General features: G+C 47.5%; 1 protein-coding gene across 3 annotated transcripts; it reads left to right on the top strand.

Moving 5' to 3' along the window:
* The first annotated feature begins 15,084 nt into the window (after window positions 1-15,084).
* Window positions 15,085-59,990, top strand: LOC137438461 (dynein regulatory complex protein 9-like). 3 transcript variants are annotated; one of them, XM_068133565.2, is made up of 10 exons: window positions 15,085-15,197; window positions 15,450-15,620; window positions 15,974-16,128; window positions 32,061-32,189; window positions 35,568-35,649; window positions 35,855-36,016; window positions 36,173-36,247; window positions 44,791-44,922; window positions 52,172-52,273; window positions 59,726-59,990. In XM_068133565.2, the coding sequence occupies exons 2-10, from the start codon at window positions 15,465-15,467 to the stop codon at window positions 59,840-59,842; spliced, it is 1,110 nt and encodes a 369-aa protein (XP_067989666.1). In that variant the 5' UTR covers window positions 15,085-15,197; window positions 15,450-15,464; the 3' UTR covers window positions 59,843-59,990. The 3 variants fall into 3 exon arrangements, with proteins under 3 accessions (XP_067989666.1, XP_078623235.1, XP_078623236.1); XM_078767109.1 differs by lacking the exon at window positions 15,085-15,197 and having other exon boundaries at window positions 15,427-15,620; XM_078767110.1 differs by lacking the exons at window positions 15,085-15,197; window positions 36,173-36,247 and having other exon boundaries at window positions 15,427-15,620.
* The last annotated feature ends 12,099 nt before the right edge of the window (window positions 59,991-72,089 follow it).

Here is a 72,089-nt window from a genome sequence, read left to right as displayed (position 1 = left end):
ACACACACACACACACACACACACACACACACACACACACACACACACACACACACACACACACACACACACATATACAGTCATACCCCGTTTTACGCCATTTCGACCTATGTCAAATCCGACTTTATGCCACTCTTCTGGAGTAAATTTCAGTTCAGCGAACGTCATTATGTGTGACTTTACGTCACTCCTACGGTCGTGAAAAAAAAAATTTCCTTAAAAATATATTTAAAATAAATAAAATAGTACATAAATTAACAATAAAAGAAGCTAAAAAACAATTAAAAATACAATAAAAAGCACATTAAAAAATATATAAATGTACGTACAGTATACTGTACGTACGCGCAGCTGCTGGTTCTCATTCAAAACAGAGGCGACGTACAGTATTCCTTTACTGTGTCTGTGTTAGCCATGGGTCCTAAGAAGGATAATGCTAGTGTTTCCAAGCGTAATGTGGTTACGATGGAAGATAACTTAAATCTGATTAAACGGTATGAAAAAGGTGAAAAAGTGTCGGTGATAGCGCATAGACCTTATCGCGAATCGGAACCGCAATGCATCATGGGATCGGAAAGGGGCAATGGCGCCGCCGGCGGTCGCTGTCACTTTGACAGACTGCTTTACATTGACACACTACGTGATCCCTACCACTTTAAACTACTTTTTTTTTTTTTGTATACTGAATCGAGGCTCGTGAAAGAGCTAACATTTATTTCACAAACAAATCAACCAGACAAACAAAATATACAAAAAGAGGGAGCGGAAGACAAGATGGGGAGAGAAGGGGAAGCACACAACCACAACATTTGAGAGCAGGGAGAAGTGTGGGAGGGAGAGGGCTTGGGGGCAGGAGGCGTGGGAAGGGGGGGGGGGGGGGGGTGGGAGAAGTATAAAACACAAGGGGACCGATATTAGCGGGGGTAGAAAAGATCAAGGTTTTGGATGGGGGAGGATAAGAGATGGTGGTGAACAGCTGTTTTAAAGACCTGGAGGGTGGAGTGGGATTGAAGAGAGTGAAGAGTACTTTTAGGACTTTTTTACTGTGACAAATTAACTGTGAACTGTGATCAGCTCATGAGCCAGTATTTGCAAGCCAAGTACACCGTCGCAAAACTGAAAGCCACCATTGCAGTATGTAACAAGAAGCTTACTGTTTCGGACATAGCAAACTGTGATGAACTTGTGAAACTTTATACAGGTTTACCTAGTTATGACCTGTTTAAGTGGTTATTAGCAGAAGTACAGTTGTCATACCCTTCCTCCCGTCCATGGTACACGGAATCTTGTGGTGAGGCTGTTGCCCTGAAACAACTTGCTTTCGTCTCCTGGAAAGCAAATCCAATGGAAGGAAATCTCTTTTCCTTTCACAAAGCCCGAAACAAGTGTGTGTCCACCCTCAGGAGTGCCAGGAAACAATATCTCACCGTTCTCAAGACCGAACTCTCTTATCTGTCTCCCTCTTCCAAATCCTGGTGGCGTCTGGTCAAATCTGTTTCTGGTGTTTGTTCCCTCTCCATCCCCTCCCTCACCTCAAACGGCTTAACAGCTGACTCCGCACGTGAAAAAGCTGAATGCCTCAACTCTGTGTTTGCCTCTAAATCTTGTGTCCCAAACCCATCCCTCTCTGTACCCACCGTACCCAGTCGTACCCAGGTGCTCCTGGACTCTGTGTCCTTTCCTCCTGACAAGGTGGAAAAGTTTCTGTCAACCCTCGACTCTGATTCTGCAACTGGTCCTGACGGCATCAGCCCACGGGTCCTAAAATCATGTTCTTCCGCTCTTTCACTCCCTCTTTCTGTTCTCTTCACCCTCTCTTTTGCACAAGGTCATCTGCCATCTGCTTGGAAATCAGCCAACATCACCACTTTGCACAAAAAAGGTGCAAAAACAGATCCCAGCAACTACAGACCAATCAGCCTTCTCCCAATTATCAGCAAAGTCATGGAATCCATCATTGCTTCAGATATGAAATCTCTCCTCTTCTCCAATGGCTTGATCTCGGATCATCAATTTGGTTTCAGACCTGGTCACTCTACTCTGGACATGCTGCTTCTGCTTTCTCAACAATGGATGAAGGTCCTCAACGCCAAACAGGAAATTAGAGCTGTCTCCCTTGACATTTCACGTGCCTTCGATACGGTCTGGCACCCTGCTCTGTTCACCAAACTCTCCTCCTTTGGTATCCATGGAAATCTCCACGCATGGCTGGCGGACTTCCTCTCTGGTCGTAGTCAACGTGTGGCCCTGAATGGGTTCTCTCATCTCCTCTTCCTGTTCAGGCTGGAGTTCCCCAAGGTAGTGTTCTGGGCCCTGTGCTTTTTCTGGTCTTCATCAATGATCTCTCTGAATCTCTTGAAAATCCTCTCTATCTCTTTGCTGACGCCTCTACTCTCTGTCGCTCCATTCCTCATCCCTCAGATCGGCAGTCTGCAGCCTCCTCACTCTCTGCAGACCTGGACAAAATCACAGAGTGGGCAAACAAATGGAACATGTCTTTCAATCCTGATAAATCTCACACTCTTACGATGTCTCTCCGAAAAGACCGACTGAAAAACCCTCCCATCCACTTTCTGAATAATCCTCTCCAAGAAGTTCTGTCACTCAAGCTTTTGGGTCTCACTATTTGCCATGATCTTTCCTGGGAAAACCACATTTCAAATCTGGCCTCCAAAGCTAGTCGCCGACTGGGCATCCTCCGTCGTGCGAAGTCCTTCCTTGGCACACCTGAGCTCCTCACCACATACAAGGCTTTTTCATCCGCAGCTCTATGGAATACTGCTCTCCCCTCTGGTCTGGTGCTCCTGCCTCACACCTAGCCCGTCTTCACGCTGTTGAAACCAAAGCGTTCAGAATCATTGGAATCTCCCGCGATGAAGCTAACTCCAAGGGCCTTTCACTCATTCACCGCAGGCAGGTTGGTGGTCTTTCCATCTTCTACCGACTCCTCTCTGGCCTTGCCCCCCCAGCCCTCTCTGGGCTCTGTCCCTCAAATATTCCTACAGGTCGCACAAGATCTGCCTGCAACCCTCTTATGGTTAAACTGCCAAAATCAAGACTTTCTGTTCACCTTCACTCCTTCATTCCTATTTTCTCCCGCCTCTGGAACAAAGTCCCTCACTCTCTTCAATCCCACTCCACCTTCCAGGTATTTAAAATAGCTGTTCACCACCATCTCCTATCCTCCACCATCCAAAACCTTAATCTTTTCTACCCCCGCTAATTTCGGTCCCCTTGTGTTTTATACCTCCCCCCCCCCTCCCCTTCCCACGCCTCCTGCCCCCAAGCCCTCTCCCTCCCACACTTCTCCCTGCTCTCAAATGTTGTGGTTGTGTGCTTCCCCTTCTGTCCCCATCTTGTCTTTCGCTCCCTCTTTTTGTATATTTTGTTTGTCTGGTTGATTTGTTTGTGAAATAAATGTTAGCTCTTTCACGAGCCTCGATTCAGTATACAAAAGAAAAAGAAAAAAAAAAAGTATCCCCTCATGCACAGAACCTTCATTATTATAAGGGGAAATTATCAATGGAAGACAAGACCTGGCAAATAAACAATACTACAAAACTCGGAGTTAAGCGATCTCAATCTTTAGAGGATCAACTACTCATGACACTCATGAAGCTTCGGCTTAATCTTCGCGAGGAGGACCTCGTATTTCGCTTTGGATTAGGACAAAGCACCGTCTCCCAAGTTTTGTTCTCAAGTGTACAGCCAATATAAGTCAAGACCTACTCTCAAGTGCCTTGTTGGTATTACACCTAGCGGAACAATTTCATCCATTTCCAAACCTACAGGAGGAAACACGTCGGACAAAAAAAATGTAAAGATGACGAACATTGTAGACAAGTTCCAGCCCGGCGATATTTGTATGGCCGATCGAGGTTTCAACATTCAGGAACTGTTCTTGCATAAGCAGGTTGTTTCTCTTCTCCAATGGGAATCCCCCTTCCCTCAAATATTTCTTTAAATCGCTGGATTTTAATGCCAAAAAACGCTGAATTTATTTCACATGAGCCATCTTCCTTTCCGTAAACACAGCGTCGATCGTAGACAGACGCTTCCTCTTCTGGGTTCGTGTTTACCTTTGCCCCCTTTTCGATCCCATCATGCTTTGCGGTGGAGCGCCCTCTGTTGATATTTACCGATTCGCGATAAGGACTATGCCTTGGGGCTGCCACGGTCGACGGTATCGACCATCATTCATGATAGGGAACGTATTCTCGCATACGTCACTGAAAAAGCGCCGCCGGATAAGACTGCTAAAATGTGTGTTTGTGTTCAGAAGAGACGCCATGTTTAAGGGGAATAACATAATCTTATTAATTTTATTTATTATTCTTTACAAATTCATTTATTAATTGTGTTCATTACTCATTAAAAAATATGACTGAAATGTGTTTGTAGTGTTCTTTCAGGTTTAGCGATAGTTATATACTTTCGCTAGTTATTTACTCGAGTGTTACGGTGTTTGTCTTCATTTTAAGGCATTTTTAAGGCTTTTTTTTTTTTTTTTTTTGTATACAAGATCGAGGCTCGTGAAAGAGCTAAAAGGCATTACGCCCGGTTTACGTCAAAAACAGAGTTACGTCACGGCTTATGGAACCAATTAATGACGTCGGCCGGGGTATTACTGCATATATATACACACACACACACACACACACACACACACACACACACACACACACACACACACACACACACACACACACACACACACACACACACACGCACATATACATACACACAGGCATATACACACTCACATACATACACACATACATCCATACACACAAACACACATAAACACTCACATACACGCACATACACATGTACACACTCACATACACACACAAAACAATACTTTTTCTGTCAAATCGATTACCATAACTACTTAGATGAAAAACTTGAGCCACAACTCTTGATTTATCTTTTTAATGAAGATCTTGTTGGTTAACAGTAGCTGGTTTGGACCTCCTTGGTGCTGGTGCTGGAGGGTTGTTGGGTGATTCTGCAACCATTTTAAGGTGAAGTGCAGTCCTTCTTGGAGCTCTTTCCACGGTTAAACAGGTACGCCACACAGGACCTAGGCAGATGAATGAGCAAGAGTTACATAAGCTTGAAAATTCAGTCTAACCATGATTTACGTTTGCTTGCTTGGGGATATTTAAATGGCTCTTTTATAAAGTGAATTATTTATAACCAGCAGGAACCCGCAGAAAATTCCCTGCCTTATGTGAAATGTGACTTCAAGTACTCAACCACAACCTCCACCCCACGACCATCAGATCCGCAACCCCTCGTGATGGGTGGTATACAGCCTGTACACCAAGTCCACAATCCTCCCCACCCTCCCATCCAAACCCAAGTCCTCAAGAGATGGAGTGGAGAGCGTCTCTATAAGAGATGGAGTGGAGAGCGTCTCTGTAAGAGGTGGAGCGGAGAGTGTCTCTATAAGAGATGGAGTGGAGAGCGTCTCTATAAGAGGTGGAGTGGAGAGCGTCTCTATAAGAGATGGGGTGGAGAGCGTCTCTATAAGAGGTGGAGTGGAGAGCATCTCTATAAGAGATGGAGTGGAGAGCGTCTCTATAAGAGGTGGAGTTGAGAGTGTCTCTATAAGAGGTGGAGCAGAGAGTGTCTCTATAAGAGGTGGAGTTGAGAGCGTCTCTATAAGAGGTGGCGTGGAGAGCGTCTCTCTAAGAGGTGGAGTGGAGAGCATCTCTAATAAGAGGCGGAGTGGAGAGTGTCTCTATAAGAGGTGGAGTGGAGAGCGTCTCTCTAAGAGGTGGAGTGGAGATCGTCTCTGTAAGAGTGTAGATGCAGGTGAGTGAAAGGTGCAGGAAGGAGGTGTGCTGCCATGTGGTATTGTGTTGTGCTAGCTCTGAGAATAACTGTTTAGACTCTAGTTGATGCTCCACAACAGTGCGAGTGAATGAGCGGTGCATGCTTGAAGAGGCAAGCATGTATATATATATATATATATATATATATATATATATATATATATATATATATATATATATATATATATATATATATATATATATATATATATATATATGTATTGTTGCAGACGCGGTTAAAGATGTTATATTGACCGAGCGGTGGTGTATTACCGCGTCCGAACAGTTACTCCCCGATTAGAACCCGATTCCACCCGACGTTGACCAGATCGCACCGCAGATATTCAATCGGGAAAACTCTAAAGCGACCGAAAGAGAATGAAAAGAGAAGAGGACAGAGTACGGAGGAAGAACAGATTTATTATACACACACAAGCAATGGATGGAAGAAGCAGTCACACAGCGAATCGTTAACTTACACTATTCATTTTACTTAACCCCAAGACAACGAGTAGGACAGACGACGTTCACACTTACACAGGGGATATTGCAGGCAGGTAGGGCTTGAGGTGGATTGCTGGAGAGGGAGGACAGGGTCGGAGGCAGCAGCTCTCAATTCCTCGCGGTTTTTTGGCGGGAAAACCCTTCGTCGCGTATCCGCTGCCGATGCTTTAGACGTCACGCGCTGGCTCGGGCACACCTGCTCCTCTCCTTCTGGTGGAGCCGTCTCCCTCCTTTCAGCGCGTCTCTCCAAAGCTGGTTTCCTTTCCGAGTACCTCTCCTCTTTGGCTTGGAGCGTTTCGCATCTCACCGCTCCTCTTGGTCCCGCCTCTTCGCTCATCTCCCAGGTCATCTCTTGAAGCAGTCCCTTACAGTCGCTTTTATAACTCGGGGCGGAATCAAGCCGCCGGCTGCGAGGGCACGCCTACCGGGTCGCTCACCGCGGTGCTGATTGGCCATGTGGGGTTGGCTCACTCCTCCCCTCTATGCCGAGGTGGAGACACGCCTTTCTTCTCCGAGATTAGCACATGGGCAATGGCGGCTTGCGGGATTGAACACAACTCGCACCCTTTTTAAAGGAACTTTGGAGAGCGGAGATGTTTGGGGAAATTGCAAGGGCCTATGCTTATTTTGTTTGATACAATGCAAAGTCAATCTAGTGGGAAACACATATTTAGCCTACATAGAATAAGGAAATACACTATTTAAAAAGATATATCGTGACCTGCGTGTAAGTTTCATGGAATTAACTAGGAGGACGGCTGCGACCATTATTTACATTAACAGGGTGTTACACATAACAAAACCATACTTTTTACATTCGTTACACTTCCTCCAAAATTGTTACACTTCTCAAAAACCGTTACACTTCTCAAATTCGTTACACACTTCTCAAAACCGTTACAGTATATATATATATATATATATATATATATATATATGTATATATATGTATATATATATATATATATATATATATATATATATATATATATATATATATATATATACATATATATACATATATATATATATATATATATATATATATATATGTATATATATATATATATATATATATATATATATATATATATATATATATATATATATATATATATGGCATTTGTTTGAAGACATGTGATAGAGTTCGTTCTACCGCGACTCGGTCAGTGTCCAACTCGCTTGGCGCTTTGGGGAATGCTTCGCTTGACGCCTTAACGTCCGCTTGGAGTGGCTTGCCTTGCGCCTGCCTTCTTGTTCCACCTGGTACTCTGGAAGTTTGGTAAACTCAGCCAGGTCTTCTTCCCTCAGGAGGCAAATCCCCTCAGGATCTGGACTCAGAACTCAACCCTCTGACTCTCTGAGCCGTCATGCTCTGCACCGGACTTGGACTGCTCGCTTGTCTTAGACTGCAATGAACTTCCTGCAAACTATTCCGTCAGGGTTCAGGGTCATTGCGAATTAGGAAGAAGACAATGGGGAAGTTACTAACTACAATGACAACGCATTTCCCTGTCCCTGATACAAGGAGGTAACCTAACCTGATACAAGAAGGTAACCTAACCTGATACAAGGAGGTAACCTAACCTGATACAAGGAGGTAACCTAACTAAACAGAATCACTCGGGAAATATCTCAACTCAAAGGTTTTTTTTATGTGTTGAATGTAACTCCCCAAGGTCTTTCCAAAACCACAACAATTTATCTAGAAGATGATGCTGCACCACGATAAGACAACAATCAAAACGTTGTAAAGTTACCCGATGACAACACCACCAACGAACACAGCCGCAGCTATGGTTGCCATGGATATATAACCTTCTTCGGTATTGAGCTGCAGTGTGTGCATCAGACCTCGAACTTGACCCCTCAATCTCATCATGGTCCCCGGCCAGCAACCTTCCACTGCAGACTCCTCGAGCAAGCTGTTCACGTTGTGGCCACCACCACTTTGACTCTTGTGCCTCGGTACTTCATCCGGTGGAGTGGGGTCTTGCAGAGGTTCTTCAACCTCTCTACGATTTTTGACGACCTCTGGAAGAGGAGAGAAATTCAGAGGAAGAAGAAAAACCAAGTTATGGATCACATAAGGTTGTTCAAACATTTTCTCGATTAAACGACACGTCAATCTGCGCATGCGCAAGATTGGAGGTCACGTTTTTTCGAAGCTGCCCCGTGCGCTGCAAAGTTAAGTAATTTTTCACAATTGTGTTTTTGTCGAGACTGTATCTATCTTTCGGTGTGTGTACCTATAGTGTGTCTTTAGGAAAATTTTCGGTGTTAATTTTTCATGCATGTATACTAAATCGTCGGTTAATTCGTGTCGCGTATTCTGAGGCCGAGTACTACTACTAGTACTAGTCGGCTTAGGCTACCGTCTCCGACCTTGTGGCTTTGTTTTCTCTCAGCGGTTCGTTGATTGCGCTGCAATTACTTTCGTTCTCTGTTTTGTCCCAGTCGTTCACCCCCTACTCATTGTTTAATATCTCAACTCAAAAAAAAAAAAAAAAACCCCAAAAAATATTTCCTTCTCAGTTCTTATTCGTTTATTTGTTGTCCTTATTTGTTCGTTCGTTCTTCGTTCACGTTGTTCGTGATCACGTGATCACGTTGTTGAAGATGTTTCAACTTTCCCCTGAACAACTGTTTTCTGTCATATATTATAACACCTTTTTCTTCTTTTCCTATAAAAGGATGCTTTCGACTTACTCACCAAATCAGTTCATTCCAAAAAAAATAACATCTCTTACAGTTCCTTTTTTCTACATTCCCGAAACTCTCCAGCACTCCACCCCTCCTTCAGTGTCCTCAAACGTATTTTTGACTCGAAGGTCTCAAACTCATTTTGCAAGAAATGTTCGTTTCCCATTAATCGAACATTTTTCAAAATCCAATCTCACCCCTCCCCTCCAAATCTTCCCCATCCCCCCTTCCCTCCAAAACTTCCCCATCCCCCCTCCCCTCCAAAACTTCCCCATCACCCCTCCCCTCCAAATCTAACCCCTTACCCCTCCCATCAAAATCCTCCCCATCACCCATCTCTTTAAAATATTCCCCCTTGCCCACCCCTCCAAATCTTCCCCATCACCCATCTCTTTCAAATCTTCCCCCTTGCCCCTCCCCTCCAAATCTTCCCCATCACCCCTTCCCTCTAAAACTTCCCCATCAACCCTCCCCTCCAAAACTTCCCCATCTCCCCTCCCCTCCAAATCTACCCCCTTGCCCCTCCTCTCCAATTCTTCCCCATCACCCATCTCTTTCAAATCTTCCCCCTTGCCCCTCCCCTCCAAATCTTCCCCATCACCCATCCCTTTCTCAAATCTTCCCCCTTTCCCCTCCCCTCCAAATTTTCCCCATCACCCCTTCCCTCCAAAACTTCCCCATCACCCCTCCCCTCCAAAACTTCCCCATCACCCCTCACCTCCAAATCTACCCCCTTGCCCCTCCCCTCCAAATCTTCCCCATCACCCATCTCTTTCAAATCTTCCCCCTTGCCCCTCCCCTCCAAATCTTCCCCATCACCCATCCCTTTCAAATCTCCCCCCTTGCCCCTTCCCTCCCCTCCCCTCCCTCCCAAACTCCCCCCACACCCCTCCCCTCCAAGACTCTCCCTCGCTCCTCCCCTCCTCGACTCCCCTCTCACCCCTCCTCCTCAAAGCATCCTCCCCGCTTCTTCCCCCTTCCAACTTTCACCTTCATCTCCCCCAACCTTCTGCCTCACCCTTCCCCCTCCTCAAATAACACCTCACTGTGCCTCACCCAATCTCCATCAAACCTTTTGTCCGCCCCATTCTTCCCTTTCTCCAAGCTATTCTGAAATCTCTGACACACCTTCAACAGCTCTCCCTACCTCTTCCTCCTCTTCCACATCTTACCCTACCCCTGCCCCCCCTGTTCTGTATCTGATGCTCCCCCTTCCTCTTCATTAACGGTATGGACCTCAAACATCCAGGGCCTTCGCTCAAACTTGACTGATCTCTCCATACAGGTTGCTTCTGACAAACCAGATGTGATCTGCTTAACAGAAACTTTCCTCCTTCATGATGTCTCTGATTCCTTGGTATCTCTCCCAGGTTACTCCCTCCTCCGGTATGATAGACCTGAGCCTCGTCCTGGAGGTGGGGTTGCTATGTTTATAAAAAACTCTCTTCCTCACTCGCCCTGCACTGCCCTCTCTCCACCTCACCCCCAGGAATACCTTTGGCTACGGCTTCCCCTTCGCTCACCACCTTTTGTTCATATGTGTGTTGTACTGTCCACCAAACAGTGATGACTCCATCTACATCTCACTGTCTGATAATATGGACCAACTTCTTTCTACCCATCCCAACTCTCTCTTCCTCATATGTGGTGATTTCAATTGTCACCATGCCAGTTGGCTGGGTGTGGGTACCTCTCTCACCAGCCATGGCTCTTCAGCAAAGGACTTCTGCGACTCACTGGGACTGACACAATCTGTCAATTTCCCGACCCGGATCTCAGTCAACGGAGCATTTCTCTTCTGGATTTGGTTATGACTAACTTCCATGAAAATGTCTGCTGCTCTTCTTCTGCTCCAATCGGCTCATCTGATCATGTGCTTGTCAAAGTGGACCTTTCTCTGACCATTCTCAGAGAGCCTCCTCAGCGTCGACGAGTCTGGCATTTCACTCAGGCCAACTGGCATGGTCTTCAAGCAGCCATCAATCATCTGGACTGGTCTCCCATCTCTACCGCCTCTGACATCAACTCATCCTGGGAATTCTTCCAAAGTAAATTACTCTCTCTCATGCACAGATTTATCCCATCTCGTCTTCAGTTGTTATACCCTTCCTCCCATCCATGGTACACGGAATCTTGTGGTGAGGTTGTTGCCCAGAAGCAACTTGCTTTCGTCTCCTGGAAAGCATATCCAACAGAAGGAAACCTCATTTCCTTTCACAAAGCCCGAAACAAGTGTGTGTCCACCCTCAGGAGAGCCAGGAAACTATATCTCTCCGTTCTCAAGACCGAACTCTCTTATCTGTCTCCCTCTTCCAAATCCTGGTGGCGTCTGGTCAAATCTGTTTCTGGTGTTTGTTCCCCCTCCATCCCCTCCCTCACCTCAAACGGCTACACGGCTGACTCCGCACGTGAAAAACCTGAATGCCTCAACTCTGTGTTTGCCTCTAAATCTTGTGTCCCAAACACATCCCTCTCTGTACCCAACGTACCCAGTCGTACCCAGCTGCTCCTGGACTCTGTGTCTTTTCCTCCTGACAAGGTGGAAAAGTTTCTGTCAACCCTCGACTCTGATTCTGCAACTGGACCTGACGGCATCAGCCCACGGGTCCTAAAATCATGTTCTTCCACTCTTTCACTCCCTCTCTCTGTTCTCTTCACCCTCTCTTTTGCTCAAGGTCATCTGCCATCTGCTTGGAAATCAGCCAACATCACCGCTTTGCACAAAAAGGTGCAAAAACAGATCCTAGCAACTACAGACCAATCAGCCTTCTCCCAATTATCAGCAAAGTCATGGAATCCATCATTGCTTCAGATATGAAATCTTTCCTCTTCTCCAATGGCTTGATCTCTGACCATCAATTTGGTTTCAGACCTGGTCACTCTACTCTGGACATATGCTGCTTCTGCTTTCTCAACAATGGATGGAGGTCCTCAGTGCCAAACAGGAAATTAGAGCTGTCTCCCTTGACATATCACGTGCCTTCAATATGGTCTGGCACCCCGCTCTGCTCACCAAACTCTCCTCCTTTGGTATCCATGGAAATCTCCACGCATGGCTGGCAGACTTCCTCTCTAGTCGTAGTCAACGTGTGGCCCTGAATGGGTTTCTCTCATCTCCTCTTCCCGTTCAGGCTGGAGTTCCCCAAGGCAGTGTCCTGGGCCCTGTGCTTTTTCTGGTCTTCATCAATGATCTCTCTGACTCTCTTGAAAATCCTCTCTATCTGTTTGCTGACGACTCTACTCTCTGTCGCTCCATTCCTCATCCCTCAGATCGGCAGTCTGCAGCCTCCTCACTCTCTGCAGACCTGGTCAAAATCACAGACTGGGCAAACAAGTGGAACATGTCTTTCAATCCTGACAAATCTCACACTCTTACGATGTCTCTCCGAAAAGACCGACTGGACAACCCTCCCATCCACTTTCTGAATAATCCTCTCCAAGAAGTTCTGTCACTCAAGCTTTTGGGTCTCACTATCTGCCATGATCTTTCCTGGGAAAACCACATTTCAAATCTGGCCTCTAAAGCCAGTCGCCGACTGGGCATCCTCCGTCGTGCGAAGTCCTTCCTTGGCACACCTGAGCTCCTCACCACATACAAGGCTTTCATCCGCAGCTCAATGGAATACTGCTTTCCGCTCTGGGCTGGTGCTCCTGCCTCACACCTAGCTCGTCTTCACGCTGTTGAAACCAAAGCGTTCAGAATCATTGGAATCTCCCGCGATGAAGCTAACTCCAAGGGCCTTTCACTCACTCACTGCAGGCATGTTGGTGGTCTTTCCGTCTTCTACCGCCTCCTCTCTGGCCTTGCCCCCCCAGCTCTCTCTGGGCTCTGTCTCCCAAATATTCCTACAGGTCGCACAAGATCTGCCTGCAACCCTCTTATCGTTAAACTGCCAAAATCAACACTTTTTTCTCACCTTCACTCCTTCATTCCTCTTTTCTCCCGCCTCTGGAACAAACTCCCTCACTCTCTTCAATCCCACTCCACCCTCCAGGTCTTTAAAACAGCTGTTCACCACCATCTCTTATCTTCCCCCATCCAAAACCTTGATCTTTTCTACCCCCGCTAATTTCACCCCAAATCCCACACTTTTTTGAAATACCAACTTCTGTCCTGGAAGTCCTTGGTCTCCTTGTGTTTTACACCTCTCCCCCCCCCCCCCCTTCCCACGCCTCCTCCCCCCAGGCCCTCTCCCTCCCGCTCTTCTCCCTGCTCTCAGGTGTTGTGTTTGTGTGCTTCCCCTCCTCTCCCCATCTTGTCTTCCGCTGCCTCTTTTTGTATGTTTTGTTTGTCTGGTTGATTTGTTTGTGAAATAAATGTTAGCTCTTTCACGATCCTCGATTCATTATACAAAAGAAAAAGAAAAAAAGAAAAAAAAAGGTGGATGGAGGTTATGTTATCACCCCCTTCTGTTTGTCTGTCTGTAAGCAGGATATCTCAAAAGGTTATGGACGGATCCTGCGGTTTATCATTAACAAGATATTTTGGGGGAAAACATGGGCAAACGGGACAGTGATTCGACCCATGGAAGTCATGAGGTGCACAGAGAGGTTGCCAGATGTTGAAAGGTGAGGTCCTTTCCCGTTCTGATTTCCCCTTTGTACTTCTGCCTGGCTTGATATTCCGAAAACACATCATGGAGGTAACGTTAGCTGGTCGATCGCAACGCCATCTTTGAGAAATTGAAAGCAATCTAAATGTCATAACTCATGTAATTACAGTAGTTCCCATTACAATATGCAGGGTTAGGGGTTCCACAAAACGCCTTTTGATTCATTACATGCTTATAGGGTGGTTGTTCCTCATATGGTAACTAATTACATGCCTATAGGGTGGTTGTTCCTCATATGGTAACTAATTACATGCCTATAGGGTGGTTGTTCCTCATATGGTAACTAATTACATGCCTATTGGGTGGTTGTTCCTCATATGGTAACTAATTACATGCCTATTGGGTGGTTCCTCATATGGTAACTCATTAATGCCTATAGGGGGGTTGTTCCTCATTTGGTAACTCAGTACATGCCCCACATGTTAACTTATTACGTGCCTATAGGGTGGTTGTTCCTCATATGGTAACTCATTAATGCCTATAGGGGGGTTGTTCCTCATTTGGTAACTCAGTACATGCCCCACATGTTAACTTATTACGTGCCTATAGGGTGGTTGTTCCTCATATGGTAACTTATTACATGCCTATGGGGTTGTCATTCCTTATATGGTAACTCATTACGTGCTTCATATGGTAACTTATTACGTGCCTATAGCTTGATCGTTCCTCGTATGGTAACTCATTACGTTCCTCATACGGTAACTCATTACGTTGCTCATATGGTAACTTATTACGTGCCTATAGGTTGATCGTTCCTCGTATGGTAACTCATTACGTTCCTCATATGGTAACTTAGTCCTCGTATGGCAACTCATTACGTTCCTCATATGGTAACTTATTCCTCGTATAGTAACTCATTACGTTTCTCATATGATAACGTACGTGTCTATAGGGTTGTCTTTTATCATATGGTAACTTATTACGTGCCCCATATGGTAAATTATTTTGTGCCTTTCGGGTGATCGTTCCTCATATGGTAACTTATTACATGCCCCGCCATATGGTAACTCATTACGTGCCTATAGGGTTGTCATTCCTCATATGGTAACTTATTACGTGCCTATAGGGTGGTAGTTCCTCATTTGGTAACTTATTACGTGTTTTATTTAGTAACTCATTATGTGCCTATAGGGTTGTCATTCCTCATATGGTAACTTATTACATGCCCCATATGGTAACTTATGTCGTGCCTATAGGGTGGTTGTTCCTCATATGGTAACTCATTACGTGCCCACAGGTCGGTGGTCGTTCACTCATTCCTCATACGTTAACTCATTCCCATTGAATGACTTCGTAAAATTCAATCAATTGCGAAGACATCGGAGCATGATCGCGTCATGCTGCAAAATCGTGACGTAAATATAAAATGGTTTAATCAATGACAAACTTAACACGTCACTGACGGTGAAAACGACGTGTTCCAGGTTTGGTTTGGACACACAGCGAGTGAGCAGCGAGCGAACCTGTTTGTGTCGGTAACACCGCAAGGAGCAGCACAGCACAAAGCACCTGGTGGCGCATACCTCCGGATCGAAAGGTGAAGCGCTGACGTCATCCGAAACCTCTGAATCCGCGCTCACGTCATAAACAATCCAGAAAGTGTTAATTATCGTTTTGTTGACCGTTAGTTACGATCGGCACGGTAACCAAGGAGTAGACGTGTACACAGCAACACCGAGCGTTGCCCCTAGCGACGTGAGCGGAAGCGCCCATTTAGAGGTTTAATAATAACCGCTTAGCCTGCGCAGGCTGTGAATGAATTAACGGGTACTTATCACCTTGTACCCAGGGATCGCATGAGCAGATGGAAGCACAGGTAGATAACGTCCACCTTGCGTCGGTGTTGAGGACCAGTCTCAACCCTGTGTGGGTGTTACGTCTCACTGTCATCCTGGAAGATTCCCTCGACCAGCTTTCCATCGTCGGGTCTTTGATGGAAAATGGTGGTGACTCCCCTCCGGTGAGTTCTTATTGGTACCTATTTGTTTTTGTGATTATTTACATGTCTGGACTGAACTGAAGGTCCAGTTGGAGTGCGGTGGTAGCAGGGGGCGGTGCATCTCGGAGCAGGCAGTCCTAATTCAGACAGCACTCTCGTCTGTATTTAGGCTGGGGACGTTACAGATCCCATTGTGTCTTTAGACAAGAGGAGGCTATTGTGTGCTGGTAGCTTGGTCAAGGCTCCTGCTTGGGGCTGGCTCTATGATTTGGAGGAGGTGAGATTGCTGGGAGTGGAAGTGCCATGAATACGATGATCCAAATGACGTCCTGTGCTGTGTCTCACCTTCCTTGTGCTGCCTTTGGGAAAATAAGAAAGATGGAAAAGACGACCACTCCTCCATTGGGTTCCGAAGGAGGTCCACCAGTCAGGATAACACAAACGTCACAAGGAACAGCAGAAGGCTCGTGAGTGGCGGTTTGTCCAGACTTCAGCAAAGTTCTGCTCTGAAGAAATGGAAAGCACACAGGTATTACATACTGTTACCGACGCGGTGGTGGATGTTAGTTTACCGAGCGGTTTTGGTATGACCACGTCTGCACAAGTTACCCGATTATACCCGAACGTTGACTAATCGCGCTACGCTAGATCAATGAAGGAAAAGACACACGGCTGGGATTAAAATGACACGACACCCAGGGTTCAGTTCTCAAGACCTCCGGAGGAGGTTATATTGTTATGGAAGGTTAGATTACAACTACAAGAGGGACATCATAGAAAGACAGGCACTTAGACACACTTATATTAACCTCAACAGACGACAGATAAACGGGACAAGGCTGACTCACACGGGGATTGATGGCAAGGAAAGGCGGGTAGCGATGGCTCCAGGTGCGCCTGGGCTCAGGGCAGAATCGACCCGGTCCGGTCCAGAGATGCGGGAGGTTTCACAGCGCTCGAGGTGGCGTCTTGTCGTCTCAAGCTGGGGGCGCATCTGACGTCACATCCGGTCAGTCGCTTCGTATATCCGGCGGGGAGTGACACGCCCTCGGCTCGTTAGCTCCGCCCCAGATGGAATCGGCACGTCGCTTCTCATTGGGTGCGTGCGGGGGGTTACTGGCTCCGCCCCTGACGAGGAGCTGACAGCCAGCCCCTTCGTGGTAACGCCGTGGAGCGCATGGTCATGGCGGGTAACCGAGCCGGTGTGAGGATGCACACTCCCCGCCCCTCTGTTGTTGTAGTCGTAGTTGTAGTTGTAATTGTTGTTGTAGTTGTTGTTATTGTTGTTGTTTGGGGAAGAAGATGGGAGGAGGTATGGGAAAGGTCCTAAACTCACTACTGGTGCCATATAATCACATTCTGGTGCAACGAAGAGTCATAATTAATGGAAACGAGTCCTTAACTGACATAGACTAAGAATAACTAGCAAGATGTCCGAAAGTTGTCTACGTGTGGTGCGGTGGACCTGGGCACGACATTTAATGGGGGAAAAAGGGGAAGGTCGGTTCTACAGAGTGTTGTTTACAGACAATGGGACTAGGGAATGGGGGATTGGGGATAGTTGGGGAGTATTGGGGAAATAGGGGAATATTTACAAGCGGATATGGAGGCCAAATTCCATATTCGCAACATTGCACCCTTCTCTACCCTCGGGGCGTCCCGACCCGATAAATTTTTACCTACTTTAGTGTGGCACGCAATGTAGTTCCCTCTACTATTAACTCTACCCTGAGTGCGACAGTTTTACAGATATTCACAAATGAGTAAATATGTCCCCCTGCGACGTTGCACCCTTCTCCTCTCAGAAACACACCCACAGGATAACCGAATTGCGGAAAGAATTCGCAAACTAAACATACAGCCGGTAGGGAGCATTATTTACAAGACTACGCTGATATTTACACTACGATCCAGGACCTGTTTTTGGAGGAACACATGCAGATGTTATGCATAGAGAGAGCACGCATGCCAGCATCGATACACCAACCCACGAGTGCTCTGTGGCCTACGGCCTTTAATAACGTGCAGAGCACCCTTTCCCAGCACGAAAAGCACCACCCCATCATGTACAGTCAGCACCATCCGGTGCACCAATAAAGTGTCTATAAATCACCGGTGGTGTCGCAGCCGGCCGATGTTCAGCCGCTGGTCTTGCCTTCGTGTGGTGCACTTGGTGTTCTTACTTCCTTAGAAAAATAAAGAAAGGCGCCAACCGCGTCCATTTCTTTATTGTGGCCGTCAGGGGGCCAACTGTTAGTGGTTCAACTTGTATGGCATAGGTGCCACGTTGACCCATAGGTCCATCCACGGGTGGTGCTTGGCCGCAAAAGAACTGCGGTCCATTGTGGGTGGCCACAAACATTGCGGTCCATATGGTGTATCGATCCAAGCAGCAAGCAGCGAAAGTGCAGGCCCACAACTGCGTAGCCAGCACCTCTCACTCCTCTCTCTCTACCCCAAAGCCAGATCCTCGGAGGTGGGAGACAAAAGAAGAACCAAGTGAGTAAGGTGGTAAGGGCGCAAAAGTGCACGCAATACAAGATGATGCACACTGGGGGCACATGGGAACCAGGTGAGACAGGTACGTTCCTATCGTACGCCCCCCCCACCAGGTAACCTACATGGCCCCTCCCTTACCCCTTACTGTATCCACAAAACACAACACTACCCATAAACATCTACTTTACAAATCAACAAACATCCCTACTGTCTTCCCCGTTCCTCCCATATACCAAATTCGTCTTCTCTCCCTCCTAACCAATCAAATTTGCCATTTTCAACTCTCATCAAAATTTGCCATCTCCAACTGCACATCAAAATTTGCCATTACCAATTCATCATCAGTCCCTCCTAGGGAGGGAGAGATGGAATCACCCCAATGTCTCATCCACGTCGTGATGCGTCTCACAAATCCACAGCAATCTCATTTCCTGCAACAAAACAAAGAAAACACAGGTGTGGAGTCCTCATCATCACCACAGGTAAGTGGCTGCGTATGGTGCGACAGGTTCATCAATCCTAACTATTTCCTAAGTGACTTTAACAACTTTACACTACCCGGGGTCTTTCTCCGGCCAAACCATTGGCCCTCTTACACTATGGGTTCTAAAAACCAATTCCCATTGGCCAAACTGTGGTGCTCTTCAATTTGGGGTCTCACTCCCCCGATTCATCTCCCGGTGCCCTCGCACAATTTCTGGGCTGTGGCGTGTACCTCTCCCAGTGGGTCTACCCACCTGCACATCCCCACCACTGCAGTTGCCTCCGAGCTTACCTGCTCCTCACCCTAACCTAACTACCTGGGGAAGGCCCTCTGGCACTCTCCCCACTCGGTGCCCTCTCTGGCACTGGGCTACCCGGGTCCATCCTCCGGATCCTCGGGCCCCATCCACAACTCTACCGGCTCCCAGAGCCCACCTGCGGCCTCACCTGGCCGACATCCTCACAGTGGTGGAGTGCCCAACCAACTACACACACTAACAGGCTACACGCCCAGCCATTTCCACAACACGAATGCACCCATCCACAACACCATTCTGTCACCCGTACCACAGATGCCAATATCCAACCACAATTTACCTGTACCCTCTACCTAACACTTACACTACCCGCCCCGGGTACTCGTGAAAGGGGTCCACTCTTCCCCCATCCACACCTTCGCACCATGCACACCACTCCGTACCACTTACTCCAACTCTCTCCACACACCTGTACTTGCACACCTGTGCTCTCACACCTGGTGCCACCTGCACCCTTCTCTCCCCAAGCGCATTCGCGCTGATCCACTACACTCACTACTCATACACTGCTCCACACACCTGTCCAGTTGCACACCTGTGCAATCACACCTGTTCAATTCTCACACACACGGCATCATCTCAGCTAACTACTCCCTTCTGAAACTTGCGCTTCCCAGTCGTCCCTTTAAACTATTGCGCTCCCACGTCATTATCATCCACACTAATCTACCTGCGTCCCCACTACAGGTATCAGTCACTAACTAAACTTAACGTTACCTAAGGTCATCTTCTCTAGATCCCTACCGTTATATCCTAACCCTCCCGGGCTAGTTTTCACTGCCATACACCCCATAAGCTATTGCTCCTTTGCCCCCCCTATGGGAAGGGTGGCAGGGATGCCAGCCTTACCCACCGGGCCCATCGCTCACTACCAATTTTGCACATCAAATTTCAACAAATTAAAAATTTGCCAATCACTGCCCATCATCTGCCAATCACTACTGCCAATCCTTTGCCAATCATCAAATTTTGTTTTTCTCTAATTTTGGGGCCAAAACACTAACCTCATCACCCAGTCTACTCACTAATACCTCTCGGTGCGCCAATCCCTGTCCAAAGCCCGGCTTCGTAAAGCCAAGCAATGGATGCGGGTTGTTCTGTGCCAGCGGCTGGATGCGTTCGGCACTCGGTGCAGGGACGGGGGCTTACCCGGGCCGAGATCCCACGCATCACCTCGGCGTGGAGCCATCCAATGTCCCGATCTCGACCTGCCGGCACGTCTCAACAAAACGTGGTCGCCATAACGACCCTTCCTATCGGGCTGCCCGCTCCGCCTAGTGGAGCACGGACGCGGCCGTTCAAAGCGAGGCCCAGCACGCACCGAGGGCCCGATTCGGCTATAAGTCGTTCTAAACTCTACCCCGTCTAACGTCGATGCTTCACCTGGACGCTTACACCCCGCAGCCCGTTCCTTGCTCACACATCCAGCCGTGCCCATGCTCCTCGTACCTTTCCTTACACACCCAGGTACACCCATTCCACTCACAGCCTTGGTCACACACCTGACCACCGAACACTTTGGCACACATTCGTTGCTCGCACACCTCACCAATACACCGCTTCGCGCCCCCTCCTCGGTCACCTCCTCTGTGACAATCACAGGTGTGCCCTCATTCGCACACCCAACCACGTGCCTCACTACCAATTCCAGCGTGCATTCCCACTCACGCTCTACCATTCCAGGTGTGCATCCTTCCATCCCAGGTGTACATCCTCGCTCACCTGTCACAACCAGCTCACTCTCCTTGTCACTCTCACTACTCTCACCTCCATTCTTGACAGCGCACTCACCCTTACTCTTGACAGCGCACTCTTTCCTCGTGCCCCTGTCCGTCACACACCTTTCTCGCGCACACTCTCCCGTTACACCCTCCGTAACACTCACCACAGGTGGACACTCTTCCTTACTTCTGACAGCGCACTCTTTCCTCGTGCACCTGTCCGTCACACACCTTTCTCGCGCACACTCTCCCGTTACACCCTCTGTAACACTCACCACAGGTGGACACTCTTCCTTACTTCTGACAGCGCACTCTTTCCTCGTGCACCTGTCCGTCACACACCTTTCTCGCGCACACTCTCCTGTTACACCCTCTGTAACACTTACCACACCGCGCTTCCATGCGCTCCCTCGCACACGCGCTACGACCGACTCACTCTCGCCAGCACCCTCACTACTCCTTGGCACGCACTTTTTCCTCACACACCCCAGAGTCGGACTTTCTCGCACACCTCCTTTTTCGCACACCAGACCTGTCACACACTTCACCAACGGCCTCTCACGAACACCCGGGTCCATCTCGACCCCCAAGCTTATTAAATCCCCTGGCGCATCATACGCACGACCATATTGGTCACCACTTACACCGGGTCCTCTTCCTCTTCGCTTCTCCTCCATCACCTGCGAATCCCTCATCCGGTTAATGAGCACATCATCACGATCCAAACACAGACTTTGGACCAATTCTTTTATCTCCTCTTTTATCTCTTTCTTATCCCCTCTCCGTCGCTTCTTAATTTCGCTCATCCCTTCTTCCACTTCTTCTAATTTGTGCTTCACCTCTTTTATTCCCCGGTACGTCTCCTCAAGCTCGTCCTCCAAGGCTACCTTGACCGTTTCCATGTGCGTCCTTACCTGTCGGTCCTTCGTCTCCATTACCTCTATCACCTCGTCCAACCTCGTTGTCAGTCCCTCACGTACCATCTGACATTCCCTCTTTGTCGCTATCAAGTCGTTTTTTATGTCGTTTTGTGTCGCTTTTAAACCTCCTAATACCGCAGTGTTCCTTTGAACCTGCTCCACTAACTCCGTTTGTCCCACCGTCAGCTGCTCCACCTCCTGCGTCAGGTCCTCTATGCCCCCTTGTAACTTTACAGTCCCCTTTCTCACCTCCTTCTCCATGTGCTCCTTACAGTGCCTCACCTCCTCGCGCACTCCTCCGACCTCCTCACTCACACCTCTTCTGATCTCCTCTCCCATCACTTGCATCTCCTGCCCAGATGCCACCCTCATCTGCTCCATTTCCTCCCTGTGAGCATCCAGTTTGGTTTCTACCCCCATTCTGACCCCCTCTATCTGCTGTCCCATTTGGTTAACTTCCCTTTCCGCTTGGTCCCTCATGTCCCTCAATTTGCCTTCCATGGTGTTTTCTAACCCCTCTAACCCTTTTTGCATCCCTTCCATTTGATTCTCTTGAGCGGCCATTCTGTTTTCTACCCCCATTAACCCATTTCTCACCTCTTTTATCCCGTTGTCTAACCCCTCAAAATTATTGTCTAACTTCCCAAATTTCTTGTCTAACTCCTCAAAATTATTGTCTAACCCCTCACTGGTACCCCTCGCTTCGTCCCTCATTACCCCCATTTGGTTTCCCATCCTGTTTTCCATCCCTTTGAAATTATCGTCTGTTTTTACCATAAAGGCCATCATCTGTTTCATAAACAGGTTCCAATTCATTGGCATCTCGGGTTCGGTTACCGCGACCACGGCCGCGGCTAAATTTGGTGCCGCTACACCCACGTGCGCGACCACGCTATTTTGCGACCCTGCCGCCCTCACTGCTTCGCTATCCTCGCGTCCCTCAATTTGGTCCTGGACCGACCCTGCCTCACTCTCCCCTACCGGACCCCAGCTGTCTTGGTCTGCCATAGCGCGACTTTCAAAATTCGGGTTTTTATTTCCGTATAACAAAATCAAATTTCGCCGTTATAATTTCGTCGAGCGCAGTAAACGCGCTCCGGATCGATTCTACCTCCCTGGTTTGGGCCTAACAACGCGCGGGAAACGCGCTCCGAATCGATTCTAATTGTTACAAATTTGGGCCTAATAAATTTAGTCCCGGGTTCGAATTCCACTCCTCGACACCAATTGTTACCGACGCGGTGGTGGATGTTAGTTTACCGAGCGGTTTTGGTATGACCACGTCTGCACAAGTTACCCGATTATACCCGAACGTTGACTAATCGCGCTACGCTAGATCAATGAAGGAAAAGACACACGGCTGGGATTAAAATGACACGACACCCAGGGTTCAGTTCTCAAGACCTCCGGAGGAGGTTATATTGTTACGGAAGGTTAGATTACAACTACAAGAGGGACATCATAGAAAGACAGGCACTTAGACACACTTATATTAACCCCAACAGACGACAGATAAACGGGACAAGGCTGACTCACACGGGGATTGATGGCAAGGAAAGGCGGGTAGCGATGGCTCCAGGTGCGCCTGGGCTCAGGGCAGAATCGACCCGGTCCGGTCCAGAGATGCGGGAGGTTTCACAGCGCTCGAGGTGGCGTCTTGTCGTCTCAAGCTGGGGGCGCATCTGACGTCACATCCGGTCAGTCGCTTCGTATATCCGGCGGGGAGTGACACGCCCTCGGCTCGTTAGCTCCGCCCCAGATGGAATCGGCACGTCGCTTCTCATTGGGTGCGTGCGGGGGGTTACTGGCTCCGCCCCTGACGAGGAGCTGACAGCCAGCCCCTTCGTGGTAACGCCGTGGAGCGCATGGTCATGGCGGGTAACCGAGCCGGTGTGAGGACGCACACTCCCCGCCCCTCTGTTGTTGTAGTCGTAGTTGTAGTTGTAATTGTTGTTGTAGTTGTTGTTATTGTTGTTGTTTGGGGAAGAAGATGGGAGGAGGTATGGGAAAGGTCCTAAACTCACTACTGGTGCCATATAATCACATTCTGGTGCAACGAAGAGTCATAATTAATGGAAACGAGTCCTTAACTGACATAGACTAAGAATAACTAGCAAGATGTCCGAAAGTTGTCTACGTGTGGTGCGGTGGACCTGGGCACGACATTTAATGGGGGAAAAAGGGGAAGGTCGGTTCTACAGAGTGTTGTTTACAGACAATGGGACTAGGGAATGGGGGATTGGGGATAGTTGGGGAGTATTGGGGAAATAGGGGAATATTTACAAGCGGATATGGAGGCCAAATTCCATATTCGCAACAATACATTACACGTTTACACAAAAACAAACATGTACACCTGTGAGGAACAATAATAAAATATAACTGTGGAAACCACAAAGTTCATGTTGGAACTATTTAGTCTTCACATCTGAGCTTGTGGTTCAGGATGCTGAGATCCCGGTGTGGTTCAGGATGCTGAGATCCCGGTGTGGTTCAGGATGCTGAGATCCCGGTGTGGTTCAGGATGCTGAGATCCCGGTGTGGTTCAGGATGCTGAGATCCCAGTGTGGTTGAGGACGCTGAGATCCCAGTGTGGTTCAGGATGCTGAGATCCCGGTGTGGTTCAGGATGCTGAGATCCCGGTGTGGTTCAGGATGCTGAGATCCCAGTGTGGTTCAGGACGCTGAGATCCCAGTGTGGTTCAGGACGCTGAGATCCCAGTGTGGTTCAGGACGCTGAGATCCCAGTGTGGTTCAGGATGCTGAGATCCCGGTGTGGTTCAGGATGCTGAGATCCCGGTGTGGTTCAGGATGCTGAGATCCCGGTGTGGTTCAGGACGCTGAGATCGCGGTGTGGTTCAGGATGCTGAGATCCCGGTGTGGTTCAGGACACTGAGATCCCAGTGTGGTTTAGGACGCTGAGATCCCGGTGTGGTTCAGGATGCTGAGATCCCGGTGTGGTTCAGGATGCTGAGATCCCGGTGTGGTTCAGGATGCTGAGATCCCAGTGTGGTTCAGGACACTGAGATCCCAGTGTGGTTCAGGACGCTGAGATCCCAGTGTGGTTCAGGATGCTGAGATCCCCGTGTGGTTCAGGATTCTGAGATCCCGGTGTGGTTCAGGATGCTGAGATCCCGGTGTGGTTCAGGATGCTGAGATCCCGGTGTGGTTCAGGATGCTGAGATCCCGGTGTGGTTCAGGACACTGAGATCCCAGTGTGATTCAGGACACTGAGATCCCAGTGTGGTTCAGGATGCTGAGATCCCGGTGTGGTTCAGGATTCTGAGATCCCGGTGTGGTTCAGGATGCTGATATCCCAGTGTGGTTCAGGATTCTGAGATCCCAGTGTGGTTCAGGACGCTGAGATCCCGGTGTGGTTCAGGACGCTGAGATCCCAGTGTGGTTCAGGATGCTGAGATCCCGGTGTGGTTCAGGATTCTGAGATCACGGTGTGGTTCAGGATGCTGAGATCCCAGTGTGGTTCAGGATGCTGAGATCCCGGTGTGGTTCAGGATGTTGAGATCCCGGTGTGGTTCAGGACGCTGAGATCCCGGTGTGGTTCAGGACGCTGAGATCCCTGTGTGGTTCAGGACGCTGAGATCCCGGTGTGGCTCAGGGTGCTGAGATCCCGGTGTGGTTCAGGATGCTGAGATCCCGGTGTGGTTCAGGATGTTGAGATCCCGGTGTGGTTCAGGACGCTGAGATCCCGGTGTGGTTCAGGACGCTGAGATCCCGGTGTGATTCAGGATGCTGAGATCCCGGTGTGGTTCAGAATGCTGAGATCCCGGAGTGGTTCAGGATGCTGAGATCCCGGTGTGGTTCAGGATGCTGAAATCACAGTGTGGTTCAGGATGCTGAGATCACAGTGTGGTTCAGGATGCTGAGATCCCAGTGTGGTCCAGGACGCTGAGATCCCTGTGTGGTTCAGGATGCTGAGATCACAGTGTGGTTCAGGATGCTGAGATCCCTGTGTGGTTCAGGATCCTGAGATCCCGGAGTGGTTCAGGATGCTGAGATCCCGGTGTGGTTCAGGATGCTGAAATCCCAGTGTGGTTCAGGATGCTGAGATCCCGGTGTGGTTCAGGACGCTGAGATCCCAGTGTGGTTCAGGATGCTGAGATCCCGGTGTGGTTCAGGACGCTGAGATCTCAGTGTGATTCAGGATGCTGAAATCACAGTGTGGTTCAGGATGCTGAGATCACAGTGTGGTTCAGGATGCTGAGATCCCAGTGTGGTCCAGGACGCTGAGATCCCTGTGTGGTTCAGGACGCTGAGATCCCGGTGTGGTTCAGGATGCTGAGATGCTGAGGTTCAGGATGCTGAGGTTGGGGGGGAGTTTCATCCACCGTTTGCCCTTCACGTGACTCGTGGTGGTCCCTCTCGGCTCTTCCCCCGTTGGTATTTTTGTGCACATAAGATTGTTCACGGTTCTGTTTAAATATTATTTGAATATGTATAACCTTTCCCCTTCAGTGTTTTACTCAGTGGTATTTTACAACATGCTGTTTTTCTTCCTATTTAAAAGGCTTTTCTCAATTTCCTCTCCAACTCATTCCACCTCAAAAAAAAGAAATTCAATATCTTATACGTCTCCCTCACTACTAGGTCTAAATTCACATTCATTCCATCCCTCCTCCATCATTCTGAACCGGATTGCTAACTTGAAAATCACAACAAACCCAATTTGTTTTCAATGTTCGTCTTTCATTAATCATCCACTTTCTAAACTCCCCTCTTGCCCCTCTCATCCAAATCCCTCCCCTTGCACCTACACTCCTAAACTCCCCCCTTGCCCCGCCACTCTTAAACTCCGCCCCTGCCCCTCCACTCCTGAACTCCCCCCTTGCCCTTCCTCTCCTGAACTCCCCCCTTGCCCTTCCCCTCCTAAACTCCCCCCTCACTCCTCCCCTTCAAAACTCCCCCCCAACCCCTCCCATTCAAATCTCCCCCCATACCATTCCTCTCCAATTCTCCCTCCTCCCCCCTCCTCCTCAAAGCTGCCTCCTCCCCACTTCGTCTCCCTTCTATCTCATACCTCCACCCCCCCCAACCTTCTTCTTTCCTCTGCCCCCCCCTCAAACAACCCCTCACTGTGCCTCATCCCTTCACCTTCAAACCTTTCATCCTCCTCATCCTTCCCTTTCTTGGAACTCTTCTGCAATGGCTGACACACAAACAACTGCTCTCCCTACCTCCCCCTCTCATCCTTCATCTTACCCTACTCCTCCCCTCCCCTGTCCTGTACCCGATGCTCCCCCTCTCTCTTCATTAACGGTATGGACGTCAAACATCCGGGGCCTTCGCTCAAACCTGACTGATCTCTCCATACAGGTTGCTTCTGACAATCCAGACTTGATCTGCTTAACAGAGACTTTCCTCCTTCAAGATGTCTCTGATTCCTTAATATCTCTTCCTGGTTACTCCCTCCTCCGGTATGATAGACCTGAGCCTCGGCCTGGTGGTGGGGTGGCTATCTTTATCAAAAACTCTCTTCCTCACTCTCCTTGCACTGCCCTCTCTCCTCCTCACGCCCAGGAGTACCTCTGGCTATGGCTTCCTCTCCGCTCCCACCTTTTGTTCATATGTGTTCTGTACCGTCCCCCAAACAGTGATGACTCCATCTACATTTCACTGTCTGACAACATGGACCAACTTCTATCCACTCATCCCAACTCTCTCTTCCTCATATGTGGTGACTTCAATTGTCATCATGCCACCTGGTTGGGTGTGGGTTCCTCTCTCACCAGTCAGGGCACCTCAGCAAAGGACTTCTGTGACTCACTGGGATTGACACAATCTGTCAATTTCCCGACCCGGATCTCAGCCAATGGAGTATCTTCTCTTCTAGACTTGGTTATGACTAACTTCCCTGCTTATGTCTGCTGCTCTTCTTCTGCTCCAATCGGTTCTTCTGATCATGTGCTTGTCAAAGTGGACATCTCTCTGGCCATTCTCAGAGAGCCTCCTCAGCGTCGACGAGTCTGGCATTTCACTCAGGCCGACTGGGACGGTCTTCAAGCAGCCATCAATCGTCTGGATTGGTCTCCCATCTCCACTGCCTCTGACATCAATTCTTCCTGGGAATTCTTCCAAAGCAAACTGATCTCTCTCATGCACAGATTTATCCCATCTCGCCTTCAGTTGTCTTACCCTTCCTCCCGTCCATGGTACACTGAATCTTGTGGTGAGGCAGTTGCCCTGAAACAACTTGCCTTTGCCTCTTGGAAGGCTAATCCAACTGAAGGAAATCTCAGTTCCTTCCACCAAGCTCGGTACAAGTGTGTGTCTACCCTCAGGAGTGCCAGGAAGCACTATCTCTCCTCACTCAAGAATGAACTCTCAAACCTGTCTCCTTCCTCCAAATCCTGGTGGCGTCTGGTCAAGTCAGTTTCTGGTGTTTGTTCCCCCTCCATCCCCTCCCTTACCTCAAATGGCCACACAGTTGACATCGCACGTGACAAAGCCGAATGCCTCAACTCTGTGTTTGCCTCAAAATCCTTAGTCCCAAACCCATCTCTCTCTGTTCCCACCTTTCCCAGTCGAACCAAACTGCTCCTGGACTCTGTGACGTTCTCTCCTGACAAGGTGGAGGAGTTTTTGTCAAACCTCGACTCTGATTCTGCAACTGGACCAGATGGCATCAGCCCACGGGTCCTAAAATCCTGCTCTGCCGCTCTATCTCACCCTCTCTCTGTTCTTTTCACCCTATCTTTTGCTCAAGGTCATCTGCCAGCATCCTGGAAATCAGCAAACATTACCGCTTTACACAAAAAAGGTGCAAAAACAGATCCTTGCAACTACAGACCAATCAGCCTGCTCCCAATTATCAGCAAAGTCATGGATTCCATCATTGCTTCGGATATGAAATCTTTCCTCTTCTCCAATGGCTTGATCTCTGATCATCAATTTGGTTTCAGACCAGGTCACTCTACTCTGGACATGCTGCTTCTGCTGTCTCAACAATGGATGGAGGTCCTCAATGCCAAACAGGAAATCAGAGCTGTCTCCCTTGACATATCACGTGCCTTCGATACGGTCTGGCACCCAGCTCTGCTCACCAAACTCTCCTCCTATGGTATCCATGGAAATCTCCATGCATGGCTTGTGGACTTCCTCTCTGGTCATAGTCAACGTGTGGCCCTGAATGGATTTCTCTCATCTCCCCTTCCCATTCAGGCTGGAGTTCCCCAAGGCAGTGTGCTGGGCCCTGTGCTTTTTCTGGTCTTTATCAATGATCTCTCCGACTCTCTGGAAAATCCTCTGTATCTCTTTGCTGATGACTCCACTCTCTGCCGCTCCATTCCTCTTCCCTCAGATCGGCAGTCTGCAGCCTCCTCACTCTCTGAAGACCTGGACAAAATCACAGACTGGTCAAACATGTGGAACATGTCTTTCAATCCTGACAAATCTCACACTCTTACTATGTCTCTCCGAAAAGATCGACTGGACAACCCTCCCATCTACTTTCTCAACAATCCTCTCCAAGAAGTTCTGTCGCTCAAGCTTTTGGGTCTCACCATCTGCCATGATCTTTCTTGGGAAAACCACATTTCCAAGCTGGCCTCCAAAGCCAGTCACCGACTGGGCATCCTCCGTCGTGCGAAGTCCTTCCTAGGCACACCTGAGCTCCTCACCACATACAAGGCTTTCATCCGCAGCTCAATGGAATACTGTTCTCCCCTATGGGCTGGTGCTCCTGCCTCACACCTGGCTCGGCTTCACGCTGTTGAATCCAAAGCTTTCAGAATCATTGGAATCTCCCGCGATGAAGCTATCTCTGAGGGCCTTTCACTCACTCACCGCAGGCAGGTAGGTGGTCTTTCTGTCTTCTACCGACTCCTCTCCGGCCTTGCTCCCCCAGCTCTCTCTGTGCTCTGTCCCCCAAATATTCCTACAGGTCGCACAAGATCTGCCAGCCACCCTCTGATGGTTAAACTGCCAAAATCTCGGCTCTCTGCTCACCTTCACTCTTTCATTCCTCTTTTCTCCCGCCTCTGGAACAAACTCCCACACTCACTTCAATCACACTCCTCCCTCCAGGTCTTCAAAACAGCTGTTCACCACCATCTCTTATCTTCCCCCATCCAAAACCTTGATCTTTTCTACCCCCACTAATTCACCCCAGATCCACTTTGTTTGAAATTCCAACTTCTTTCCTGGAAGTCTTGGCAGTGTCCATATGTTTTATACCTCTCCCACCCGCCCCCCCCTTCCCATGCCTCCCCCCCAAAGCCCTCTCCCTCCCACAGTTCTCTCGATGTCTCCATGTCTCTCGGTCCCTGCTCTCAAATGTTGTGTTTGTGTCCTTCCCCCTCTCTCCCCATCTTGTCTACCGCTCCCGATGTTATTTGTTTTGTGTGTCTGTTTGTCTTTCTGTGTGATTAATGTTTGCCCTTTCACGAGCCTCGATCTTGTATACAAAAAAAAAAAAAAAAAAAAAAAAAAAATCCCGGTGTGGTTCAGGAGGCTGAAATCCCGGTGTGGTTCAGGATGCTGAGATCCCGGTGGGGTTCAGGATGCTGAGATCCCGGTGGGGTTCAGGATGCTGAGATCCCGGTGGGGTTCAGCATGCTGAGATCCCGGTGTGGTTCAGGATGCTGAGATCCTGGTGTGGTTCAGGATACTGAGATCCCGGTTTGGTTCAGGTTTCTGATATCCAGGTGTGGTTCAGGATGCTGAGATCCCGGTGTGGTTCAGGATGCTGAGATCCTGGTGTGGTGCAGGATACTGAGATCCCGGTTTGGTTCAGGATTCTGATATCCCGGTGGGGTTCAGGATGCGGAGATCCCAGTGGGGTTCAGGATGCTGAGATCCCGGTGGGGTTCAGGATTATTCTGAGATCCCGGTGTGGTTCAGGATGCTGAGATCCTGGTGTGGTTCAGGATACTGAGATCCCGGTTTGGTTCAGGATTCTGAGATCCCGGTGTGGTTCAGGATGCTGAGATCCCAGTGTGGTTCAGGATGCTGAGATTCCTGTGTGGTTCAGGATGCTGAGATCCCGGTGGGGTTCAGGTTTCTGAGATCCCGGTGTGGTTCAGGATGCTGAGATCCTGGTGTCGTTCAGGATACTGAGATCCCAGTGTGGTTCAGGATGCTGAGATCCCTGTGTGGTTCAGGATGCTGAGATCCCGGTGTGGTTCAGGATGCTGAGATCCCGGTGGTGTTCAGGATTCTGAGATCCCGGGGTGGTTCAGGATGCTGAGATCCCGGGGTGGTTCAGGATGCTGAGATCCCAGTGTGGTTCAGGATGCTGAGATCCCAGTGTGGTTCAGGATACTGAGATCCCAGTGTGGTTCAGGATGCTGAGATCCCAGTGTGGTTCAGGATGCCGAGATCCCTGTGTGATTCAGGATACTGAGATCCCAGTGTGGTTCAGGATGCTGAGATCCCAGTGTGGTTCAGGATGCTGAGATCCCTGTGTGATTCAGGATTCTGAGATCCCAGTGTGGTTGAGGATGCTGAAATCCCGGTTTGGTTCAGGATGCAGAGATCCCGGTGTGGTTCAGGATGCTGAGATCCCGGTGTGGTTCAGGATGCTGAGATCCCGGTGTGGTTCAGGATGCTGGGATCCCGGTGTGGTTCAGGATGCTGAGATGCCCGTGTGGTTCAGGATGCTCTTTTTTTGGCGTGTCCATCTCTGGATTGTCCTCTTCTTTCGGTGTGTCAATCTCTGGAGTGTCCTCTTTTTTCGGTGTGTCCATCTCTGGAGTGTCCTCTTTTTTTCAGTGTACCCATCTCCAGTGTCCTCTTTTTTCAGAGTGTCCATGTCCGGAGTGTCTTCATATTTGAAAGTTAAAATATGGTAACCCTACTTAAGATCTTTGGATGTCATTAAACCGAACGTCCCATCTGCCAGCGTTATATAGTGGATGTTAAAGATACCACGGTGTCCTTAATGAAGAGTGGGTGAGCTATCGCTGGCATCACAAACAAATTACAAATTGTTACTACCACTTGGAAGGCAATGGCAAACCAGCAAGTGTAATCCTTGCTGTGAGACTGCTTTGGCAGCACTGTTTCTGTCTTCGGGCACAGTAACAGAAGCAGTTTAGTTGATCAATGCAATTGTAAAGATTCTGCAGGTCCAATTTTTCAAATACCGGTAACCTCTAATGTGAATCTTAAGGTTCATTACTTGGAAAAAAAAAATTCTGTCATCTTTGTGGATGAATGAAAGTAAATCCTCTAAAGACGTGAATCTCCAGAGTGAAAGGACAAGTGCAAGCTCAATTCTGCAAAGAATAACTTGTAGTTGGGAGATTTAAAACTTGTAGTAAGAACAACTTATTGAACAAGACGAACTTGTTTCCTATCCAATGAACTTGAACTTGGTGTGGTCCAGGTGAACTTGGCATGAACTTGAAGAAGAACGTGCTTCCTTCCTTATGCTTGAGGGTGCAAGTTGTCATTTTTTTGTAAAATAATTTTGTACTTGTCTTCATGAATCAAGCATCGTTTCAGAATTTCCCAGGGAACCAAATTAGCCCATGACCATGTTGTATGAACTCACTGTGAAAAACAGGCAGTTCCTGTGGGACGTTTTGGAAGAAACTCGGCAGGAGTTGGAAATGCGAGGTTCATTTGAGCGTCTCCAACGGTCTTCTAAGGATGACGAAGACTTGAAAAATGCTCTCTGTGAAACCATTAGTTGGTAAGAAATCTTGCAAAAAAATTCTGAATCGTGTGGTTTAACACCATCTGACTTTAACCTCCATCAGGCACCTCAATGTATCTCCACCTGATTCCAACTTATATCTGACTTCAACGTTTATGTATCTGACTCCAACCTTGATCTATCTGACTCTTATCTCTATCTGACGCTAACTTATATCTGAGTCTAACCTCTATCCGACTCCAACCTCCAGCTGTTTCCTACCTTAATCTGACTGTTACAGCTTCCAGAAGACTCCAACCTCAATGTAACTTTTACAACCTCTATCTGACTCCAACCTCAATCTATCTGACTCCAACCTCAATCTATCTGACTCCAACCTCAATCTATCTGACTCCAACCTCTATCTGACTCCAACCTCAATCTATCTGACTCCAACCTCTATCTGACTCCAACCTCAATTTATCTGACTCTAACCTCTATCTGACTCTAACCTCAGGCTATTTCCAACCTAAATCAGACTCCTTTTTTTTTTCTTTTTTTTTTTGTATACTGAATCGAGGCTCGTGAAAGAGGCTCGGGGCGCCCAAACGCTCCCCGGCTAAAGTTCATCCTGAAGGCGCCCACATTGTGCGGACAAACTCCACCAATTGGCCGGTCACACTGTGCCTATCGGCCGGCCTCGAAGACCGAAATTGTGGCGGTCACCGATCCTTAGGGTTCGTAACGAAGCCACCCTGAAAATCATGCTGCGGAAATGAAGGAAATTCATTCATTTCGTCACCTAGCTAGTGACGCGCATGAATGGATGAACGAGATTCCCACTGTCTCTATCTACTATCCAGCGAAACCACAGCCAAGGGAACGGGCTTGGCGGAATCAGTGGGGAAAGAAAACCCTTTTGAGCTTGACTCTAGCCCGACTCTGTGAAGGGACTTGAGAGGCCTGAGGCACTCAATAGAACTGGACCCGTGAAATTTCGAGGACTTTTGGTAAAATTACCTCAGGGTAAAGTTACATAGGAAAACCCCGTGTTAAATTCTCGTCGCCGAAGGACTTTATTTTTGTTGCGAAATTCATCCTGACTTCGCCTCTGGGAGGATGGAGGGGCATCTGTAGGTAACGGGAACCTTTGCTTCACGAGGATTGGGCGGAAATTGACCGAGTTGTTCAGAATATGGACTTGTATGGGGGGAGAAGGGGGGGAGTTCGGAATTGGACACGGGGCAGGGCGGACGCCATTTGGGGGAGCTGAGAGGATTCAGTCGTGATCGAGTACTACAACCCCCATCTGACTCTTGCAACCCCCATCTGTCTCCTACAACCCGCATCTGACTCCTGCAACCCTCATCTGACTCCTACAACTTCCATCTGACTCCTACAACCCCCATCTGTCTCCTACAACCCGCATCTGACTTCAAGAACCCCCATGTGACTCCTACAACCCCCATGTGACTCCTACAACCAATGTGACTTCGACAACCCATGTGACTCCTACAACCCCCATCTGACTCCTACAACCAATGTGACTTCTACAACCCATGTGACTCCTACAACCCCCATCTGACTCCTACAACCCCCATATGACTCCTACAACCCCCATGTGACTCCTACAACCAATGTGACTTCTACAACCCATGTGACTCCTACAACCCCCATGTGACTCTGACAACCCCCATGTGACTCCTACAACCAATGTGACTTCTACAACCCATGTGACTCCTACAACCCCCATCTGACTCCTACAACCCCCATCTGACTCCTACAACCCCTATGTGACTCCTACAACCCCAATATGACTCCTACAACCCCCATCTGACTCCTACAACACCCATCTGTCTCCTACAACCCACATCTGACTTCTATAACTCCTATGTGACTCCTACAATCCCCATTTGACTCCTACAACCTCCAGATGACTCTTACAACCTCTGACTTTTACAAGAGCTAAAGCTATAGCCTTGCATGTTATTACCCACGCACAGCAAGCAAAAAACCAGGTTAAGTGATACACGACTTTCAAAATGACATCCAATGCTAAATGAGGCCTTTTGCGCATGTGCTGTGTGTGGTGTGTTTGCAGTGATTGGTTCGGCTTGACGGGCAATTTTAGCCTATGGATTCCGAAAGGTGGTTCTTTCTTTTTACCTGTGACATGTCGCCGGTCTACAAGAGCTACATGTTGCTGTTGTTGGAGTTCTTGTTGAGGGTCGATATTTGAAATGTGCACCCATTGGTCAGACAGCTGCCGGACCGCACCCACATCTGTCGCTTGACCACACCCACCATAGTGCCGAGATGAAATGATATGGCCGCTATCTTTTTTGCTGGTGGGCCTAGCACATTAGGCCGATATAGGCCTCTGCAGATTATGCTCTCTCCGGCTTTGTTGCGTCAGATTTCCTTTGGATTTGTTTTGGTCGAGTGTTAGATTATTAGTAAGGTTTAATCAAGCCCTACGCGCCTCCCTAAAAAAATAGCGTTACGTAATTTTTGAACGGCACCATATGCGCGTTTCCCAATCAGCCCGTTGTTGGATTTTTTTTTTTAAGTCAGTTCAGTCACCTTGATGACAAGGTGACGTATAAGAATACGGTGTGGTTCACTGAGCCACATTGAAACCACCAAGAAACCACCAAGATTGGAAAAAAGCAACTTATAGTCCCTATTAACCCCATATATGGGTTAAATAGGAATAAATAGGATTTTTATGGCTGTCTCCCTATTCACCCCGTTTTACGGGTGAATAGCGACAGTCACTAATACAAAAAAAAAATAATCAAGAAATTGGGACAGTTTGGAGAAACTTTTTATCCCATATTTTTTTTCATTGGCACCGTGGTTTCTATTATGGGTGCATATTATGTGCATCCATCTGAGCTATCAATTTAGCAATAAGTTGGAAACTCAGGATTGTTTCTTGATTATTATTTTTTGTATTAGTGACTGTCCCTATTCACCCGTAAAACGGGGTGAATAGGGACAGCCATAAAAATTCTATTTATTCCTATTTAACCCATATATGGGGTTAATAGGGACTATAAGTTGCTGTTTAAAACAACAAGAGAACACTTTCAACCAAAATATCAACAAATCAGTATGGTTATCAATTTTCAGTGAAAAAAGTTTCCGAACTTTTTTTCAGTTTGTGTCCCTATTCACCTTGCTGTCCCTATTCAATCCATTTCACGGTAATTCAAAACACAGCGCATGCGCAAAAGGCCTCTTTTACCATTCTTATACGTCATTTTGAAAGTCCCATACTATTTAGAACTCCAATCATAACAATGATTATCTCAGGTGAGCCTTAATACGAGTGAATGAATAGACTGTCCCCATCCCAATGGGAGCTCAGATGCTCAGAATGAAGGTGTATCTCAGTTTATGAAGAATCATCACAATACGTCATTATTGCAGGGAGGATGAGACCAAAGAGAGGATAAAGCAACTCCAGTTAGAGATGATCACGCTGAACCAAGATACAGAGAACAAGGTGCAGGTATGTAAATTGTGTAAATTGTACACTGTAGAATTTACTCATACCAATGACAATGGTTAGAATGTAGTGTTTCCCACAGCCAGCCTTCAATGAGTATTGAGTAAGATTGGAAATGAATGCGCACAAAAACTTACTTTAATATACTTGTAGAGACTGGGTTGGTTGGAGTAATGTTGCTGCTCGCTTATGTATGTGTGTAAAACAGGAGTACCATGAACTCATAACAGATCTGAAAGAGCAGCTGCAGAATCTGAGAACCTGGACCACCACAAGGAGCAAATACATGCAGAGGAAGCTTGAACTGCAAGTTGATGAGCAACGTCGTTGGAACTTGAAGTTGGAAAATGAGATCCAGCAGAATTCAGAGGTAAGCCTGGCTGAAAGGTGTCCGTTCTGACAACCTCAGCAAGTAGAGGTGCCTGATGATTGAGTGTCATCATGCGGTCTGCGTGTGAACGTTTGGGGCAAATTTCATTCTCTCCCAAAAGTCCTTTACTGTGGCTGTGCACTTTTATTGTGTCAGAACCTACAAGAGGAAATTACCCAAGAGATTATTTCCAGCTTGGATGTGCAAAGCTTCTTGAACCATAAGTATGCTGTAAGTACAAATCTGCAATTCAGAAAGATTTTCCTTTTTTTTAAAGACTGGTCTAACGTGCAATATGGAAGATGTGGAGGGGGTGACGAGCAGGTGTTATTGATAACAGAATGACCGCCTCCCCATCCGTACATACTACACTCCATCGATATTATATTGCCAAACACCAATGTAAGAGCTGTGTTTCATTTTTAGCTCACCTGGAACAAAAATTGTCCAGGAGAGATTTTAGCATCGAGTGGTGTCCATCAGTCAGGCAGTGAGGCAGGCTGTATGTAAACACTCAGAACTTCTTCACTGAAAATGCACACGCAATTCCGATGAAACTTGAGCACAGCCTTCATCACCCATGATGTACCAAAGTTTGTTCACAGCATCAAGAAAATGAGGGTATAAGGGGATCTTCAGGGGGTTTAACCTCCCCATCCCCCAAAAATAGGAATTTGCTTTCTTCTCTGAAACTACACACACAATTTCGATGAAACTTGTCCACAACCGTCACCAACGGAGATGTACCAAAGGTTGTTCATGGCATTGAAAAAAAATAGGGGCAATACCCATGGGTGCTCACCTGGTAGAATAAAGCAGTATACTACATGACTAAATGTATTTTAAATGGTATAATGGTATTTAAACCAATTCCAATAGTTGCTGTGGAATCATACAAGCATAATCATAAGACTTTAAAAAAAAACTTATTTTGGGGGGCAACCGCCCTGCCTCCGTGGACGCCATTAGACCCCGATTATTCTAATGCCATGAGCAAACATTGGCACATCACGGGTGATGAAGGTTGTGATCAAGTTTCATCAAACAATTCGATTAATGAACAGGATTATATAAATTAAATTGATATATGTGGGAAAATTACATTCCCAGAATAGGAATCGAACCCAGGTCCCCTGGAAAACCGTACCAGTGCTCCGCCATCTGAGCTACCTGGGCGACCCTGGCTGAGCATGCAATTTTCCCACACATATGATTGCCACTCTCTTTCCGTTGACGAGGATTAATTTAGATCATTATTAGGTCAACACAATTGTAATGAAATAATCGATTGTCCTCTGCGTGGGATTACATTGAAGAATATTTTTAACGCTCGGGAGAGGGAGTCTGGCACAAAGAACATCCCAAAAAATACAGAGGAACTTGGAGTAACTATCAAAAGTACATCAAAGGAACATCAAATACAGAACAGTAACATCATTTAGGCCAGGACCTCTTTATTAACATTTTCCATAGTTTTCGGTATTTCTCATTCCATCTACCGATAACAATGTTAAACATATGGCAGTAATGTTTTTGTTTTTTTATTTCCCCAATTGAGGCATAGTTCATATTAAATCCGTTCACAAAGGTATTGTCGTGCGAATCCCTCAAGGTTAACACCAGGGACCGCGGAAGACCGAACGGCTTTAACTGAGGCGACGACCCAATACAGATTTTGTTATCAACCGCGGGAAGAAGAAGTGAAGAGGAAGAGGCGGCAGCGCTTACCTATGGCGAACCGACGGCAGCTCCGATCCTGCAGGGAATTAACTCACGAATGACAACCCAATTCAATGTACAAAAATAATGATTTATTCTGACCCCAAAACAATGAAACGCGACGATGAATATATAATGATCCTAAATTGGGATCCCACACACCTCACTTCAAATACGCCACAAAGGAATGAATTACGAAAAGAACATGTTCGTCATGTATGGGGAAATGTGGTGCGTCCTTATCTGTCTGTAGTCTTGTCCACCGTCCAACGCGGCACCATATGCGCTCCGGCGCGAAGAAACCCTTCGTCCGCTCGCTCGCACGCTTCGCCAGGCCTCGATGCGACTCGCGCCGCGGCATGCCACGAGGTCCCTCGCTCCAGTACCAATGCACCACCAGGAACCAAAAGCACCACGCAGAATCAAAAGCACCACACGTCCAACGCAGGGCCAGCGATCCCCACACGAAGCCAATCTCCAACCCGAAGGGGCCGATCTCCAACACGAGGTCCAGCGCAAAGAGAGACAAAAAGACAAAGAGCAAAGAGAGACCGTGCAGCGCCAAGAGAGCGAGTGTCGTCCAGCCCATTCTTTTATAACCTTCTCGGTGACGTCAGCTCTGGCGCACCCCCCGATCAGCCCTCGTAGCTTCCTGCCGTCCACCGAACCTTCTAGCGCCTTTCCTCCAATGAACAACCTCCTTCTCAGTTGCGTCTTCGCGCCTCCCGCCTTGATTGGCTGGAGGTTCGCGCCTTCCGCGCCAAACAATCACATGTTCCCTGTAGCGTGGTTATAGCTCGTCTCATGCGATGTTGCTAGGCCAGCCGGTGGTGTGGCCGGCGGCGGCCATCCGGCAGTGCCTCGATCTGGCTTCCTGCCGGTCTTCTTCCAAGGTCATTGTAAGGGAAGGGAACTAATTAATGTGTGCACTAAGGACCTATCTAAGTGTTTATATATGTGCGTTGCCATAAGGGGCAAAGGAATTATTACCAGATCTGACACACAGGGGTTTATCTTAGTCCCTACAATTATTTAACACCTGAACATCCTTGTATGTTTACAGGTATACACTTCCCCGACAAACCGCCTAAAACACAGAACTTATTACAGGGTAGATTCCCTATCGCGACAGTCGAAGCATGTTACCTATACAGATCTACCTGGCTCTAGATATTCCTTTACCCCCCGACATAACAGTATTATCAGCACATTGTCTACGAACGAAGCCCGAACATCAAGCTTAGTTAAAAACCCTACATGGAGGTTCCACCGAGATTAGTACCCGAACAGCCTTCTAATTAGTAACTGAACAACAGCCTGTCCATCACCTCCCCACCTCCAAATTCAACATATCAACCTTCAATACCATTACGTAGGAGTAATTTGAGATATCGATTTGAACAAGATATCTATTGAAAGATAGAATTTTAACAACCAACGATTTCCTGGTCTGGGAACCAGAGATTAATGGGAACCGTCCGAAGAGATCGAAGAGAACGAAGAGATCTTGTTCACAAACAGAAAACAGGTGAAAACATACATATCTTCCATTTAGTGTATGTCAATCTGCATATATGCAAATCGTAGTGGGAGGGGAGGGGGGTTTTGAGCTGCTTGTACTATCTTTTGCAACAACGCATTTATCCCAATTAACGCGTCCCCACCAAAATTGAATCAATTTGTCGTAGTCACACACCTAGTCCGTCCACCAAATTTCATCCAAATCTGTCCACAGCTTTGTGAAACACACAGAATCGGTCCACAATTTTTTTTACAGTGAGATGGGGGTGAGGGGCACACCAATTGAATACAAAGGAGAACGAAGAGGGGTTTGTCCGCATTTTTGTCTCAAGAAAGATTATCTGATGGCCCAGGGTAACAGACAGACAGACTGTACAGAAGTACTTGTTCTTTGTGCAGAGGTTTTTGGTGTGTTCTTTGTGCCAGACTCCTTCTTTGTGCCAGACTATTAAAAATATTCTTCAATGTAATCCCACGCAGAGGACAATCGATTATTTCATTACAATTGTGTTGACCTAATAATGATCGAAATTAATCCTCGTCATGAGTCAACAAGAGAATGGCATGTACATTTCCTCCAGAAAGCCTCGTATACTCCTCTGTTCGATGAGGCACGAATGTCTGCAGGTCGTCACCTGCAGACACTGGCCTGGTCGCAAAATACTCGGCCACTTCCGGTGCTGGAGATCTTACATGCACTTATTTTGTTGTGTATATACACAATATATCTATTGAAATATTTACAAGCTTTGATCCTCTCAACCTGAGGAAACCAGCCAGCTTTGAGCTTGGACAGCAAATGCCATATATTTTCGTCCCAAATTGAGGGCAATTTTTTTTTACAATGGCTCTCAATTCATATATTGTCAACATTCATCTGGGTTCAATGTTTCAATTCAATGTTTTCATTCCTCCCGCGTTAGTTCACTGAGCCCTTACAGCCTCTGGGCTGAACTTGTCTCAAACCAGGTCTGTCTGAATGCTAATGGACAAACAGCTAGCACACGCACACAACCGTGTCTTCCCAATGCTAATGTTCCTTCATTACAAGTTCAACAATTCTTTTTCCATTCTGATTAGTTTTCAATGTGAAATCTTTGTGGATAAAATGCATTTTTCTTTAAACTTTTGAATCAAGTCCTCCCAGTAACATTTTAACTAGTTTCTCAAATAAAAGCAGCAGAATTTTCGTTTATAGTGATGCACCTCTCATATACAGTACACATTATATGCACCTCATTATAGTGTCTCATTTATATACTCAACATCAAAAGAAACTTATCAAATCTTTAGATGGACACTCATTGAAATCCTCCACGCAAAAATGAAAAATATTTGAACACAGAGGTAAAGTTCAGCTATCTTTACTAAACACATGTCAATAAACAAGAGGTTGCCTCAATCACAAAAAAAGCATGAACATCACAAGGGGTGGTGCAACATAAGTCACAGCACTACAACACAAAGGCACGCACCTGAATACAGTCAAAACAAAATGACACAGCAATGGACACAACACTCCCAACAGTCAAGGACAGAATGACAGCAGTCCTCAATGTCGTGTGTGTCCTCCCTGAGCTGTGATGCAGGCTGTACACCTCCAACGCATGCTCTGTACCAGGCGTCTGATGCAGTCCTGGGGAAGTCTGTCCCACTCCTCCTGCAAATCTTGAATGAGCATTTGCCGATTGACAGCCGTTGATCTCCTCAATGCAAGACGTCGACCAAGCTCATCCCATAAATGATCAATGGGATTGAGGTCAGGGGAATAAGGCATCCAAGGCATCACTTCAACACCCTGTTCCTGGAGGAAGTTGGTGGTCAGGCGAGCAGCATGGGGTCGAGCGTTGTCCTGCTGGAAAACTGCGATGTCAGGATGAGCCTGGAGAAATGGCAGCAGATGAGGTCTCAATACTTCATTGACATAATGCTGACTAGTGAGATTGCCTTCGATGACGACCAGAGGTTTCCTGAAACGGGTGGAAATGCCGGCCATACCATCACACTGGGTCCTCCCCAACGATTGATCTGGCGAATACAGCATGATGCATACGTTTCCCCACCTCTGCGCCACACCCGTTGACGCCCATCAGCAGCATGGAGGCAAAATCTGGACTCATCGCTGAACAAGACTGCACTCCACTGTTGCTGTGTCCAGCGGCGATGCTGCAGACACCTTCTTAGTCTGTTCCGCCGATGCACTGCGTATACTCCTTTAATAACATTTTACGTTAATATGTCAATAAACATCCAGTTGTTTCATTTTCAAAAACAAAAATTCAACAGACCTTGTTGGGCGATGTTCAAAGACGTCTACCCACTAGGCCCTGACTTCTCAAGTGCCTCCGCACAGTAGAGACACTGATGCGGTTGTTGTGGCGACCTTTTGTCACTGCAGCTGTTTGCTTCGCAAAGTGGAAACGATCACGAAGATGCTGCAGCACAATCCAGCGGTCTTGGTTTGGGGTGGTTACGTGTGGTCTTCCTCTTAGTGGACCATCATTCACAGTTCCAGTTTCACCATAATGCCTGGCCAGGTTGGAAATTGCAGGCTGTGAGCAACCAAGACGTTGGGCAATTGTTCGCTGGCTTACACCAGCCTCAAGCATCCCAATTGCCCTTAAACGTTGTTCAGATGTCAGGCGTGGCATCTGAATTTTCTTGTTGTTTTCCCTGTCAGAAACCTCTAGAGTGACTATAGACAGCAGTAAATGAATGTCTAATCACGAGAACTGAAGGATTTCATTATGAGGGTCATTATTTAAAGGGAAAGATCCCTATGCGGAACCACTCAAGCATGCCATTGTGGATCAACCAGGTGATTGAAGTGAAGTTACCGTTACATAATTATCAGCCATTACAATTGAAGAAACGTGTTTGTAAAGCTGCACATTTCAAAAAATGAAATTGATAAGTTTCTCTTGATGTTCAGTTTAGTTAGCTCTCTGGACTCTGTTATTTTTGTCTTTCCCGACGCGAGTCATCTATGAGTCGTCTAGGTACGTTGTTATAAGTTCTAAGTCAGCCGCTCCAATGAACCTTGGCTCGATGGTGCACACATCACACCAGGGCATCACAGCGGCTGCGGACACTCTGTGTTTCTGACAATGTTTTTCATTACACCACCGAGGTTTTTTTCATTTAAATAGCTGAAACTGAAATCATACTTTGTCATACTTTATCCTGATTATGTGATACAGTTTTCTCTGACTATGTCTACCTTGGGTTTGAACATCATTATCAATCTCATTGACTTTTCTATTATTGAGGCAATGTCCAATACGTTGCATGTGATTTGAAACAAAACCCAAAGCTTTTCACTTCAGACCTACCTTGTCCTGGGATGTTTTAACTCCCTTGTTGAGGGGCATTTGAGTGGATACATTCTTCAATTTATTCTGACGTCCACCAAATAATGTTTAAACTCAGCCAAATTTGGCCTTTTTCTCCCTCTCCCTTGATTCTGAAACCCACATGAAAAATGGCTTCCAATACACATCTTTCTTCCATTTATCTTGCGTTTCTTTCCATTCCAATTCCTGGTTTAACCTTTCAAGTCTTGCTATTTTCCCAAAAGTACCATCTATGGGAAAACCCTTTTGGTAATTAGCTGTCCACTTACACCATTTCGGAACATCCTGAATGGATTTTATCACCATATTTTTCATACATGAAGTGCACACAAGTACCTCTCATTGGTCTACCTACTTCACTCTCCTTTCTCGGATGGTTTCCCATGTCACTTCACGCAGGCAAAATAACTTCACAATACAACAATGGATCCAAGATGCAATTTACAAATACTGCACACACACGTGCCAACCAATGACCACAAGATACAAGATACCGGGAAAACAGTTATTCAAACAACAAGTACACACACCTAGTTCCAAACACTTTATCCAAACAATGAATACACAACCACTTATTTTACGTCCGATTCAAGAACATCAAATTTCAATACGTTTCTGTTTCGGCTTCAGGGTGGAGCATCAATTCCCAATTGAATCACTAAGTACAATTTATAATTTACAGCTAACAACTTCAAGCAACATACTGTTAACTTATCCACTCTACCCACACACCTCGTGAGGAGTCCACAACACCTTAATTGTCTGATCAGGACAATATCTCAATCAATGAGAACCACTGCAACAGCACAGCGGTAAATCAACTCGAACACCAGCTTAAAACCACACAAAATCAACTGTTCAACACATACCCAAACTTTACACATACCAACGATGACCAACGAGCATGAGCATTAAATCACTTCACATTGTTTCGGGCGACGTTACCTTTGGGGCTGGAGGAGGGCACAGCATATGTCAGTGAAGTCCACACGGGGTTTCAAAAGGTCCCTCACCTGTTTACATAAGATTTGAGCGCTTGAGTTCACCATTACTGATTGCTGGAACCTCACATCTCCAGCCCGAGGGCGTCAGTCGCCCCATGTTGGACGCCATTATGTCGAGGATTAATTTACATCATTATTAGGTCAACACAATTGTAATGAAATAATCGATTGTCGTCTGCGTGGGATTACATTGAAGAATATTTTTAATGCTCGGGAGAGGGAGTCTGGCACAAAGAACACACCAAAAAATGCAGAGGTACTTGGAGTAACTATCAAAAGTACATCAAAGGAACATAAAATACAGAACAGTAACATAATTTAGCCCAGGATCTCTCTCTCTTTCTCCCAGTGATCTAAATTCTTTCAAATCAATATTTGGTCATCTCATCTCGATTCTCGAAGATATGAACTTATAAAATGGGTCGCGATGTCTGTCCGTCCGACCGGTCGTCTGTTAACTTTTTGCTATTTTTACTAGTCCTCCATTTATTATCTCTTGGTTGATTGTTCTGAACCTTGGCACGAATACAAGACAGCAGCCTGCACAGTTGCTCAAGCTTCGATTTTTACATTTCAGATCATGGGAGCTCTCAGGGGAGAAGGGGGATGGGGGAGGGGATGAGGTTAACTCCCATGCTTTGGATCCATATTCATCCTTTATTTACCAACCAAATGCTCTGAAACCCAATACAGCCCTTCTACTTGATGGTCCGCACAATCTCTCTGGCTTCGGTTTTTCGATTTCGGATCATGGGCCTCCTTGGGGGTGCTACCCCCTGAAACTTCTGATCCCTACTCGTCCCTTATTCACCGACCGATTACTCTCAACCAATAGAGCCCTTATACTCGATCACAAAATGACCATCAGCCCTCTCAGGGCTATTTTATTTTATTTAAGTCGATGTATATATTTGAACACTGCATGGGGTAACGTTTTGTATGAACTCTCCAGTTGCATTAAGCAATGGCTCAAAATTATGGATTCCATGTAATGCTGTAGATCCAAAAAAATTATATGTGCATGGAATGAAGGGAAAATTACTTTTTTTTGTCTCCGATCTTCCCTTTATGTGAATACTAAAGCCAACTTTGCAGTAGAGTGCTACTGTAATCAAGGTGGTATCTGGAGGAAATGTTATGCACATGTTTTCCATGTTTGTTCTACCCTGGGATTAAGGAACTCGAAGACAAGTTGGAGTATTGGATGGATCGACATGATAATGGCATCGAGGAAAAACAGCAGGAGATTAACAATATGAAGACCACTCGAGCTAATGACAGAACAAAAATTCAGGAACTTGCCCAGAAGGTGAGTTCAGTATCCAATCCCTTAATAAAATATTAGTCAAATCAAAACTACAATATATTTCATAATCTTTATTGTTGATGATTATTATTATTTTTATTGTCAGTTGTGTGACCAATTTGACATTGGCAGTAGAAATTTCATGAATCTGGACCCCACCATACAAAGGTAGTATATATATATATATTCCTGTTTGTGCTGATAAAGACCGGTCTCGGACGGATTGCCGATTGAGCTTACACTCTGAGGCGTTCAGTCAAAAATGGCGGTGTTCTTTACACGTGAGGGAAAGGAGAATGATGAACTTACCTGGATGGCTTCCACCAGACGTCTTCGAACCTGCGATAATTCATTCAAGCCGACATGGAATTTTATTGCAAAAATACCGGCTTTAATAAAAGAAATGCCGGTAACAAAAGAATGCAGGGCAACTAAAATTATTAGATGCAGCGCCCCATACAGACCCGTATACACACAAGGGGAAAAATACTGGTGAAAATAATGCGTAATGTTTCTGTACTCAGCTGCGAGTGGCTTCTGAACCCTGTTGGGAATCGTCCAGGTCCCGGGCGTGCAATCCGGGCATGGCACGGGCCTGGCGGGAAGTAGGCCTCAGTGCACCCTCGTTCACTCAGCCACGCTTGTCTTCGGCATCTGCTTCACCAACACCCACGTCTCTCAGCGCAACCAGACCACACCCAGCCAGTACTAACGAGCCAGCGAAAGGACAATGCGGCCGTTCAGCCGATCTCCCAGACCAAAAAGAAAGAATGCACTAGTCTGCAGGAACTCGGCACACCCCTGGCGACAACTGTGACTGTTCGCTATCAAAGTCCCAACTCAAGACAGATGTCGACCATTCGTATTGAAAGTCCAGTGCAAGAGATATCCGCCTTCCACAAACACCAGGACCCGAGAGACAAGAAAATGCACAACCGCTCGCTATCGATGTTTCACGCAAGAGAGAAAATGTCGGGAACCCAACTCTTTTGTACTCCAGGCTCTGACGTCATCCGCCGCCGCCCTTGCCTGCTCCAACCAGTGAGTCAATCTCCTCATTCCATGACCATCCTAACAAATCACTGCTCTTCGGGGCGTGGCCTCACAGACTTCCTGTGCCTCTGTGATCACCAGCTCGGCGGTATCATTGGTGGTGCTCAATGTCCTGTTCCGGTTACTTTTATTTAGTGTGATAACGCATGCCGATTGTCTGGCTATGTGTGTGTGCTGCATTGTCATAAGGAACAGAGGGGATATAACAGAGGCAATTACATACAGGGGATTTACCATTAATCCCTAACTAATTAACATCACCCCACTCCTCATCATGGGAACAATGATACACTCTTACACGACATACGGTCTAACGGATCCCTACTTATGTACATGGTGTTTCTTCTTTTTCATTGTGACATACAGGGCATGGTAATCTATACACTTCTACCTGGACTAAGGTAATCATTGTCTACCCCCCACAAACGTAACACCCCCCCCCCCACCCCCCGGAACCGTAGCTCCCGCAAGGTTCACTGTAGGCGTTACCGTTCCAGCCTTATCACTTACAGACTCACACTTAATTAGCCTATGAAATAAATTAGGAGGGGTTGTGGGAAGTGAGCCACAGCTAACTTACCTCGTCTCCAAACCGTTGTACCCCTTAAGCAGCAATGCAAATATGTACAATCCTTGGAATCCTCGCTCCTAACTCCTGGGGCAGGAAGGAAAATGTCAACAACACACAAAAAACTACCTTAGCCACAAAATCTTAACCAAAAATGCAAAATTCAAAAACATTTGTACAACCACATTCTACAGACCACGTCCCCCGGTGGATGCCACAATATCCAATGTTATCTGCGGAGCCATCCCAAATGTACCCGAATTTCCGCAGGCGCTGTCCTGGTGTTACAGGTGAGTGACATGGCTCGGTGGATTTCGCCCCCATTCGCTCACACAAATTCCATAACCATTCACACACATTTCAATAATCATCAAAGCACTTATGGCATAGATGTCATAACACATGTGTGTGACCCTCAACTAGGCAGCGGGGAGGTACCGTACAAGCAAGATGGTGGGGGCACCTCAGGCTGTGGTGCCCGCAGTCCAAAAACAAGTCGCCCGACTTACGACTTCTTCACCCCTCCCCTTTAATTCCTGACCCCGTGACAGCCAAACAGCTCCTTAGCTGTCGTCCTGCCGGGAAGGTCTCTACACCAGGCTCCTTTGCCTCAGGCTCTCACATAGCCTGACGGGTCGCCAGAGGTCTCCACACCGCAGAGCGCCCAACCAGACCCCCCGACAGGCTCCCAATTTCCAGACACCACTGGCTGCCAGGGGTAGTTACCTCAGAGGGGGCCGCAGTTACTGCTCCTCCAGAGATTGACCCGTACCTGCGGACACACACACCTTCCCCACCCACAAAATCCACAATAACATTTCCTCCCGCACCACCATTCAATTCTCAACCACATATTTCCATAAAGATGTCATAAAGAGAAAAGTACTGCCATGGCCTGCTTACATGTGAATTCCCCATTCACATTTCAATCACATCTCAACCATAACTCAATTTCCACCCTCACGACCACACAAAAACACAAAACCTTTTACACATAAACAAACGCCACCCACAGGACACTTTGTGGCACACACTCCAATCCCCTCACCAACTATGTCATCACTCTCACCCACCCCCCCCCCCCCATTCTGAATTATTCATGTCCCAATTTATATAAGGAAATACTGAAGCCTGGGACAGGAAACATCAAGGCCTCACCTTTACGTGCAGGTAGTTGTAGGCTTCCTGACGTGCTGTTTTTCTTGCTTCCTGACCTTTACGTGCTTCCTGACGGGCTGTTTTTTATGGTTCGGGCTAGGCCCCTTAGTTCCAGTGAAGGGAAATCTTAACGCTACAGCATACACTGACATTCTAGACGATTGTGTGCTTCCAACTTTGTTCCAACAGTTTGGGGAAGGTCCTTTCCTGTTTCAGCATGACAAAGCCCTGTGCACAAAGTGAGGCCCATACAGAAATGGTTTGTCGAGATTGGTGTGGAAGAACTTGACAAGCCTGTACAGAGCCTCAACCCCATTGAACACCTTTGGGATGAATTGGAACGCAGACTGCGAGCCAGGCCTAATCGCCCAACATCAGTGCCCGACCTCACTAATGCTCTTGTGGCTGAATGAAAGCAAATCCCCACAGCAATGTTCCACTATCTAGTGGAAAGCCTTCCCAGAAGAGTGGAGGCTGTTATAGCAGCATTGGGGGGGGGGGGGGGGGGACCAACTCCATATTAATGCCCATGATTTTGGAATGACATGTTCGACAAGCACATACGGGTGTGATGTTCAGGTGTCCACATACATTTGGCCATGGAGTGTATATACTAGCAAAGGTACCTGGCGTTGCAGGGTAACAAACAATGAGTCCTTCCTGATGGGAATATGAAGAGAGGGGGGGAGGAGGAGAGGATGGAGGGGGAGAAGGGAAGGGGAGGGCAAGGAGAGAGAGGGAAAGGGGAGGGAGGAAATGGGAAGGGATGAGGAGAGGGGAGGGGAAGGGGGGAGGGGAAAGGAAAGGGGAGGGGAGGGAGGGAAACGGTGAGGAGAAGGGAGGAGGAAGGAAAGGGAGCAGAGTGGGAGGGAGAGAGAGAGGAGGGAGGATGGAGGGGAGAGAGAGAAATGAGGGAGGAGAGAAAAAGAGAGGGTGGGGTGGGGGGAAGGGGTAGAGAGGAGGTAGGGGCCAAGGAGGGGTGGGGGAGTGAGGAGGGGGAGGAACAGGGAGGCGAGTGAGAAGGGAAGGAGGGTGGAGTGAGGAAGCGGGGGGAGGGGAGGGGGAGAGTGACTATATCGCACAAACATGTTAGTCAATGAAAAAATGGGTACGTGAAACAAAAAGGCAGCTCTGTCTATTGTAATGCCATGGCTTGCATAAGCAGCCTAAATGTGGTTCACCAAGTAGTGGTTCACCTCATTAATCACATTCAAAAAGGGTGTTATAACACACCCAAACTTCCCCGGCCTTGTTACTAATTAATTAAGTACACAGGCATTTCCGATTTCATTTGTAGAGCCCTCGCCAAGCGGCTTAAGCACTCCGGCAAGCAATCCAACGAAATGGGTGATAAGGAACGGCTGGCTTGGCAAGCGATAGTAAGCTGATTGCTTCTTGTTGAAATGGCTGAGGAATTTTAAATACAGATCGATTTCAAGCAGCTAATCATGTGGAAACCACTGAGAGCAGACAAATTCAAAAAAAGGTGTTATAACACACCCAAACTCCCCCAGCCTTGTGACTAAAAACAAAAAGGGAGCTCTGTCCACTGCAGCCATGGCTTGGAAAAGCAGCCTGAATAGCGTCCTCCAATCGATAGATATGGTAAATTTTGTCAAATTTCACTCCAGATTTGGACATTATTTAGTCTACAGCATCCAATCCTCATATCCAAATCCAGATTTTGATGATATGCTTCAATTATGTAATGATAATCGATCGTGTTTCCAAGGCAAGACACGTTTGAGTAGGCTGAAACAAAATGGTGGCTTAAGAACCCAGGGAGGTGCAGTGGGCTGACCATGATGGCGGGCCGCCACCACAGTGATTTTTTCTTCTTCTTATGAGCACCTCGTTAATCATCTTCAAAAAGGGTGTTATAACACACCCAAACACCCAGTTTTCATCGTGCAATCTGTTGGACGTCCAGGTGTATGCATGCAAAGTTTGGGGCCGCTAGGTTTCATGGTTTTGGAGTTATGGAGGAGACAGATGGACGGACGGATGGACAGTGCCTTTTATTATAGCTGGCGAAGCCGGTGTTGTGAATGAACGCGTACGACGTATGTATTATGTTGAAAAGCCAGATTTTGCTGAATCCTTTGAGAATTTCGAAGCTTTGACGCACCAAATCGCTCCATGGAGGCCGCCATCTTGCGGATGCGGAAGTATGCATAAAAAATTGCGAAAAAGTTCAATAGGAGTTTGTTTCACCCGTCTTTTTTTGATTCACAATCTTATGCACCTCTAATTTGTAATTAAAATACTTTAAGACCAACCTCGTTCCCCGGGCCTGCACGGGCTCTGGTTATCTTCAACGAAAATTGTCACCAAACACCGGAACCAATGAGATTCGAGCATTTGACAAAATATTTCAAAAACCAAATCGCTCCATGAAGGCCGCCATCTTGCAGATGCGGAAGTATGCATAAAAAATTGAGAAAAGTTCAATAGGAGTTTATTTCACCCGTCTTTGTTTGATTCACAATCTTATACACCTCTAATTTGTAATTAAAATACTTTAAGACCAACCTTGTTCCCCGGGACCACATGGGCCCTGGTTATCTTCAACGAAAATCGTCACCAAACACCGGAACCAATGAGATTCGAGCATTTCAAAAAATATTTCAAAAAAGCTTATTACGCGTTTCGGAGGCTGAAAACAGCGTCAAATATTCTAAAATTGACGAAGAATTATTTTTTAGAAATCTCGCGGCCGTAGGGGATAGTTTTTCACGGTCGGAAATATCCGAAGTTGAGACGGAATTCACCAAGAAGGAAATTTTATAAATTTTAATCTCATCCAGAATGCAAATGGTGTCATTTTGAACTTGGTACGGTACCTACTACACCTACCTACTACCAACTACCTAACCTACTGATGCCATAGTGATGGGTAAAATCGTGGCAAGAGGCTTTGGCTTCGCCGGCTCATTGCGGCTTTGCAGTCGGGTACTCGTACACACAAATATACCCCAATGCTATTCCAGATAAAGAAGGCTTCATAACGCATCCCAAAAAAATAATCGAACCAATTGCATCTGAATGTTATTTTCCATTTGCAGAAGGGAAATTAACAAACAAAGGATCCTAATTCTCCTCCGGACTCCACTGAGTCGAACGAGTCATCACACAATCCCGTACAAGCTTTAAAAGTCAATGAAGGGGCCACTTGGCCCATCATTGTTGTGTTGCACTCCTGAATTTGGCCCATCATTGTTGTGTTGCACTCCTGATTTTGGCCCATCATTGTTGTGTTGCACTCCTGAATTTGGCCCATCATTGTTGTGTTGCACTCCTGAATTTGGCCCATCATTGTTGTGTTGCACTCCTGAATTTGACCCATCATTGCTGTGTTTCACTCTCGAGTTAATTTTTGTACAGGTGTAAAACGGCCATTTCTGAGCTGACTTTTTTTCTGGACATTTAATTTCCCTTGTCCATGCATCCTCGAAGTGTACCTCCTGTTATGTCCCTCTATCCTGCTGTTGGTGTGTTTATCTCCTGTATATTGTGTTGATATACTTATTATGGCTTTGCTTATTTGTGACTTAATCTTAGCTAAAAGGAAGCTTCTTGATGCTTCAACTGTCTAAGTAACCTGATCTTGATTGGTACCTGAAATTCAAAAATGTCCAATGTTAGTGAACATTGTTCACTTTAATACATATTAATAATATATATCAAGACATCAAGACAATATATTTCATAATCTTTATTGTCGATGATGATGATTATTTTTACTGACAATGGGTGTTATTTGGGTGTCCCAAAAGTAGTGCAGTGATCTGCCTGTAGGCTCGCTGCACTTGAACAATTCAGTTTCCATTTGTAAAGTACAGTTCAACAATCGTAGCATATTCTTGATCTGTCCATTTATTCATGGTAAATCTCCAGGGTTAGCGCATCGATCTGGAAAAAAAAAATCACATTGCTAGGCATTAGCATTAATAACATTGAAAAATCAAAATCACTGCACTATTTTTTGGACACACTGCACTTCTCCTGGGATCTGATGAGATTACATAATATATAAACATGTACATACCTCCATAAATACCAACATTCTCAGGGCACTTACAACAAGTCCAAGAAATCCAAAGCACATCCAACCTGACTGTTTGCTTCACATTTATACAAGTTAACTTATTACCTTCTCAAGCCTTTCCAAACACTTTTTACCCTTTTCACAAAGCAGATTTTTTTTACTTCCTCAAAAACTCTCGACTTTTCTCTCTTTCTTCACTTTTCTATCAATGCAGTTCTTTTATTTAAGGCCTGGCATCGATGAGGACTATATAGTCTGTGACTGGAGCCTTCAACATCAAAAAAGTAATGAAACCTGATCAGATCCCATTTTGTGGATCCCATTTGTGGATCCCATTTTGCTCCCGAGTTCATTAAATCTTATTCTATATCAAAGTCCCCAAGCATCTAGTTAACAGTTGATTGATGTGTCACGTGGATTTGCAGTACAATGAATATGAAAGTGTCATCATCAAGCACGAGTTAATGAAGGAAGCAGAAAGAAAGATGAAAGAGAGAGAGGAAATTGAATTCAAAAGCATTATCAAGGTAAAAACGTTTTTTTTTTCACGCCATTCATCCATTTTGTAGCGCCATTTGCTATGGATGAAATATCACGTGATCATAATTGTATATTAATGCATCACGTCATAATTCTACATCACTGGATAACTCCGTCATTACCTTTCTCTTGTGACTATATCCAACTCTGTATGTTGTGCCGGTAGTCATGTCGTTAGCTGGTTCACCCGTGCAGCGTGAAATGAAGTCTGTGTGCGTCTGTCCATGTGCATTTGAAAACGATGTTTTCAGATTTACAATTTAAATGAAGTTGAATATGGGATGTTGTGAAATTAACATCAGTTACAGCAATCCTTTAAGTTGTATTTTTTTTTAGGAATAGCCGATACTGTACAATTAACAAAAGTGTCAGCCGTGTGTCTGGGCATGTACGCGCGCGTGTGTGTGTGTGTGTGTGTGTGTGTGTGTGACAGAATTGTGAGGAACAAATGAAAAAAACGAGATGTGTGTGTCAGCAGATTAAAACAAGTTTTCTTTAATATCATAAAACGACACCAAATAGAATTAGTGAAATACAATATCAATAAGAAAAATATTATTATTGACATATTTATACAAATACATTATTTAAAAACACAAACATATATTTATATATATAGCTCAGTGGGCTGTCACCACGTAATTGATGAGGTTCCTGGGTTCTCCTGAGTGCATCTTCAATGCACTTTCACACACTTACATACTCATACATACGCTCACATCCGGGGTCTGCCTAGCAGGCACGTAAGACATCGGCCATTATAAAGCTCACAGTGTTAGTGTGAGAAATCTCTGAGGATATCCTGGAGACTCAAGAGCTTATTGGGCTGTCACCGCGTAAGTGATGAGGTTCCTGGGTTCGATTCCCGGGTTGTCAGAACTTTTTCACACTAGCCCCACGCAGGAATTTATTTCCGTTTCTTAACAAAAATAAATAAATAAATAAATATATATATATGTATATATAACCATTTTCATTGCTTGCTAGATCGAGATCTGATAGAGATCGACTCGATGATATTATAATGATTGATTGCTAGGACACCGGGTAACATGTATAAAATCCGTTATAAATGTCGTTTTGATTTATTTATTTTTAATGGGATATTGTCCACCACAAAGCCAGAAGGCCACTCGAGGTGGGGGGCTACACAAAGAAAACAAAAGCAGAACAACCAGCCTCTTGGATTCAAACAAGACAAGTGTAAAAAGTTGTCTTCACAGAACAAAAAGGGTTGGGAGGGGTTAACTAGACTGCTTCGAGACAACAGTGCCTCTACCCCCATTTTGGTAGACTTCCGACCAAGGCTAACGAGCTCAACCCCCCCAGGTTTGAAATAAGAGTTGTCCTTCTCCAAGGCAGACTGCCGACCAAGGCTAACGAGCTCAACCCCCCCAGGTTTGAAATAAGAGTTGTCCTTCTCCAAGGCAGACTGCCGATCAAGTCTAACGAGTTCCACCTACCCCGAGCAAGCCTGCTTTTAAGGGGCCAGACACCTGCCTTTCACACCTCCGCATGTAGTTAAAAACAGAGGTCGGCACGAGAAGCCATGCGGTATAGGAATTTGATTAGGAGGGGCTATCTGAGGCACAGACTATATGGGTTATTTTATGGATGAGGAGTTGCTCAGTTCTCCACCACTATCCCGGTCATTCCTCACCCTTTCATATTTGAATACCAGTTTGATCCAGAGGTTGTGATGGTCGGTGGACATGTTATATTAAAAGTAAGATGTGCAATGTGCATGATCTAATTTATTATCATATAATTGAATGTGTGATGGGAGTTGTAACTATGTGATAACTGATAATGCATTAAATCCTCCAGCGAGTAAAGTTTGATGAGTGATGTTGCATTGATGGGTTGAGTGACTGCCTGGATGCAGATGAGGTCGTGGATCTGTTGATGTAGGTAATCTACTGATGTGGATCCATGACCGAGGTTGTGGATCCACCCTTTGGAGAGGTTCTGGGCTGAAACTATCGAAACCTAGAGGAATAATAGTGCTAGTAAGGGCATTTTATGAGATATTTCACAAATCTGTTAACTAAATTGTTACCAAAAAATTTCTTCACCAATATGTTTGTAAAGGTGTGTAATAACATGTGTTAAAATGTTGAAGTTCAACTCCTGTGGGAAACCCAGAAAAAAAGCTGTTGAATTCGGGTACCGAAAAATTATTTTCGAGAATTTTTTTTTTTAATCGGCCCTTAAGTAACTTATGAGGGGTCAAATAAGGGTTTTTCATGATTCTGAGTTGATTGTTAACATTTATATTTCCACTTTTACATTTACACACAAAGTAGCTTTTATTTCACATACATATATAATACTCAAGAGTTATTTCTCATTCACAATGTCAGAAGTTTCAACAGTCATTGTCTATGTCTTCTTCAGACTCAACAACATCATGACTGCAGTTTCTGCATGTAATGCCATTACAGACTCCACAGGCCGAGATGCACGTGACCCCATTCTTCTTGCAGCTGCATCGCCGGTTGCTGCAATCTCCATGACAATTACAGCTCGTGAACTGCAATAGCTCCTCAGGAGCCGTGGGGTCCAGTGTTGGAACTGGCTCATACCCATGCACACCTATTGTCCATCCATAGTCACTGGGGTTCAGAGACATGCTGCAGAGACAGAGACATGTTCAGAGACATAGGCAAAGGTGGTGCCGGAGAGGTGACTTCGATCCAACCCATTGAGTGAAAGGGAGTGTTTCCATGAATAGAGACAATGTTTAAATCTATATTGTCTCCAACAAACTGAGTGACTGCATTGTTTGTTTCCCCAACCTCCATAAAGACCACCTGATCATTACTTGACAATTCACTTTCACTGGCTGGCACTTTGGCTGTCATCACTGATTGATCCTCAAGCGCAGCATCAACCGCAACCTCATCATTGATCTGTTCATCGGTTTCCTCCACAATGGTGTCAAGAGTGCCAGAAGTATCTGGAACATCATCTCCACTCCTACTATTAAGGAAGCAGTATTTGTAGTTTTGTGTCTCCGTGTAAGACTCAGTGTATCCCAGCCGGTGGAACTTGTTGAGCATCCATTTTGACCCAAATCTATGATCAAGTTGTATGGCAAGCCCCATTTGGTGTGGCAATACTCCAGACCGAGGTCGACAGGCCTTAATAAAATTCTGCCCCCAAACGGCAACTCTTTCGTCTGTCTTGACAATCGGTCTCAAGAACATCTGAAGGCTTGCAGGAACAAGTGTCAGCTGACTATCGATGTCAGTCATACTGTGTGTGGTGGGGTATGATTTTGGACCTAAATCAATCAAGGCAATATCATTGGATATGAACTTGAGTGCCGTCTTTATGATCTGAGTCTTCTCATCTCCATGGTCAAGATTAGCATGATGCGCTCGCAGAATATTGTCGGTGCCATCTTTGAGACAGAGTACATCTGCCCTTCTTTCCTGTGTTGTGAAATACAAGGTGTCTTCGTATTTCTCTAGAAGTTTTATCTTTAGCCAATGCTTTGAATAAGAAAGGCTCTTCTCTGGTGACTGATCAAACTCCTGCAGCTTTTCATGGACTTGGTCCATGTTCATTACCCCATGCTCTAATTCTGAGTCTAACCATTCGCAGAATTCAATAAAAACTGTCTCTCGCTCCTCATCAATACTCCTCTGTCCTCTCTTCCTTTTTCCTTCCTCATCAGTCTTGGACAAACTGTCACCTCTCGCAAACATAAGTTTGCATCGCAAATGGTACAGTGTTTCTTCTGCTACCAAGTCGTTGATCCCTTCCAGGCGTCCAGTGACTTCAGTGCCCCAGTCATCCCACGACTCCGTGCTGTCTTCAGCAAGCTTGCCTTCAGTGTATCTGCAGTCAAATTATCTGGCACTCTGTATTTCTTTCTAGCTTGTGCTGGATTATTTTTGTAGAGCTGGGCTGGTTGGTTGCAAAGAATGCATACATCCTTATACAGGAGGTCAACTGACTGTGATCTTCTAGAACTGCAGCCAGTTGATGAACTGAACTCACAAGTAGTGCGTCTTCTCTTCAACTTTGATGACTCTTTCTCTGCCTTTGATGCTTGAGCTGACTTCTTGGTGGTTGCAACAAAGTTGTTGTACAGATCATTTTTACACTTCTGGTGGTACCTCAGTTTTCCTTCCTTTTGAGCCTCCTTCATACGTTCCACAACAGTAACATTTTCGACAGTTTCTGCTTGTTTCAATAAAGTTGAGTATCCCTTTGGAGTTGTCTGTATGAGCCTTTCAGCTGGTGTATCCGAGCGTGCACAGATGAAGCAATTGAGCACAGGTGGAGTAACGTCTTCATCCATATTGCTAGACTCCATGTCCTGCAAAGTAGAAAATGAGATATATTTAGAAATTATTTTTCCACAAAGGAGTGTCTGTGGTGAAATATAAATGTTAACAATCAACTCAGAATCATGAAAAACCCTTATTTGACCCCTCATAAGTTACTTAAGGGCCGATTTAAAAAAATAAAAATTCTCGAAAATAATTTTTCGGTACCCGAATTCAACAGCTTTTTTTCTGGGTTTCCCACGGGAGTTGACCTTCAACATTTTAACACATGTTATTACACACCTTTACAAACATATTGGTGAAGAAATTTTTTGGTAACAATTTAGTTAACAGATTTTCATATGTTTCCCTTACTATGCCCAGCTGATGATCCATGCAGTCAGGAAACCAGTGAAATGCTTACAGGTTAATGTTCTTATAGTGGCCTGCAAAAGTACTCACCCTCTCTAAAGTTTTCACATGTTGACGCTACTTGAGCTTATTTCATGATGCTTTCAAATCAAACTTAAAATATAGTCTTCACAAGCTATTCCAAAGCGATAAAGGGAAAAAACGTACACAAAATGTGAATGAATACATTAGATTAACAGAGAAAATCGGACGATTCTCAGTTGCATAAGCATTCACACCCTATGCCCAATGAACCCAAAATCATTTCAGGAGCAAATAATTTATCTGAAAGGTTACAAAATAAGTGTAATAGGTTGCACTTGTATATAATAATCAGTGGTTTCCCTTAAAAATTAAGCTCCCCCACTTATCTAAGGAGTTTTAAGGTGTAACTCACTTGGTAAACCAACAAGACAAACATGAAGACCAAGGAGTTTTCCAAAGAACTCAGACATAAAGTGGTGGAGGAGCAGCACTCAGGAGAGGGTTATAAGATTTCAAAGTCACTCCTTATCCCTTTGAGTATGGTGAACCGCCTTTAGAGGCCATTTTTCCCCCGCAGAGTGGGGGTTCGCCTTTTTTCGGGCACCGTGGTCCCATTTTTGAAACAATGTTTTATGGCCGGATGCCCTTCCTGCCACCAACCCTGTTAGTCGCCTCTCGCGATACACAGGGAATTACCAGTGAACTGGTACTCAATTTGCCGACCTCAGAAGGATGACAGGCTGAGTCAACCCCCCTGGTGTTAATTCAGCGATGGACAGGGATCCCAAGCTGGCAGCCTAACCCTAAGCCAACACCAGGTTCTGAGTATGGTGAAATCCATCATTAAGAAATGGAAGACATGTCATTCCACCCAGACTCTACCCAGATCAGGTCGCCCAGTAGTTTCTACATAATTCTTAATCCATCTAAATGTGGCATTATTGGTAGGGGTTGAATACTGTCATGTCCCCGGGGTTAACACACCAAGAGGACGTGACCGAAACGAGCTTTACTCTGAGGCGTATACCAAACTTGGCGGTTTTGACATGCGTGGGGTGGACGGTAGCAAGGGCTTACCTGTACGAGTTCATTGGGCTTCCTCGAACCCACCACAAATAAACGAGACAGAACACAAGGTAACAAGCAACAGATAATGGGTTTATTAAGATAATGCAAGGGAACGATGAAAGGTAAGGTAAACTAAAGTCTGGTGGGCATCACAGGTCCGGTCGGTCTGCGAAATGGCCACGCGTCGACCGGCTCATTATGGCGCCGAGCTGCACTTTCGCCATGCCATGAATGTGAGGTAATTCGGGCCGGCAGTCCCCTTGCGCTCTCCACTCCGTCCGAAACGCTGTGAGCTCCACGAACCGCCGGCAAAGCCCGCTCCTCACGATCGAAGTTTGCCACAATGCTCCTTCTCTGCACCGGGTCCACACCTGCGAACTCACTCCACCAGTGCACCCAAACCAAAATTAAATGTGACCACCTTTCATGAACGCCAGGACCAGAAAAAGGAATGCGACTGCCTCCAACAACCGCCAGTACAAAAGAGACGAGAGAGCAAAAGGTATGCAGTCGTCCTCGTTGGAAGCCAGCACAAAAGAGATGGCAAGACAGCGTTTTTTTCCTCTCCCAGCTCTCGAATGTTCCACGCTGACGTCACATTCTGTCCAATCACCGAGCTCTATTCATCACTCCATGGCTTCTTAACCAGTCACGAAGCTCGGGGCGTGGCCTCCCCGTCATAAGTCGTCGGGGGCGGAGTCTAATCTCTGTTCAGAATGTCGGATGACGTCGGGGGTTTACTTGCCGATCGGCAAATGCTGTTTCTGTCGGCCCTGGCGGCGTGGTGAGCGAGTGAGTCCATTGCCTGGCCGGCTGAGTTTTATAAGAACATAAGGGAAAAATCACAGGGAGGGAAACATGTACAGGGGAATTTTAACCATAAGCCCTATAATTAATTAGCACAAAACCACCCTCCTTATGGCGACATGGAAACACTCTTACCCGGACAGGCAGCCGATTCACGACATCGAGATTCTCCGCAGCATACATAGCATTTTAATCTACACATTTCTAACTTCCCTATGAGGTATTTCATGCCTACCCCTACCCCGACAAATGTAACAATACTTTTGCAGGTACTTTGGGTAAGGGAACTGTTTTGAGGTTTACAATTTAAATGAAGTTGAATATACGAGTAGGATGCTGTGAAATTAACATCATTTACAGCAATCCTTATTATGTTATATTAGAGGACTAGCTGCTATGACACAATTAATTAAGTGTGTGTGTGTGTGTGTGTGTGTGTGTGTGTGTGTGTGTGTGTGTGTGTGTGTGTGTGTGTGTGTGCGTGTGTGTGCGTGCGTGCGCGCGCGTGTGCGCGCCTGCATGTGCGCGCCTGCATGTATATGTGTGTAAGTGTGTATAAGTGTAAGTTGCTGTTGTTGACTGCTATCTCCAAACGTGGGTAGGTTTCAGCAGATGGAACGGAGACCTACCAGGTCTCAAAGTATATACCTCTGTTTGTGTGGGTGGGCGTGTGTCCAAGGCATCACTTTTTTAAAACAATTTAAGCTTTGTCACTTTGTCACAAACTCACATAAAAATACACACACACACACACACACACACACACACACACACACACACACACACACACACACACACACACACACACACACACACACTCTCTCTTGCTCCATGGTGTACAAACTTGGTCTCAATTTTTTGTGTGCCAATATGTTCTCGTATTTTCAGCTGCAGGCATGGTGGCGTGGGGTGAGGGTGAGAAAAGGAATGGTGGTGATCGCTGCCCTGTCTGGTAGAAAAGCCAAAGAGAGCAAAGGGGGGAAATCCAAGCGAAAGAAGAAATAACTGAAATGCGAGTTGTTGTCCTTGATTGTCGTATGTTGTATTGTCGATTACGAAGTCGGACTTGTTTTATGAGATATGACGTTGGAATTGTATTCTAACTGAAGCACATCCTCTCACACAGTAATTATAATAAATCGTAATCCATGAATTGCCTGCGGTAGCATTTTATGTACATGTTATTCCTCGGACAACTTCCAATTACTCATTTCGACAACCCAGTACTCTAACTACTTAATTAGACAACCCACCACTGATTTATTCAATGAGCCTAATTATTCCCACCTTCAGTCTAGACTCTGGGGCGTTTTTAGGCCAAGGCTTTCACGTATCTGTGTTCGACTGGCAGAAATGTCATTTGTTCAGAGTGCCGGCGATAGCTCGCCTACTCTTAATACAAGACACCGAGGGTTCTCTAACATCGACTAACTAATGTTAACAGACAGGATGTCCGGTTTAACATCCATCGAAGCATGTTGTGATGCAACAACACGCATGTGAAACACCATTCCGAGCTGTTTACAGTTGGGTTCAGAACCGAGACGAGACAAGTCAGAGGCAAGTGTGTCAAAGGAATAGTTGTTCCACAGAGAACGGAGATAATCAATGGTGAGTTATCTGAACTTACCTTTCTTTTGAGGAACTAAAACGACTCATGCACAGAGCTATTAAAACTTACCTGTGAGGAAGAAAACTGACGTCTACGTGACATGAAGGGCTAGTTTCACAAGGTTCTGGCAACGAGATACTCATGATAGTTCACGACCTACCTAGAGTCCCTTTATATACAGAGTTGCGACACAGAGGGTCTGGAAAAATCTAGTCACGTGATTGCGTGGAGCCATTTTGAGTCCATCGCGGACAGGATCAGGATCGGACGCATATCGGTCAGCGTTTTAACGTTCCCGCTGTACGCAGCGTTCTCATTCGTGTTTTACATCGATTTTACGACAAAATGACAGGTTGTAGTGCCTGTGGGTGCACAAATAGAACAAATAGAAAGTGAGAGTACCGTCCGAGGAAAATCTACAGGGCCTTGTCATTCCAGATATCCAAGACGTGCAGGAGCTGTCTCAACCTGAGCGCGATAGCTTGTACAACCTTGCTGGCTACTGTGTTCACAGTATAAGGAAAAACCAGAAGACGTGTGATGACTGCATTAGCCAGGTGATTGTTGCTGAAGGTGAAGAAGTTAACCAAGCTGCAGAGCTTACTGTACTGAAAGAGTATAAGCAAGGGTGTCTTGTTCATGTTTCAGAAAAAGTGATCAACATGTTGGTAACTGTGGAGGCCATGTTTCGTGGTGCACAGGATGCTTTCATGGCTGAAAAGAACGTCGCAACAATGTTTGTGGAGAGAGCAGAGCAGATAACGAGAGATGTTCACTTCCCAACGTGCCACAATCTGAAAGCCAAACTGCTTACAAAATTCATCAACGCACGCCTACACATCTTTTGTAAGGAAAAGACACATCAACGCAGGCAACAAGCTGCACAAGCAAAGAAGGGGGGTGAACTTGGCAGCAAGAGCATGGCAATGAGACAATTGGCTGCAAAAGTGAAATAGATATTTCCATTGGACTTCAGTTGCAGGACTGCAATGTGCTGTACACCTACAAGCTAGCAACTTACCTGGATAATTGGACTAAATAATCATTTTGAAAATGTTATCATTAACATTTTCTCTAATATGTAATTTCAACAGGGAATAATACACATATCCAAGTTATTTTAAAGCTATGGACTAACATACTGTTACAGACGCGGTTTTAGATGTTAGTTTACCGAGCGGTTTGGTATTACCGTGTCCGCACAGTTACTCCCCGATTAGAACCCTATCCCGCCCGATTCCACTCGACGTTGACCAAGTCGCGCTATGCTAAATCAATGAAGGAAAGGACACAACGGCTGGGATAAATGCAACGACACAAGGGGTACAGTTCTCAAGACCTCCAGAGGAGGATATAATATTGGTGATGCAGAAACGGGTAGATTACACGGTAAGAGGTAAAGCACAGAAAAGATGGGCACTTAGACACAGTCTTATCTTATCCCTGACAGACCACAGACAAACGGGACAAGACTGACTTACACAGGGATTGATGGCAAGGAAGGGCAGGCAGTCGATAGCACAAGGTGCACCTTGGCTCAGGGGCAGAATCAACACGGTCCGGTCCAGAGATGCGGGGAGGTATTGTCGCGCTCGGAGGTGGCGTCCTTTTCTCTCCAAGCTGAGGCGCATCTGACGTCACCTCCCTCTTCCTGCGCATGTTCAGCGGGGAGTGACACGCCCTCGGCTCGTTAGCTCCGCCCCAGATGGAATCGGTCCGCCGCTCCTATTGGGTGCGGGGGGTACCGGGCTCCGCCCTTGACGAGGAGCTGACAGCGAGCCCCTGCGTGGTAACCCCGTCAGAGCACATGTTCAATGGCGGCTAACCAAGCCGGAGTGAGGACGCACACTCCCCGCGCCGCCGCCGCTGTTGTTGTTGTTGTTGTACCATGAGGAAGAGCTGCGGGGAGGTATTGGGAGGTCCTAAACTTTCTAACGGTGCCATACAATCACATTCTGGTGCAACGAAGAGTCAGAATTAATGGAAACGAGTCCTTAACTGACATAGACTAAGAATAACTAGCAAGATGTCCTATAGTTGTCTACGTGAGATGCGGTGGACCTGGATGCGACATTTAATGGGGGAAAAAGGGGGAGGTCGGGTCTACAGAGTGTTGTTTACAGAAAATGGGACTAGGGAATGGGGGATTGGGGATAGTTGGGAAGTATTGGGGAAATAGGGGAATATTTACAAGCGGATATGGATGGAGGCCAATCTCATATCCGCAACATTGCACCCTTCTCTACCTCGGGGCGTCCCGACCCGATAAATTTTTACCTACGTTAGTGTGGCACTCAGATGTAGTTCCCTCTACTATTAACTCAACCCTGAGTGCGACAGTTTTACAGATGTTCACAAATGAGTAAATATGTCCCCCTGCGACGTTGCACCCTTCTCCTCACAGAAACACACCCACAGGATAACCGAATCGCGGAAAGAATCCTCAAACTAAACATACAGCCGGTAGGGAGCATTATTTACACAAGACTGATATTTACACTACGATCCAGGACCTGTTCTTTGAGGAACACATGCAGATGTTATGCATAGAGAGAGCACGCATGCCAGCATCGATACACCAACCCACGAGTGCCCTGTGGCCTTACGGCCTTTAATAATGTGCAGAGCACCCCATCCAAGCACCAAAAGCACCACCCCATACATACAGTCAGCACCATCCGGTGCACCAATAAAGTGTTCATAGTCACCGGTGGTGTCGCAGCCGGCTGATGTTCTGCCGCTGGTCTTGCCTTCCTGAAGTGCACTTGGCCTTCTGGCTTCTTTCAAAAATAAAGAAAGGCGCCAACCGCGTCCATTTCTAAATTGTGGCCGTCAGGGTGGCCAACTATAAGTGGTTCACCTGTATGGCATAGGTGCCACGTTGACCCAAAGGTCCATCCACGGGTGGTGCTTGCCCGCAAAAGAACTGCGGTCCATGGTGGGCGGCCACAAAAATTGCGGTCCATATGGTGTATCGATCCAGGCAGCAAGCAGCGAAAGTACAGGCCCACAACTGCAGAGCCAGCACCTCTCTCTCCTCTCTCTCTGCCCCAAAGCCAGATCCTCGTAGGTGGGAGACAAAAAGAAGACAAGTGAGTAAGGTGGTAAGGGCGCAAAAGTGCACGCAATTCAAGGTAATGCACACTGGGGGCACATGGGAACCAGGTGAGACAGGTACGTTCCTACCGTACGCCCCCCCCCCCCCACCAGGTAACCTACATTGCCCCTCCCTTACCCCTTACTGTATCCACAAAACACAACACTACCCATAAACATCTACTTTACACATCAACAAACGTCCCTACTGTCTTCCCCGTTCCTCCCATAAACCAAATTCGTCTTCTCTCCCTCCTAACCAATCAAATTTGCCATTTCCAACTCTCATCAAAATTTGCCATCACCAATTCATCATCAGTCCCTCCTAAGGAGGGAGAGATGGAATCACCCCAATGTCTCATCCACGTCGTGATGCGTCTCACAAATCCAAACAGCAATTCTCATTTCCTGCAACACAGAACAAAGAAACACAGGTGTGGAGTCATCATCATCACCTCAGGTAAGTGGCTGCGTATGGTGCGACAGGTTCATCAATCCTAACTATTTCCTAAATGACTTTAACAACTTTACATTACCCGGGGTCTTTCCCTGCCAATCCATTGGCCAACTTACACTATGGGTTCTAAAAACCAATTCCCATTGACCAAACTGTGGTGCTTCTCAATTTGGGGTCTCACTCCCCCGATTCAACACTCGGTGCTCTCGCACGATTTCTGGGCTGTGACGTGTAGCTCTCCCAGCAGGTCTACCCACCTGCACACCTCCACCACTGTAGTTGCCACCCGAGCTTACCTGCTCCTCACCCTAACCTAACTAACTGGGGAAGGCCCTCTCGCACTCTCACCCCCTCAGTGCCCTCTCTGGCACGGGCTGCCCGATCCACACCCGGGATCCTCAGGCACCCACTGACACTAACGGCTCCCAGAGCCCACCTGCGGCCTCACCTGGCCGACATCCTCACAGTGGTGGAGTGCCCAATCCAACTACACACACTAACAGGCTACACGCCCAGCCATTTCCACAACACTAATGCACCCATCCACAATACCATTCTGCAACCGCACCACAAATGCCAATATCCAACCACAATTTACCTATACCCTCTACCTAACACTTACACTACCCGCCCCGGGTACTCGTGAAAGGGGTCCACTCTTCCCCCATCCACACCTTCGCACCATGCACACCACTCCGTACCACTTACTCCAACTCTCTCCACACACCTGTACTTGCACACCTGTGCTCTCATACTTGGTGCCGCCTGCACCCTTCTCTCCCCCAAGCGCATTTGCGCTGATCCACAACACTCACTACTCATACACTGCTCCACACTGCTCCACACACCTGTTCAGTTCTCAAACACACGGCATCATCTCAGCTAACTACTCCCCTCTGAAACTTGCGCTTCCCAGTCGTCCCTTTAAACTATTGCGCTCCCTCGTCATTATCATCCATACTAATCTACCTGCGTCCCCACTACAGGTATCAGTCCCTAACTAAACTTAACGTCACCTAATGTTAGCTTCGCTAGATCCCTACACACAATATAACCTAACCCACCCGGGCTAGTTTTCACTGCCATACACTCCATAAACTATTGCGCATTTGCCCCACCATGGGAAGGGTGGCAGGGATGCCACCCTTACCCACCGGGCCCATCGCTCATCAATCCCCCAGTCCTCTGGCACTAATAAGCCCCCCTTATTCAGAGGTACTGGGTCCCGCCTCGGCATCTAAAGCCGAGGCAATCCACGGGGGCGCCTGCTCGCCGGTGTAAGGCCTTATCCGGTCGGCGTGGACGATCCGAGGGAGGGCTCGTGGCCCCATTTTGATTTTTACTACCACGTCACAGACTTGCGACAGGACGACCCCCGGGCCTTGCCAGGGAGAGGTGAGTTTCGGGCACCTACCCTTCCTCCTCCGGGGATTGAAGAACCAAATCTTCATCCCCGGAGTGTACTGACTCCCCTGGCTCCGGTGGTCGTACCTGCGCTTCATCTTTTCCCCCGCCAGATGGAGTTGGCGGCGGGCGAAGGCATGGATTAGCTCCATGCCTTCCTCTAGGTGACGTGCGTACCCCTCCCTCGGCGGGTTAACCACTGTGTCTGGCACGGGACCGCATAGCAAGTCGGCGGGAGCCCGTAACTCCCGCCCATACATAAGCAACGCTGGACTGCATGCGGTGGCCCCGTGCTGGCTGGTTCGGTAGGCCATGAGCAAATAAGGGAGATGTTCGTCCCAGTCATCCTGACGGGTGGCGGTGAACAGTGCCAGTTGTTGGATTAAAGTTCGGTTGAATCTTTCCACCATCCCGTCAGATTGAGGTCTTAAAGGCGTTGTTCTGGTTTTCCGAATTGACAGGAGACTGCACACATCTTTTAGCAATTTGCTCTCAAAATTTTGTCCCTGGTCGGTGTGCAACTCCTGTGGAATCCCATGCCGGCACACAAATCCTTCCACGAAGGCCTGCGCTACCACCCCTGCTTCTTGGTTGGGGAGGGCGTAGGCCTCCGGCCACTTGGTGAAGTAGTCCATCACAACGAGGATGTACTTATTACCTAGGCGGGTGCGGGGTAGTGGGCCTAGGATATCCATGGCCACCCGCTCTAGGGGGGCCCCCACCTGGTGTAATTGAAGGGGGGCCCTCATCCTCCGTGCTGGTCCCTTTTTGGCAGTACAGGCGTCGCATCTCCGACACCAGTCCTGTATGTCGCGCCCCATATTCACCCAATAAAACCTCCGGCGTACCTGCGATGTCGTCTTTGTCCTGCCCAAATGGCCGCCGGGGCGGGTACCATGCACCTGTTGCAATATATCGGTCTTAAATTTATTTGGGACTACCACCAGCCAGGAAGTTTTATCAGAGGGAACCTCCACCCACTTGCGATACAAGATGTTATCCTTCAATTCCAGGGTTTTCCACTGAGCCCAATATGCCTTGGTCTGTGCCCCGAGGGGGGTGACCTCTTCCCCATTAGGTCTTTGCCCCAATCTCACCCATTCGTGCACCGGCCTCAGTACGGGGTCCTCCCGCTGGGCCGCGCTCCAAGCCAAAGTTCCGAATTCCTCATCTGCGGTTAGTGGCAAAATTGGCCCTCTCACCCGGGTTGCCCGGACAACGAGGGTCGGGTCCGAATCGCCCAATTGTTCCCTCTCCTCGTGTCTCGCACAAAATTTGCAGTTTTCCCCCAGACAAGGACGCCGAGAGAGTGCGTCCGCATTACCATGGGCCTTCCCGGCCCTATGGGCCACATCAAAATCGTACTGCTGCAACTTTTCCAACCACCTTGCAATTTGGCCCTCTGGTTCCTTGAACCGAAGGAGCCATTGCAAGGAGGAATGGTCAGTTCTAACCAAAAATTTCCGCCCGTACAAGTACGGGTGGAAATGGTTCATGGCAGCCAGCATAGCCAATAACTCTTTGCGAGTGACGCAATAATTTCGCTCGGGCCTACTTAAGGCCCGACTATAGTAACCAATCACTCTCTCCACGCCCTCCTGTGTCTGAGACAAAACTGCGCCCAATCCTTCCTGGCTCGCATCCGTGTCCAGGGTAAATGCCCCGTTGCTAGTGGGGTAAGCTAGAAGGGGTGCGGATGTTAGACACCCCTTCAATTTTTGGAAGGCCTTGTGGCACTCCCGTGTCCAATTAAATCGCGTCCCCTTCTCCGTAAGCCGGTGGAGGGGACGGGCCAACTCCGCAAATTTCGCCACAAAGCGCCGGTATTAGGAGCAGAGTCCCAAAAATCCCCGCACCTCTTTGATGGTACGTGGTGCGGGCCACTCCTCTACCGCTTTAATTTTGTCTGGGTCCGTTTTTACCCCCTCGCAACCGATGACGTGGCCTAAATAGGCCACCTCCTTGGCAAACAAGGTGCACTTACTCGGGTTCAGCTTCAACCCTGCCTGTCTGAGGCACCCGAACACCTGGTCCAAATTAGCTACTGCCTGGGGGAACGTTTTGGCATGTACTAGGACGTCATCCGGGTACACCAGGCATGATTGCCACGGCATGCCGCCTAGTACATGCTCCATCAATCTTTCAAAGGTGGCGGGGGCGTTACACAAACCAAACGGCATCACAGTAAACTGATACAGTCCCTTACCTGTGGAGAATGCCGTTTTCTCCTTCCCTGCCCTATCCATCTCCACCTGCCAATACCCACTCTTGAGGTCCAAAGTTGAGAACCAATTTGAGCCCGCAACGGCATCGAGGGTGTCATCAATCCTTGGCAGGGGATATGAGTCCTTGAGTGTCACGTTGTTTAGCTGGCGATAGTCCACGCAGAACCGCGTGGTCCCATCCTTCTTTTTGACCAGCACAACAGGTGACATCCAAGGACTTCCCGAGGGCTCGATCACGCCTGCGTCGAGCATTTTTTCAACCTGCTCGTCAGCTTCCGCCCTCTTGCTCCAAGGGAGCCGTCGGGCGGCCTGACGAATAGGCCGGGCCTCACCGGTGTGGATCTGATGTTTCACCAGGCCCGTACGTCCAATATCCTCGGGGGACAGGGAGAAGAGGTCCAAATGGGACCCAACCAGTTTGTGTAAGGCCTCCCTCTGGGTACCTCCCAACTCTACGCTACTACGATTTACCATCTCGCAAATGGGATCGGGCCAATTCCTACTTCTTATTGAAGGCTCCCCCCGGGGCCGGCTCGGCTGGACGTTCTCGCCCCTCACTGTCGCGACTTCCTCAACTGGGGTGCAGCCAGCTACCCTCGTGCCCCTTACTATAGTGCGTGGTTCTGTACTTATATTTATTACTCGGACGGCCACTACCGGTTCGTCCGTTTTTACAAGGGTGCGGCCCACGATTAAACCCGGTATGGACTGCGCTGCCACCGGTTCGACCAGGCCGCAGGACTCCTGCCATGTTGGGCGAGCTGCCCACCGGGCCGGCACTATCGCCTCGGCCCTTGGGGGAATGGTCACGGCCTCGGAAGCCTCCAGCTCCGCTCTCTCGGCCGTGCTCACTCCCCCTAACGGCAGCTCTTCTACTCCCACCTGCAGGATCCCCCGGCACAAGTCGATTTTACAACCGCTGGCAGTCAACAAATCCAACCCTATTAAACATGGGTCGCACACCTCTGCCACCCAAACATCTATCTCCCTCCTTACCGACCCTAACTTGAGGGTCACAGAACCACGCCCTATGATCGGGGCCGTTACCCCGGTAGCAAGTTGCAAACTATAATTTTGCAGGCGCTGGATCTTATCCCAGCCACCTGCGCTCGAATCAAGGACCACAGGGCTGATGATCGTGGCGCTAGCTCCTGTGTCCACTACGGCGTCTACCCCCACGCCGGCAATTTTGCATCTGATTGTCAGGCTACCGGTTCCAATTTGGCCACAATAAATGACCTGTCGCGTCAATGAGGGCTCTCCTCCATCCTCTTCTGCCGAACACCGCCCTACGTGCCCGACACCTTCTAGTTTCCCGGGGTCTGGCGGGGGGGTGTCTGGGGTCGGCTAACCCGCTCCCCCCTGGGCGGAGTTGAGGACCTCAACCGCCGGGGATCATCCCGGCGCGTGGCTCGACAGTGCCGCGCCAGGTGACCCAGACGGTTGCAAGTATAGCACCTCACCTGATAAGGTGCTTGTCTCCGGAATTCCAAATTTCCCCCCCTGAAGGTCCGAATTGGATTACCCGCTCGTGGTCCACCGCGGGCCACCTCCGGGGCCGCCTGCCATGGTCCAGGTCCCGCCAGGCGCTGGTCCACCAGCCTCCGGACCATGCCCGCCAGGTCAGGACTCACGTGGAGGGCGGGCCCCCTAAGGGGTCCGCCCTCCATCGGAGGTCCCACCTGGCGGACCGCCATTGCGTGACGCTCGCTCCCCCGGGCCAGGGGCCTTGCTGCTTCCCAACGGGCCGCAGCGTCAGCCGCCTGGCTCAGAGTCTGCGGACGCCACATGGCGAGCTGTTGCCGGAGCTCAATATCCGGGAGGGCCTGGATAAAATGGTCCAGCGCCAGGCTTTCCCGGGAATCCGCTGCCATGCTAGCATGTGCGATCCCCACTGCGCGGCGAATGTCGTGGGCAAGTTCCCCGATGGCTTCCTGGGGCTTGCGTTTTCGCAGCGCGAGCTGAGCTTTAACAAGCTCGCTCTGCTGTTCAATGCCGAATCGATTAATTAGGGCGTCGCGGAGGGCTGGCAGGGTGAGAGCACCCGCTGGTAATGCCGTCAGCACCTCCGCCGCCGCGCCGTGCAATGCGGCCACCAGGTGTACTCCACCTTCGTCCTCACCCCAACCGTTGCCCTTACACACACAGTCAAACTGCGCCAGGTACGCGCGTAGATCACTCTTGCCGTCATACGGCGCGAGTGGGACCTTGTGGGACCACCTCGTATGCGAGTCGTTGCCCGCCTGCCGGACCCCGTGCGTCGCCCCTTGCGGGGTCAGCGCGGGGCCGAACCGGCCGGGCCCCCACAGTACATTACCCCCAAGGGGCTCTCGTGCCTCCCCTGTCCCTCTAACAACTACCCCTGTTGGTGTCGATGCATGGGTCACACTTCCGCAACCCGCTACCCATTCCATACCACCACAACCTTGCTCACCCACACCTCGCACCTCTCGTTCCATACCCTCCGGACCAGCCATACACCTCACTCTTGGCCTCTCACGAACATCCGGGTCTATCTCGACCCCCAAGCTTATTAAATCACCTGGCGCATCATACGCACGACCATATTGGTCACCACTTACACCGGGTCCTCTTTCTCTTCGCTTCTCCTCCATCACCTGCGAATCCCTCATCCGGTTAATGACCACATCATCACGATCCGAACACAGACTTTGGACCAATTCTTTTACTTCCTCCTTTATCTCTTTCTTATCCTCTCTCCGTCGCTTCTTAATTTCGCTCACCCCTTCTTCCACTTCTTCTAATTTCTGCTTCACCTCCTTCATCTCCTCGTGCGCCCCTTTAAGTTCTTCCTCTAACTCCACTTAATTTTTTTATATGTGCTCCCGCACCTCCCGCTCTTTAACCTCCATCACCTCTACCACCTTGTCCATTTTCCTCGTCAGGTCCTCATGTACCGTCTGACACTCTTTTTTAATTACCCCTACGTCCTTTTTCATCTCCTTCTGTGTCGATTTTAAACCCTCTATTACCGCTGTGTTCTTCTTTACCTGGTCCCCCAACTCCTTTTGTCCCACTGTCAGTTGTTCTACTCCCAGCGTCAACTCCTCTATACCACCTTGCAATTTTACAGTCCCCTTTCTCACCTCCTCCATGCGCTCCTTACAGTGCCTCACCTCCTCGCGCACTCCTCCGACCTCCTCACTCACACCTCTTCTGATCTCTTCTCCCATCACTTGCATCTCCTGCCCAGATGCCACCCTCATCTGCTCCATTTCCTCCCTGTGAGCATCCAATTTAGTTTCTACCCCCATTCTGACCCCCTCTATCTGCTGCCCCATTTGTTTAACTTGCCTTTCCGCTTGGTCCCTCATGTCCCTCAATTTGCCTTCCATACTGTTTTCTAACCCCTCTAACCCCTTTTTCATCCCTTCCATTTGATTCTCCTGAACGGCCATTCTGTTTTCTACCCCAATTAACCCCTCCTGTATTTCCCCTAATCTATTGTCTAATCCCTCTATTCTACTCCCTAACCCTCCGATCTGGGCCCCCATCCTTTGTTCTAACCGTTCCCCCATTTCTCCCATTTTGCCCCCCATTCTGCCCCCCAATCGCTCACTATCAGCCCTCATTTGCTCACTCTGAGCATCCATCCGGTTCCCCATTACCCCCATCATTCTGCTTTCCATTTCTTCGCTATTCTTGTTCATAAGGGCCTTCATTTGTATTAAAAAAAGGTTCAAATCCACCAGCGGCGCTACTACGGTCGCGGGCGCGGTCGCCGTGGCCATGTGCGAGGCGCCATTTTGCGCGCCCGTAACCTCGTGCGCGAGGACGCGATTTTGCGACCCTGCCACCCTCACTGCTTCGCTCTCCTCATGTCCCTCAATTTGGTCCTGGATCGACCCTGCCTCACTCTCCTCTACCGGAACCCAGCCGTCTTGATCTGCCATAGCGCGACTTTCAAAATTCGGGTTTTTATTTTTGTAAAACAAAATCAAATTTCGCCGTTAATAATTTAGAGCGCGTGAAGCGCGCTTCGGGTCCGATCTCACTCCTCGACACCAATTGTTACAGACGCGGTTTTAGATGTTAGTTTACCGAGCGGTTTGGTATTACCGCGTCCGCACAGTTACTCCCCGATTAGAACCCTATCCCGCCCGATTCCACTCGACGTTGACCAAGTCGTGCTATGCTAAATCAATGAAGGAAAGGACACAACGGCTGGGATAAATGCAACGACACAAGGGGTACAGTTCTCAAGACCTCCGGAGGAGGATATAATATTGGTGATGCAGAAACGGGTAGATTACACGGTAAGAGGTAAAGCACAGAAAAGATGGGCACTTAGACACAGTCTTATCTTATCCCTGACAGACCACAGACAAACGGGACAAGACTGACTTACACAGGGATTGATGGCAAGGAAGGGCAGGCAGTCGATAGCACAAGGTGCACCTTGGCTCAGGGGCAGAATCAACACGGTCCGGTCCAGAG

Source organism: Myxine glutinosa, chromosome 13 (assembly GCF_964187855.1).
Source record: "Myxine glutinosa chromosome 13, kmMyxGlut1.1, whole genome shotgun sequence".
NCBI classification, from domain to species: Eukaryota; Metazoa; Chordata; class Myxini; order Myxiniformes; family Myxinidae; genus Myxine; species Myxine glutinosa.
The sequence above is the reverse complement of the archived record's forward strand: the minus strand, read 5'-3'. Positions and strand labels throughout refer to the sequence as shown.

Coding starts and splice junctions, on each gene's coding strand:
- LOC137438461 (XM_068133565.2), top strand. CDS start 15,465: ATGGAAGCACAGGTAGATAACGTCCACCTTGCGTCGGTGTTGAGGACC. Junction 35,650..35,854: donor ATACAGAGAACAAGGTGCAG/GTATGTAAATTG, acceptor TGTGTAAAACAG/GAGTACCATGAACTCATAAC. Junction 44,923..52,171: donor TTCAGGAACTTGCCCAGAAG/GTGAGTTCAGTA, acceptor GTGGATTTGCAG/TACAATGAATATGAAAGTGT.